A 70475-nucleotide genomic window follows, 5' to 3' on the forward strand; every position below is an offset into this window, starting at 1 on the left:
AGCCGGGGTGTCGAGTGGGGAGAAGATCTAGGGACAGCCTATGATGGTTAGGGATTTCGTCTACTGTATCGGCATCGATTTCGGTTGAAGCTTTTACCCCCGGGGTTCGTTTTTCTCTTCTTTGGCGGGGAACGGGCGGGCGGGCGGGCGGGAGGGCGGGTGGGCGGGTGGGTGGTGGGGAGCTTTTGGAGATTGCGCGCGGTGAAAGATCGGTTTTTTTTTTTTTGGGCACGCGGTATGGATGTGTTCGCGTAGGGGGAAGGAGGGAGGGAGGGAGGGAGGGAGGGAGGAGGAGGAGGAGCGGTTCCTTCGAGGAGAGGAAAGGAGGTTTTTTTGGGGGGGGGGGGGTTTGTGAGTCGAAAGACGGAAAAGTGGAGCTTGTGCTGAAGAATGAGACTCTCGTCGTCGGGCTTTAACCATCAGTCGCCGGAAGGTAATCTGTTTTTTAAGCGCGGAAATGCGGTCGTTTTGCTGGTTTTCGTGTGTCGGTTCGGCTTCGTCCGGTCGTGCGAGGCCAATTGTCGATTCTTGCTGTGTGGGATGAAGTGAATTTTAAACCCTGAAAGCTGGAGGTGTCGGGCATGCGTATCTTGCTCATGTTTTCGACGAGGCCGTGAGCATCTGGAAATTGGATTTGGCTGCTCTTGCCTTTCGGAGCTACATATGTGGATGTTTGAGCTTCTTCTTGTCTTGCCGATGATCATAAGCTACTTGAGTGTGTTCTTTTTGCTTGCGCAAGCGGGAAACTTGTACTGCGGTGGTCCAAGAAAGATCGAAGACGGCTGCGAACTGTTCTTTAAGCTATTGCTATATTATGTGTCTTCAATTTACATAAACTCTGAACCATCATGAGATGACAAAACGACGGCATGAGGCTCGTTGTTTGCTTTTGTTGGGTTAGGTATTGGGCATAAGACATGAGGTGACGGGTGCTGTAGACACATCTATGGATCTCTTCCGTGTTGTACCATGTGTCACGGTTGATGTTTGCCAATGTTTCTGAGTACGTTTGTATAGAATAATTGTTGGGGCTTTACTAATGTCAAGTGAATTGTTCCTTGCTAGCCTCAAATGCAGGGGAGAAGAAATGTTTGAACTCTGAGCTATGGCATGCGTGTGCTGGTCCTCTTGTGTCATTGCCTCCTGTTGGAAGCAGAGTAGTCTACTTTCCTCAAGGACATAGTGAGCAGGTCTGTACCACCGTATATCTTCCATTCTCTTTGCTTTAACCAACATCATCAGTTCTTGTCTTGTGATCTCGAGCAGCAATACTATTATCTTGCTTTCGTGTTATCATCTGGAACTCTCAGATGTTAATTGCTCTAATTTTTACTGGGGATTGCTCATTACAGTCACTGGTGCTCAAACATGTCGTTGTTTATGTTCTGAGCGAATAGAAATTGCATGCGTAACATATGAAGATAGAACTTATAGAGGAACCATTTAATGATCATCTAGTTTGATCTCAGTTAAATTCTTCGCGGTTATCGCTTTTTCCTTGCTGAGTTCTGCTTTCTAGTTCATCCAAGTGGTGAAATTGTTGCCTACTGCTGTACTGTTGTTGTATTCTGAGTGTGCATTAATTAATATATTTGATTAGTTTCCCTGTGACCATGCCTCTGCAGGTGGCTGCTTCTACCAATAAGGAAGTAGATGCTCATATCCCTAATTATCCTAACTTATCCCCACAGCTCATCTGTCAGCTTCATAATGTTACCATGCACGTGAGTGTTCCATCTACCGATGGTTTCTGCTTATTGACCTTATCTTGAGTTGCAATTTTGAGTATAATTTCTTGTAAATAACAGGCAGATGTGGAGACGGATGAAGTGTATGCTCAAATGACCCTCCAGCCTCTAAGTCCGGTACCTACATTGTTAAATCTAGAGACTGACTTCTTTTATTCTATCGTTGCTTGATTTTATACAAGACTGACGTGGACTATTTTCAGCAAGAGCAAAAGGATCTATATCTACTGCCCGCAGAATTGGGAACTCCCAGTAAACAGCCAACGAACTACTTCTGCAAAACATTGACTGCAAGTGATACCAGTACTCATGGAGGATTCTCTGTACCTCGTCGAGCGGCAGAAAAAGTCTTCCCTCCTCTTGTACGTCAGACTTGAGTTCAAATGGTTCTAAATTTGTTCTTCAGAAAAACGGTCCCGGGAACCTGCCGAAACATATTTTTCATCTGCTGGTATCTTTGTTGTTTGATCAGGATTACTCACAGCAGCCTCCAGCTCAAGAGTTAATAGCCAGGGATCTTCATGATAATGAATGGAAATTTAGACATATTTTTCGGGGTATGTTTTCTTTATTTCAAATGGACGATTGAAACCTCTTTCAATAGACGTGCCATGGTATAGTGAAGAAACCTAATAATAACTCCAACTGGCATTATGATAAACTTCGCCAATTTCTGTTAGTTACAAAGGCATACTTGCACCCTCAAACCTGGAGAAGAAGTTGCACGCTTAACTTCAAAACTTCTAAGTTTTTGTGCTTTATTATTTGTTTATAGCTTCTCCTCAGATAACAAAGATAACAGACATGTGCTCTATATTTCTTTAGATGTTTCCAGGGTTGGAGGGTATCGATTGCCGTGGTTCATCATCAGATTTTTTTCCTATGAATTTTCACGATGTGATTCAGTTGCTTATCTGCCAGTTTGAAATAAATGTAGTTTGTTCATCTCCATGTCAAATGTTCCAATGTTCTCGATAATCTCTGGGTGGCTCGCAAGTCTTTGCGAAACTCACATCTCATGAAAAAAGTTGGCTGGATTCATCGTGAAAGAACTTTGCTTGCCAACTAAGTTCCAATAAACTACAGACCCCTGCAATTTCTCTTTTATAGACTAGTATGTTTATTAATAGCATAGTCAAAGAAAGAGGATTTCCCACCTGCTTTAAAACTCACACAGTTGAAAAACTATTTTTCCAAAGGGTGGTGCCATTTTTTTGGGCATAGCACATTTTGGCACCTTAAAGCTTTTTACCTGGCCAACTTGGAAGGACATCTGTTCATTTCTGGAAGTTATTACAGATTGGCATCAAGAGAGTAATTTCATTGCCCCAGTCTGCTGACTCAATTAACTATAAATTGTCATGCTTGGCTCTTCACCCTTGTATTCATTTCTACATGATTGTTTTTGCTGGGAGTTGGTCAATTGACTTCTGCAATTGGTGGTATTGAGAAGGGAATTGTGTCACAGTTTGTGTATCCTGGTCAATCCCTTGTATTCTGCCAGTCGTTGGGTGATGTACGTGTATGCATTTGCTCTTGAAGGTGCGTCTTCTTTTTATGCCGGTATTGAAGGTGCTTAGTAGGAAGGCACTTCTTACTTGAACCCGTGCTTAAGATTCAGTAGCAACCTTTGCAACATCTGGATTTTTGTTTTTCTTTTGCCTGACTGAGAGTCCGTGGCTTCCTCTTTAGGATTGAAAATCGGCTTTAACCCAAGGCTGTCTTCCAGTAGGCAAACTTTTTTTGCATTGTCTTCGCTACAAAGAAGCATGCTTATGAATATGGGTTTCTTAAGGAGATTGTTTGTGGGAAAAGAGTGCGAAGACATTCTGAATGTTTACTATTAGCGGCACCCCTCTGGGATGGAGACACAGTTTGCCCTCTTAGATTTGGAGTGTCTATTCATAAGTGGCAATCCTTTATCTGATTTTCTATAGTTTCATATAGGCTATTGCTTCTAGTGCATAAGTGTTATTTTTCTGACAAAATTGACAAATTAGTGTGCGAGGCATCTTAAGCTGGTCATTCATTTTGCTTCGTAAAATATAAGAGCTGAGGTTTTTGAAATTGATGTTGCGAAAATTTAAGCAACTTTTGATATGCACATGCAGGGCAGCCCAAGAGGCATCTTCTCACAACAGGCTGGAGTGTATTTGTTAGTGCGAAAAGACTTGTTGCTGGAGATTCTGTTCTTTTTATCTGGTAGGATGGTTCATTTATAGTCATATTTATTGCTTCTCAAATTATTGTGCTAGAGTTTGTGTTTGGAAGGTTCAACTTGAATTCTCTTACTTACATATCATGGAACTGTAACTCGGAATTAATTGGTGGATTTTTCCCACAGAAGATGATTGACATTCATGAAGATTTTTTAGTGTCCTGATTGATAGTGTGCGACATAAATACTTCTTGAAAAGTGCTCTCTGCTTTTAATTTACTGGTGCCCTTGTCGCTGCATAAGCCCAAGTCTTCCATGTTCCCCTTCTTTCTTTTATGGAGTCTCTGTAGACATGATTTTTTCTAAAAGCATTCGGTTCTATTTATTTTCTAAGGTTTTACACATTCCCGGTGTTTTTCAGGAATGAAAAGAATCAATTGCTTCTTGGTATTCGACGGGCAAATCGTCCACAGACTGTTATGCCTTCATCAGTTTTATCAAGTGACAGCATGCATATTGGCCTTCTTGCAGCAGCAGCTCATGCTGCTGCCACGAACAGCCGCTTTACAATCTTTTACAATCCAAGGTAGAATGACTGGAAGCAGGTCGAGTTAAAATAACTGTGAGATTCATCCACTTGTTGCTTGTATGCAGGGCTAGTCCATCAGAGTTTGTCATACCTCTGGCAAAGTATGTGAAAGCAGTCTATCACACGAGGGTATCTGTTGGCATGCGGTTCAGAATGCTATTTGAGACGGAAGAGTCAAGTGTTCGTAGGTGGGTCCCAAAATTTCCTGGGATTTAATGATTGAAAAATCGACTTGGTGTTTGATTCTCCTAAAACGAATTGGCTATGAACTTCTGATTTGTATCTTCTGATTTGAAATGCTCTACTCTTCGCTGTTCTACTTTTCTGTCTCTGCAGCATTGTGGTTAGAATGCTTTCCTCCAAAAGAATCACTAACTAGCATTCGAGCTTACCTGTTGGTTTGCTGCTTCATTTGCTCCGTGACTACTACTTCTGCAGTAGTACACCAACCTATCTTTATCTAACCACACAAAGCTTAGTTTGCAGCAAGTCATCATTCTTCTATTTCCTTGTCATTGCTAAACCAAAAATTTTGCAACTCATATTAATGCAGCTCGATTTGTCAATACCCTTGCCTTGGATGACATTACCTACTTTATAAGAGACTATAAGAGACAAGGTGTATGCACGAGTCTTCTTGTTTAAAACCGCTTATGTATTTCAAATAAGCTGCTAATGATGATTAATGCCTCTTCACTGTTCTTATTTCCATTTTCTTGTGTGAACAAAACATTCCATAAATATGATGTGGAACTTATCTTACTGGATTTTCTTGTTCCAGATACATGGGGACGATAACAGGCATTAGTGATCTGGATCCTGTTCGCTGGCCAAACTCACATTGGCGTTCAGTAAAGGTTGATTTTAGTGGTTTTTGGTACCTTTTGTCTAGCCCTGAGGCATATCTTTTCCAGTTTCTAGGTGAAACCATGCTGATTTTCTAACCAACTGAAAATTGTATAAGTAAACTTAAGTAGTGTAAACAGGTTGGATGGGATGAGTCAACTGCAGGTGAGAGGCAGCCAAGAGTATCCTTGTGGGAAATTGAGCCACTAACAACATTCCCAATGTATCCTTCTCCATTCCCCCTCAGACTGAAGAGACCATGGCCATCTGGACTTCCTTCATTTCATGGTATACTTGAAGTTACTGTTACCAAATTAGAAATGCTTATTACCGGGAAACCAAAGAAGTACCTCTTACCTAAGTTAGAAGAATTCTAACATTTTTCTTCCTAATAAGTCTATTTATTTGACTGATTTCAGCTCTTAGGGATGGTGATATGAGTATCAGTTCTTCACTGATGTGGCTTCAAGGTGTTGGGGATCACGGAGTTCAATCTTTAAACTTCCAGGGATTTGGGATGACTCCATGGCTCCAGCCAAGATATGACACTTCAATGACTGCTTTACAAACTGATGTGTACCAGGCAATGGCAAGTGCAGCACTGCAGGATATGAGGACAGTGGACCCTTCAAAATGTGCCTCTCAGTCTCTTCTGCCTCTTCAGCAATCTCAAAATGTCCCTATGGTGCAAGCTTCTATCATCCAGAGGCAGATGTTGCAGCAGTCTCAATCTCAAAGTACCCTTCTTCAGGGCTTCCAGGAAAATCAGGCCCCAGCTCAAGGTCAGGTTTTGCAGCACCCCTCTTATAATGATCAGCGCCAACAACAGCAGCAGCATCAACAGCAACCTCAACAGTCCCAACAATTCAACCACACGTCTCTTCAGCAACAGATGCCGAACATCATCACTACTCTTCCACAGTACGGATCTATTGGTCAATCCCAGTCATCATCTCTGCCGGCCATTTCACAGTCCCAGCAGAATATCTTTTCTGATGGAGTGGAGAACCCTATAGTTGCATCTGATGTTTCACCTATGCAAAGCATTTTAGGTTCAATTTCCCGTGATGGGGCATCACAGTTACTCAGTGTGAATGGTTCTGACTCTGTGATATCATCGTCATTGTTGAAGAAGCAAAATTCAGCAGAACCACATCTTCTTTCTGAAGCTGCTCACTGCATTCTGCCTCAGGTGGAATTGGCTACAACACACACCAACGTCTCTGAATTTGCAAACTATTTACCTCCATTTGCTGGAAGAGAATATTCTGCATATCCGGGTGCCACTGACCCGCAAAGTAGTCTTTTATTTGGTGTTAACATTGATTCCACATCTCTTATGCTGCAAAATGGGATGCAGCATCTGAGGAATATTGGCGGTGAACATGATTCCTTGTCTGTGCCATTTGGTACTTCAAATTTTGCTAGTGTTGCTGGCACAGAATTTCCACATAATTCAGACATGGCGACGTCAAGTTGTGTGGATGAATCGGGTTTCTTGCAGTCTTCAGAAAATGTGGACCAAGTAAACCCACCGATCAGAACCTTTGTGAAGGTGAATTTGAGTCTTATTTCCTTTGACGCCTATTGGTTTTGTTTAATCGCTAAGGAACTATTCAGAGTTCTTGTGTCTGATCACTGGTTTTTCATGGTTAAATTGCTTTTTCAAGATCTCAGAATCAAGACTGCCCGAGTGTTTTCCTCTTGAGTATTGTGCTTCACTATCTGAAAGGACATGCTACACACACTTCAATTTGTATTATGTTGAATGATCATCAGACTACTTATAACCAGTTCTAAGTGTAATGTGTTTCCTTACGTAGTCGTGCAAGTTTCCTTGTATCATCAACTTGTTTCTGCAAAAGGAGGAATTTATCTTTTTGTTAGAGTAAGGGACAGATGAATCCGATTGAAGCATGGTTTAGTTGAATTTTGACTAGCATGCATGCAAATCAGAGGCTTCCATGTGATTGCCATGTTATCGTCCTCAAAGGATGTAGATCTTGTGATTTACTCATACTTTGTTCACCCTAGTTCATAATGGCCTTGGGATGATAGCATTTAGCACACTGGGGAATCTCACAGAACGTAGATGGTTTATGAGTTGTGATCCCTTTCCCTGGTGATGGGCTGAGGATGACATATAGTATAGAGTCAATATGCAATCAAGTGTTTCTGGATATACCTTTCTGAAAAGACAGTTTGCTAACCCTCCTATGTGTGAAGGCCACATAACCTACGTACCGGTGGTAATATGGTTATGAGTCCATTTCTGATGTATATATAATGGGTGATTCTATATTATGGTTTTGCGAGAAGTCAGTCTCCTTCTTGGCTTGTTTTGAGTATCTCCCGAATAACCCCAAATCTTCTTTCGGAGGCAAAGTTCACACCGAAATTGCTCTTTTCTCCTTACGTTCCACATTGTTAATTATGTATGAAAAGCATGACTATGCTTCTTGGTCGATTGTCTCTTAGTTATTTAATTATTCATCTGCTCCTACTTGATAATTTCATTGTCCCTATTACTACGTTTTCAGAAAAATAGGCGTTAAACTTTTGCGCTGATGACATAATTTGACAGGTTCACAAATTGGGGACCTTTGGGCGGTCACTGGATATTTCAAAATTCAGCAGCTATGATGAGCTGCGCAGTGAGCTCGCTCGTATGTTTGGCCTTGAAGGCCAATTGGAGGACCCTCAGAGATCAGGCTGGCAGCTTGTATTTGTAGACCGGGAGAATGATATCCTTCTCCTGGGTGACGACCCTTGGCAGTAAGTGTGCTTCTCCTTTTTCCATAATAGGTATAGGGTGATGGTAATGTGTGCTTTAAGATTCTTCATTGCTGGCAATTGATTATGGCTTTTTGTTGAATTATGTGGCAAAATATGTGCTTTGAAAGGCTTGTCTGAATCTTTTGTTTTTTGCTTTTGATGGATGTTATGTTCTCTTGGTACTTTTGATGGATGTCCAAGCGAGTAAATCTTAATATAACATACGGATTATTGGCTCGGTGAAAGATGCTAGGAATGAGTTCCTTCCCTACGGGTTTTCTTATTTCTTTTTATTGAGTGAGCATCTCTTTGGGAAGTTTAGTAGTTCAGCTTTTGATGTGACTATTCAGCCTGTGCGATTGGGTTTGCAATTTGCATCGACAGTTCGTGTGGGATTGTGCTGTGAGCGTTCTATGAATTCACCAGAAATTGTAAACTGGTGCTTGTCTTGTAATTTAGTCGCTGAGCCTTTGATTTGCTAATGGGGAAACTAATGCCTTTCTCTAGGGAGTTCGTCAACAATGTGTGGTATATCAAGATTCTTTCTCCTCATGAAGTAAAACGACTGGGCAAAGAAGGCATCAACCCTGCAAATTCTGTCCCGAGACAGGCTCTGTGAGCGCATCACCGTATTTGATGGGCATGTTTGGTTGACAAGAGTTGACCAATCTGAGCTTTGGGATAGGCAGATGATGGGGGTGGCTGGACTACTTGAAGCCAAGCCCTTTCGCGTAAGAAACAGACATGGCTTCCAAGAGGCGTTTGACCGTGTTGTAGTGGTTACTTATGCGATAAAGAGTTGTAGTAATATATTGCTTCGAGAGATGTAGTGACATGGTAAGTCTACTCTCAAGGTTTGCTTTATAACTGTAAATCTTAACACCACGGATCATTGAAGAGAATGACATCGACATTCCTGTAATTTATTTGCTGCTATATGCTATTTGTGCCTGTACCGGACATTTTCATGAAATGCGAACTAAATTACTCCCTTCGTAGGAGATCCACTGCCCAGCTTTTGAGTGCCACAGGTACTTGAACAGTGGAATTTGCATCCTTATTCAAGCCAAAGTTGCATCAGTTGGCTGATGATGATTACTTCAACATCGTATTACTGGTGACTGGGACTCTGTCCCAATTGTTAAATCTTTCTTATCTTGGCTGCTCTCTATAGTGTGGCGCATGTGTTATGATGTTCAAAATCGAGCAAACAGAACATCAAATTACGTGACTTGTCGACAACTGAAGCACTGTATCTAATGTCACTAGTGATGTCGGAGCATGTGAGCTCGGAAAGTAGTTAGGGCTCGGTAGTTCTATTGAAGACAAACAACTCACAAGTCCCATTTATTTCTCGTTATTCGACCAAACTTATTTAATATTCATTCAAGTATACGGAGATTTCGTTGGCAAGATGATCTAAGGGTCCAATGAGGAGAAGGTATCCTTGATGATATTTTAGAAGATTGAAGAATAAAGGCTCATTCAGCTGAGTCACTGGAGGGTTGTTTCCTATTTTTATTGAGTTTCCTAATTTGAATAGGTTTTCAATTTCAAGTTGGTTTCCTACTTTTCCATAGGTTTCCTTGTTAAGGTTTCCTAATTCCAATGTTTCTTAGTTTGAGATTTCCTAATTTTATATTTCCTAGGGTTTTTTTGGCTCACGCTATTTCCACCTCTTATAGAAATCCCTGTCACATTGAATTGACTAGGTTATCATTTGCGGGTCTCACTTTTGATTTAAGAAAATTTCTTACTTTTTTTCTTCTTTTTCTTGTGTTTCAATTTTATTAAAAGGCAAAACTGTCCACATCCTTATCAAACAACTTTTTTTAACCCGATCTGCTTCTTTCACACCCATTATATTTCAACTTTTCCTTGTTTGTCTTCTTGTAAACTTATTTTGCCAATTATTAGCTTTACGTCCCTAGATAATCCTCATGATCATGAATTATTTGACTTCGATTTTTGGTACAAATTTACTAGAATTTACTCAAAGATTGAATATTCTGGTTGATGATTGTATTATACAGAATTTGCTCATATTTCATTTTATTGTTTTTGTAGTGCAATCGCTATGGAAAATAGTATTAAAGAGGACTCAAATTGTCTAATGTATCTATTGATGATGAAACTGCGGATTGAGAACATCAATCAATCATGTCAACCTTTGAAATTATTCTTTGATATATATTTGTTTTAAGTGAATAATGACTCTCTTATTGACGTAATTGAAAAATTTTATTGTCCAATTCTAGTAAAATATTTTTTTGAGAGAGCAACCTTTTTTAAGGAGAGCCAAGCGGTTGAACAAACCATATCTTTAGTTTTTTTTTTGGTCATAATCCATATCTTTAGTTAAGTTGCATATGAACTTGCTATTATTGCAATACATTTGTACTTTGAGGATAATTTTCTTTTCACTATGATTCCATGAAAATTCTGATGTGTTTAGAATTGACAAAAATATATGTATTTGCAAATGATTTGAATGTGTTGCCTTATAATGCCATTACAATTGCCATAATTTTTTGTCAATAGTTAATTATACCATGCAATCAAGGCAAAGATAGTATTCTATGTAATAATAATGTATATTTATAATTTTTTATGTACTTAAGTTTGTCATATTTTTATTTTTTGAAAGTATCTTTTAAAACATCATGCAATGATGGCTTGAAAAAAATAAATAAAAAATTTGGATGATTAGATTCACTGAATAAAATGAAAGTCGAGTAGTTAAAATACAAAGACTATAATATAATGACACATATTAAAATTATAATTAAATGAAATGCATATTATAACTGGTCGATGGCCCTTGTCACTCTTACTTTTGCTATATTTTTCTAGAACAAAAAAAAGAGAAATATGTAACTCATTAACACAATATCTAGTTAGCTATCTACCAAATTTTTGGAAAAGAGGGACACTAATTTTGTTCCAAATGGAAAAAGAAAAGGAAAAAAGAAGAAAAGAATGCAAGAAATAATATCAAATCAAGAGCACAACATGCAAGGGATGATGTTTACTCAATTTAATGTGATAAGGGGTGTGTCAGGACCTTGAAAATAGCACAAGTCTTTTTTTTTGTCAAATTATATTTTCTAGTTGGGAAAATATCACCAAAAACCCCAAATTATGTCACTTGTGATAAATTTACACTAAATTTTTTTTGTGACATGAAAAATTCCAAACTATGCCATTTGTGACAAATTTACCTTGAACTGTTTTTTGTGACACTAAAAATCCAAAATTATACCCATTGTGACACATTTATCCCAAATTTTCTTATGTGACACAAAAAACCCTAAACTTGTACTCGTGTGACATATTTACCCCCACAATACTTTGGCCCAAGGGCATTTTGGTTTTTTTTCCTTTTTCTATTTTTTTTCCTTTCTTCTCCGGCGGAGGGAAGTCGACGAGGGCGTCCCTCGCCGGCATTGGAGTTGGGCGAGGGCTGCCCACGCCGGTGTCGGGCGAGAGTCGGCCTCGCCTGGGCAGGCGAGGGTAGCCTTTGCTTGAGTCCCTCGCCGGCGTCGGGCGAGGGCCACCCTTGCCCGATCTAGCGAGGGCGACCCTCGCCTGAGTCGGGCGAGGGCAGCCCTCACCCACCCAGGCAAGGGCCCCCCTCGCCCGACGCCAGCAAGGGCTGCCTTCGCTTGAGACGGGTGAGGGACTCAGGCGAGGGCGACTCTCGCCGGACGCTGGCGAGGGTCGCCTGACGCCAGAACCGGCGATGGCAGCCCTCGCCCCACTCCAATGCCAGCGAGGGCTGCTTAAAAATAAAGTTCAGGGTAAATTTATTACAAGTGGTATAGTTTGAGGTTTTTGGTAATATTTTCCCTTTTTTAGTTTAAGGTTTCCTATTTTTGTGTATCTTAGTTTAAGGTTTTTGGTTTAAGTCCCTCTATAAATAAGAGAACTCTCATTTGTATAAGAAAAGATTTGTGGGTTAATAATACATGAAATTTTCTCTCAAGTGAGTGATTCTTTCGGGTCTTTATCCAATTCGTTAGTGCTGAAACTATAAGTTCTTAAAAAAAAAAAAAAAAAAAAAAAGGAAACCTGTAAGTTCTTTATCTTGGTTATCAGTTTTTCTATCCCAAAGTTCTTTTTCCACGGACACATCAAACGCTCATCCAATCTAGCCACTCCTTGGGCACCCACCTTCTGGCACTTAATCCTCGGGGCTGCCGTCCTTGGTGGTGGTGGTGGTGACCCGAGGCCCCGTTCTGTGAGGTCGCAGAATTCTTGAAGAGGGGATTATACTGGCAAATGAGATATTTTGGGGCTTATAACGGGTTGGGCTTCCTTCCATGGCAAACTAATTTTTTGGGACGAGTTCTTCCACCAATTGTAACGCATCAACCAGCTGGTTGGGTCTTTCCCTTGCTATTAATGACTTGTTTAAGGCAGAACTGTATCAGAAGGCCTGCATACTTAATTGGAATTGGTTTGGACTCTGTTTGAATGATGACTTCCTGAAATAAGACAACAGGGGACTTCCCCTTCACAAGCTGATAAAAATTTCCTGGTGAATTAAATTATTTCAAAGTCTGTGAGGTTAAGTCCAAAGCAGGTCAACTCTACGTCACATGGAAAGGTATCAAATAATTGTGCAGATCAACGCGATCGATGTGATCGAGATTAAGTATGCAATGACTGATTAGAAAGAGCAAGAAGAGAGAGAGAGAGAGAGAGAGAGAGAGAGAGAGAGAGAGAGAATGATGATGATGGTGAAGGCTATATGGGAGACTGCAAAGGAAATTACGTTGCAGAGGATCATCATGTCATACCAGCTCCGTTCTGCAGCTCTTCTCATTCCAAATCAGTTGGATGGTCTGTGTGTGATCGTCACGGGCTCCACCAATGGCATTGGTTATCACACAGCCAGGTCTCTCTCTCTCTCTTTCTCTCTAACTCAGAGTTCTCCCGATTGTCGTGTGATTTCAAAATGAAGGGCCGCTATGATTCTGAAGCAAACCAATGATATTTGAATCAGAGGACGAAAAGGGGATCAACTGTAGTAAGAAACAGTAGCTTTTATGTTTCTTTAGAATGGAATCTCAACTTGAATGAACGAGGTAATGGAAAGGACTGTTGAGGAGGATATCTAATTGCCCGAAAAGGTTTGACTGATGTTTTCTGCAGAGAACTTGCTTTCGCCGGTGCATGTGTGATAATGGCTTGCCGGAGAGTTGATGCGGCAAAGAAGATTGCTGAAAGGTGGAAAGCAGACGCAAATAATAGCAAGACCCTGCATGTCGAGGTAAAATAGCAAAACTGTGAATCTTGACAGCTATGCAAGCAAGCATCCATGATCTGCATTTAACCACCTCATCACCAATGCCAATTTTCATCGCCCAAGTTTAGCACAGGCTTCATCATGGGTCCTGATAAATGAGTTAGATCAAACTGAGCAAAGCTTTCAGTTAATGAAGTTCTCTATACTGGCAAAAGACCTTAAAGTCAAATTTTAAAAGGGAGCATTTTGTCATGGACCTTCACTGAGGGTAGTTGTCTTCTTGACTGACCCTGGATGGTTTAAAGGACATTTGGACTGGACTTAGGATACTCTTCCAGACGTTTGAATCGTTGATTGTCTCTGACTCTAGCCATAATATGAGAAATGATCCAAATGCAGGTGATGGAACTGGACTTATTGTCCCTTAGCTCAGTCAGGCAATTCGCAGCTCAGTGGGATCAAAGTGGAAAGCCCCTTCATATTCTCATCAACAATGCCGGGATTCTTCTCCTGGGAGGTATAATTTCCTGCTGCTGTGTCGCATCATGTTCTCTTATACTTTTGCTCATCTACGTATGCGCTCAGTCAGTTCCTTCTATCATTGCATAGACTTAGAGCCAGATAAAAGACTCACGGAATGCATATTCTTCTTCCACTTTTTACTTTCGATGGCAGAGCCGACGCAATTTTCGGAGGATGGACTTGAGAAGCATATTCAAGTTAACCACATTGCGGCCTCGCTGCTCGCCCTTCTTCTGCTCCCTTCAATGCTCAAAGCCAACTCTGCTCGCATTGTTAACGTCAATTCCGTGGTAACTGTTGTCTCTGAGATAAGAAGATCGTTTTGGAACTTCAAAAGAATTACCTATGAAAAAAATCCAGATGGTTTGCTGAACTTATACTAAGCTTAGAGAAAACCTAGGGACATCACTGGGGAGTTGTGGAACCCGAGTCCTGGAAAGTGGGCGCCAAGGAAGAACGTAAGTTCAGCAGCATGACGTCCTATGGATCAAGCAAACTAGCCCAGGTATGTACGTAAACTTGAGTTTGGTCAAAAACAGAACAAAACAGTCCACTGTGAGGCAAAATTTTCCCCGCAACGTATTTTTCGACGTGCAGCTCATGTTTCTAAAGGCTCTAAGCACGAAGCTCGTAAGTATGGCAAAGACGTCGGTACTATGCGTAGCCGTGCACCCTGGAATCGTCGAATCAAACTTGGTAATCTGTCGACCCGGTTTATTAATCTTAGCTTTTTGTTCCACATGAAATTGTGGAATGACCAGGGTTGGCTTTTCGATGCTTTTTTGCAGCTGTCAGATGGCAGGATGAGAGCATTTTGGATGCTGGATCCTTCTGAAGGTAAATAAAACTTGTTTCCTATACTTACGATTATGGCATTATGCGCTTTAGGTCTCCTTTTTCTTCTTTTGCACGTGATTGAGTTCTCTTGCATAAAAATTACCTTTTCCGAGAATAGAAAATGTAGATCTAGCAGATTAGGGCTACTGAGATAAATCTAAGAGTCGGTTACTGATAGCTGAAAAATCAAAGAGGACATGAACCAGAGATTCAGTAGAAATAGCCGACCAAACACATGAAAATAGAGGAACAATTGTCAACACGAACGGATTGTCCGCCATCTGATCCTCTGCCTTCCTTTTAATGTTTGTTGGACGATAGATAATTCGGTTTTCTGGTAGAACAGAACAAAGTTACTCCGTTCATTTCTGTTCATTATGGAATCGAGTCGTAGACTGGTTAACCAGAAAAAGGATAGGGGGAACAAAAAGTTATCGACAGACACGGGCAGTTTTCTGCAGTATACTACAAGAAGAATAAAACATCTAATAGAACAGTGTAATCCTCGAGAAAGATGCGCATTTTTTTAGGTAATTTTCATTTGGCCACTGCTCAATAGCAACATAATATCTTGCTACATATTCTTGTTGGGTAGGGGCCAGAAACGTCCTATTTTGCTCTGTCGGAGCTGATGTACCGCGCAACACCACCGAGAACTTTGCATACTATAGCCAGTGTAAGCCAGGAAGGATGTCGGGCCTTGCAGATGATCCGAAGGAATGCTTGAGAGTTTGGGATGAAACACTGCGCATTTTGGGTTTCAGTCCCAACGACTATCTGTCTGAAATTATTGCAAGCAGAAGCTTCTCTTGACCACTCTCTGTATAATGATCTTTCTTCCCTTCCCTTATGTTGTGCGGAGACATGTTGGTTCAAGCTTTAGGTGTGAAAATAAGACGTTCAATATGGTGGGGGAATGAAAACTTGTACAGAGAATTGCAGCACAAGTATGATGTGTTGGGCCACTATTGACCTTAGAGACGTGGTGCTTAAAACTTCTCTTAATCACTCTCCGGTGATTTTTTCCTCTTCTTGCATTGTCTGCTGCCCCATGTAACTTCGGTCACATAATTTACCCATCGCCACTAAACAGAGAGTATTGTAGGCTATTCTACAAAGCTTAGAAATGGACCATTTTTCAACACTCATCCGTGATTAATTTTCGCGATACTCCGGGCATGCTTCGTAGCATCTCAAACTCGACTTGCAGTAGCGCTTTGGTAAATATGCCCGCGACCTAGTCGTCGATCTTGCGAGTGAGTTAATATGCGAGTGTGTGTGGGCTTTTTATGGCAAAGGAACAACAAAGACACAAAGGAATTCTTATTAGATTGCTAGTGCGTTACAAAGGCTTAGGGTGTGTTTTGGCGAAAGTATTTTTTCGGAAAGTGTTTTCCGGACTTTCATCCGTTTGATTCTCCGAAAATGATTTGGTCAACGGAAAATACTTTCCGATCAACACAAATATCATGTTTAATTTTAGAAAAGTGAATTCCCTAATCTAAGAAGGTGAAAACACTTTCCGGAATTGCATTTGTTAATATTTTTTCTTTTCCTTTCTTTTCTTTCTTTTTCTTTTCTTTCTAAGAAAGAAAACATTCATATATTTTCTTTTCTTAATAAAAATAATTTAAAAATGACAAATAATTTGAAATAATTTAAAAAATACAAAATTTTTGGATAATTTTCATTATCAGATTTTCCTTACCAAATAACTGAAAATACTTTCCAAGTCTTTTTTAGGTTTTAGTCAAATACCAAAAAATGAACTCATTTTCTTGGAAAATGATTTCCTGGAAAGTATTTTCCAGAAATGGTCCATTTTCTGCAAAACAAGCACACCCTAAGAGTGGATGAGCTTTCTTGGGGTTGGTATGTACTTCGAAGAATTGAACATTTGAACATATTTATAGCCCAATTAACTTCACCGACTTAAGCCACCAAATATCTCTGCCATTTGCAAAGATAATGGCTGGTGATTTTTCATCATGTTTTTACCATGAAGTGGGGGAGACATGTAGACTTCTATGGTACCGTAGGGACACCATGCCCTCGTCGTATTCCAACGTGAAGTGTTGTCAGCAACTAGATGATAAATCCTTTGTGATTTACGGCATTCTACGTTTTTGGGGGAAGAAACTTAACATCTCCTTAATGAAACGAGTCTAAAATAACAGTGATCGCAATTTATGACACTTTGTATTGGAAAAATATGAACTTATTCACTACAGCCTGTGACACAGTGCACAGTGGCCAGAGGCATAACAGAAAAACCGACATCTACGAACTGGGTAGATGGCCGAGACTTGTCAAGAGGAAAAAACAGTCAGCTTATCAGGGTGTCTAGTATTCATCTTGGGTATTCATCTTGAGTTTCATGCCTGTTCTACGATGTCGGATCAAATCTTCTTAGGAAATCGCATGTCCTGGTCTGGAAAAGGACATGGTGCTGAGATAGGAGAGGGAATTCAACGGAACACACGTTAAGAATCGGAGTTGTTGGAGATCCTGTCGTCACGGTAAGAAGGAAAGCAACTCCTGCGAATTCGTCAACATTGGCTTGGGCTCACGGAAAAGTCAGACTTTGGACATTCGTCAACTCCTGCGAATTAATAAACTTTCATCGAATATTTAATCATGTTTTTGTATTTTTTATTCTTTCACAAAATCAAGCCCTAACTATGGTCTTCATTTTTTTTTTATCGGTAGTGGTCCTTAAGATTTCAATACACATAAGAATATGCTGACTTACATTGCCGTGTATGCACAGGCTAGATCCAAAATAGCGAAACGAAACAGAAAATACAAAAAAAAAAATTAAAAAGAAACATAGGTAAGAGAGACTTGTGACACATTTACCCCAAATTTTCTTATGTGACACAAAAAACCCTAAATTTGTATTCGTGTGACACATTTACCCCCGCAATACTTTGGCCCAAGGGCATTTTGGTTTTTTTTCTTTTTCTATTTTTTTTTCCTTTCTTCTCTCTTCCCTGCGCCGGCCATGGCGGAGGGAAGCCAACGAGGGCAACCCTCGCCGGAATTGGAGCTGGTCGAGGGCTGCCCTCGCCGGTGTCGGGCGAGAGTCGCCCTCGCCTGGGCGGGCGAGGGTAACCTTCGCTTGAGTCCCTCGCCGGCGTCAGGCGATGTCACGCCCCGTACCCCACGAGGCGCGAGCATCCCATCTCCGGTCGTTTGTGATGCAACGCTCCCAGGATGCGTCGCCGACTCAACGCCCAATCAGAGATAAGTCACATGCGGAAACAACGTATATAAATATATATATATATACACCCGTACAAAACAACACACGTGAGACCAAGGTAGAACAGCCATCAAACAAGAATATACACTTGTACTGTTATAGTAAAATCTTTTTACACTATCCATTTGTACAACTCCAAAAACCTCAACATCAGTATTTAACTGCCACTATATCAAAAAGGGTAAGTGGCACAGGTGGTTAGGCTAACTAGGATATGAATGCTATTAAAAAAGAGACGGTCTTCGCTTCCCAAGGTACCGGCCTGCTCTAGGGCTCCCAGTCAGGGTCGAACGACTCGGTAGAATCATCTGGCAACTCCTTGGAGGCATCTTTACGGCTGGGGGTCTGAAAAGTTTCGGTTTACATAACCGTGAGATGAATCTCAGTGAGTTCAACCCCTAAACCTAGGCTAGGCTAGCATGCAATCTCCTGACCGGAAATAAATATTTGAAACCATAATGCAACAACAATCAAATAATTCTCTGACCCTGCAGGTTAGGCAGTTCAATATATAATAATCACGGCACGTATGTGGCACACATTATCACACGTACGCCAATCACATGCTCATGCACCGAGTCTCACACACTCGCATGCTAGTCCATGTATGTTCATGCATGCAAATGTCGTCGACATGTCATGTATATTTCCCGGCCCACTGGCTCACACTAGCACACTGGCAATCGCCCAATTTATTATTTATTACGACTCGAGTCAACAACATTCACGGCCCGGTGCGTCTAGCCTGCTTCAAAGTGCATGAGGCGCAGCAACCGATCTGGCCCAGTGTCTCTAGCCTGCTTCAAAGTGCATGAGGCGCAACACCGATCTCCTTACGAACCAGAACCTGCTTCAAAGTGCATGAGGATGGTCGTCTTCCGGACGTACCGGGCATCGTCCTGCTTCAAAGTACATGAGGACGGTATCGACCCGAAGGTCATGACCCGAAGGTCCTTAGGTGATCACACAATTCATTGTTATCTGAACCCAGCGTATGACGCTTCGGGGTATTTTAGGTGATCACACACTCATGGCAGGCACGCATTCTCGCACAATTCCACCACATGCCTCACTCTAGGCATACATAATGCGTGTCCATGTTATGCGATGCAATGCACCATGAGCACCAATGAAATTCAATCACTCAATATCACAACACGTGCTCAATTGGCCCAATTAATACCGTGTGGCCCAACGTGCGATTCACAATTCAATAATTAATTGCAAACCAATCATTGGCCAATCGCACCCCACATAATTCAGCCACACGACATGCGACATGGTAGTACGAAATCAATCACAATTAAGCACAAATTATGTACAACCAGTCAACCCGGACATACTCGGTAATTTTCCAATGGGCTCCTAAATTGGTCATTTAATCCAATTAATCTCCCCAAATAATTCTCATTAATCCATTAAATTTTCTCAATAATAATTTCTATCAAGTAGTCTTCATCCCAGTCTGAAATATACACTGATACTACCTAAGCCAGTCCAAAAATGCACCGATAATACCTAAACCAGTCCAGAAAAACGCACTATCAGTCCTAATCCGGGTTTAGGAATTTTACTCACTTAATCCAAGGTCACGAAGACGGGGAACGGCGGCCGATCACTGGTGACCAGTGAAACTGGCGGCGGAATTCCCGGCGATGGCGTACGGACGGCGGTGAACAGTACCGACCGTACGGACACTGTACGGGGGGGACAGGTACGGTCTACGTCGTACAGCGTGGCTGGATGGCTGGGTGGCGACGGAACGGCGATCCGAGCGCCGGCGAAGGTCCGGCGGCCCTATTTGCCGGACGGGAAAGAGAGAAAAAGAGGAAGAAAGAGAGAGAAATAGAGAGAGAAAGGGGCCGGACAAGGGTGAGGCTGAGGCTGGGGGCTGAGGTGGTCGGCGGTGAGGCACGGTGGCCGGCGGCGGTGCTCCGGTGGCCGGCGGTGAGCTCCGGCCAAGCTTGGCCGAGAGAGAAAATGAGAGAAAGAGAGAGAGAAAGCTGCTGGTGGGTGGTTCTGCCGAATGGGGGGGATAGAGGAGAGAGAAAGCAGTCCAAGCTGGTCAAATACAGCAGCCTAGGGGCGCCACGTGTCGCCGATCCGCGCGATTTGACCAAAACGCCCCTAATCTAACGGTTCTAAATAATCCTAATCTAATAATGGATGGGCAAAAAGGTCAATATCCCCAATAATGCAGCTGATAATCATCAATAATTATCCCAAATAATTTTCCAAAAATTCGGACCCGAAAATAGCCCAGGGGCAAAACCGTCATTTTTCCGGTCCCGGGGCGAAGTTCCATTTTTCGCCCGTACCAACCCTCCATGTGCGTGGCCAACATAATATGGCGTCGGAATCGCGAAAACAGCCCTTTAAGCCCTCGAAAATCGACTGCAAAGTTTCGGGAATAAAATAATATTATTTTTCCAATTTTTGTCGAAATTCCAATTTTTGGCCATAACGACTCCTGGTATGCGTGGCCACCCAAAAATGGCATCGGCCTCGAAAAATGACCTCATTTGGCCTCGAAAAGCAACGCTGGCGTCCCGAGGGACAAAATCGTAATTTTTCACCCCCGGACCGAAATTCCAATTTTCAACTGTACTAACTCAAAATATGCGTGGCCAGCATAATATGACGTCAGATTCCCAAAAATAATCTCTTAAGCCATCGAAAATCGACATCGAAATCCGGGCCCAATTTCGTGATCAAAACTCGCTCGATTTCCAATTTCAGGGTCTCTAACTAACGGGCGGCTGTCTAGAGGTTACGCGTATCGACCTAGGGTTATCCGAGTCATGACGGTCCTGATCAATGAGAGAATGAGAAATTATCACTAGTCCTAGAGGTCACTATCGTCCGGTTTAAGTTCAGGACTGGTTGGCCACGTGCACTCTCGGTCATGCGGAATCTCCTGCGAATCCGATTGTACATCGTTGGCCTTGGCCAAACCAAATCCGTTACCTTTCCTAAGATCGACCCACATTGGTTCATAATATTCTCTCATCATTTCTCGTGATCGGTGTCCGCTTCGTGATCGGATCCTTGGTCCACGTACCGCTTTCTAATTAGCCATACTCTATTGGTTAGTATCCCGAGAGTGATCAGCTCTGGGCGAGACTTACTAAAATGAAATGCGAAATATCGTCAATTTTATTGATCTCGGAATTACATTGAAATTCGGGCTGTTACAGGCGAGGGCCACCCTTACCCGATCTAGCGAGGGCAACCCTCGCCTGAGTCGGGCGAGGGCAGCCCTCACCCACCCAGGCGAGGCTGCCCTCGCCTGACGCCAGCGAGGGCAGCCCTTGCCTGACGCCAGCGAGGGCAGCCCTCGCCTGACGCCAGCAAGGGCTGCCTTCGCTTGAGACGGGTGAGGGACTCAAGCGAGGGCGACTCTCGCCCGACGCTGGCGAGGGTTGCCGTCGCCAAATCCGGCGAGGGCAGCCCTCGCCCCACTCCAACGCCGGCGAGGGCTGCCTAAAACAAAAGGTCGGGGTAAATTTATCACAAATGGCATAGTTTGAGGTTTTTGGTAGTATTTTCCCTTTTTTAGTTTAAGGTTTCCTATTTTTGTGTATCTTAGTTTAAGGTTTTTGGTTTAAGTCCCTCTATAAATAAGAGAACTCTCATTTGTATAAGAAAAGATTTGTGGGTTAATAATACATGAAATTTTCTCTCAGGTGAGTGATTCTTTCGGGTCTTTATCCAATTCGTTAGTGGTGAACCTATAAGTTCTAAAAAAAAAAAAAAGGAAACCTGTAAGTTCTTTATCTTGGTTATCAGTTTTTCTATCCCAAAGTTCTTTTTCCACGGACACATCAAACGCTCTTCCAATCTAGCCACTCCTTGGGCACCCACCTTCTGGCACTTAATGCTCGGGGCTGCCGTCCTTGGTGGTGGTGGTGGTGACCCGAGGCCCCGTTCTGTGAGGTCGCAGAATTCTTGAAGAGGGGATCATACTGGCAAATGAGAAATTTTGGGGCTTATAACGCGTTGGGCTTCCTTCCTTGGCAAACTAATTTTTTGGGATGAGTTCTTCCACCAATTTTAACGCATCAACCAGCTGGTCGCGTCTTTCCTTTGCTATTAATGACTTGTTTAAGGCAGAACTGTATCAGAAGGCCTGCATATTTAATTGGAATTGGTTTGGACTCTGTTTGAATGATGACTTCGTGACATAAGACAACAGGGGACTTCCCATTCACAAGCTGATAAAAATTTCCCAGTGAATTAAATTATTTCAAAGTCTGTGAGGTTAAGTCCAAAGCACGTCAACTCTACGTCACATGGAAATGTATCAAATAATTGTGCAGATCAACGCGATCGATGTGATCGAGATTAAGTATGCAATGACTGATTAGAAAGAGCAAGAAGCGAGAGAGAGAGAGAGAGAGAGAGAGAGAGAGAGAGATGATGATGATGGTGAAGGCTATATGGGAGACTGCAAAGGAAATTACGTTGCAGAGGATCATCATGTCATACCAGCTCCGTTCTGCAGCTCTTCTCATTCCAAATCGGTTGGATGGTCTGTGTGTGATCGTCACGGGCTCCACCAATGGCATTGGTTATCACACAGCCAGGTCTCTCTCTCTCTCTCTCTCTCTCTAACTCAGAGTTCACCCTATTGTGGTGTGATTTCAAAATGAAGGGCCACTATGATTCTGAAGCAAACCAATGATATTTGAATCAGAGGACGAAAAGGGGATCAACTGCAGTAAGAAACAGTAGCTTGTATGTTTCTTTAGAATGGAATCTCAACTTGAATGGACGAGGTAATGGAAAGGACTGTTGAGGAGGATATCTAATTGCCCGAAAAGGTTTGACTGATGTTTTCTGCAGAGAACTTGCTTTCGCCGGTGCATGTGTGATAATGGCTTGCCGGAGAGTTGATGCGGCAAAGAAGATTGCTGAAAGGTGGAAAGAAGACGCAAATAATAGCAAGACCCTGCATGTCGAGGTAAAATAGCAAAACTGTGAATCTTGACAGCTATGCAAGCAAGCATCCATGATCTGCATTTAACCACCTCATCACCAATGCCAATTTTCATCGCCCAAGTTTAGCACGGGCTTCATCATGGGTCCTGATAAATGAGTTAGATCAAACTGAGCAAAGCTTTCAGTTAATGAAGTTCTCTATACTGGCAAAAGACCTCAAAGTCAAATTTTAAAAGGGAGCATTTTGTCATGGACCTTCACTGAGGGTAGTTGTCTTCTTGACTGACCCTGGATGGTTTAAAGGACATTTGGACTGGACTTAGGATACTCTTCCAGACGTTTGAATCGTTGATTGTCTCTGACTCTAGCCATAATATGAGAAATGATCCAAATGCAGGTGATGGAACTGGACTTATTGTCCCTTAGCTCAGTCAGGCAATTCGCAGCTCAGTGGGATCAAAGTGGAAAGCCCCTTCATATTCTCATCAACAATGCCGGGATTCTTCTCCTGGGAGGTATAATTTCCTGCTGCTGTGTCGCATCATGTTCTCTTATACTTTTGCTCATCTACGTATGCGCTCAGTCAGTTCCTTCTATCATTGCATAGACTTAGAGCCAGATAAAAGACTCACGGAATGCATATTCTTCTTCCACTTTTTACTTTCGATGGCAGAGCCGACGCAATTTTCGGAGGATGGACTTGAGAAGCATATTCAAGTTAACCACATTGCGGCCTCGCTGCTCACCCTTCTTCTGCTCCCTTCAATGCTCAAAGCCAACTCTGCTCGCATTGTTAACGTCAATTCCGTGGTAACAGTTGTCTCTGAGATAAGAAGATCGTTTTGGAACTTCAAAAGAATTACCTATGAAAAAAATCCAGATGGTTTGCTGAACTTATACTAAGCTTAGAGAAAACCTAGGGACATCACTGGGGAGTTGTGGAACCCGAGTCCTGGAAAGTGGGCGCCAAGGAAGAACGTAAGTTCAGCAGCATAACGTCCTATGGATCAAGCAAACTAGCCCAGGTATGTACGTAAACTTGAATTTGGTCAAAAACAGAACAACACAGTCCACTGCGAGGCAAAATTTTCCCCGCAACATATTTTTCGACGTGCAGCTCATGTTTCTAAAGGCTCTAAGCACGAAGCTCGTAAGTATGGCAAAGACGTCGGTACTATGCGTAGCAGTGCACCCTGGAATCGTCGAATCAAACTTGGTAATCTGTCGACCCGGTTTATTAATCTTAGCTTTTTGTTCCACATGAAATTGTGTAATGACCAGGGTTGGCTTTTCGATGCTTTTTTGCAGCTGTCAGATGGCAGGATGAGAGGATTTTGGATGTTGGATCCTTCTGAAGGTAAATAAAACTTGTTTCCTATACTTACGATTATGGCATTGTGCGCTTTAGGTCTCCTTTTTCTTCTTTTGCACGTGATTGAGTTCTCTTTCATAAAAATTAGCTTTTCCGAGAATAGAAAATGTTGATCTAGCAGATTAGGGCTACTGAGATAAATCTAAGAGTCGGTTACTGATAGCTGAAAAATCAAAGAGGACATGAACCAGAGATTCAGTAGAAATAGCCGACCAAACACATGAAAATAGAGGAACAATTGTCAACACGAACGGATTGTCCGCCATCTGATCCTCTGCCTTCCTTTCAATGTTTGTTGGACGAAAGATAATTCGGTTTTCTGGTAGAACAGAACAAAGTTACTCCGTTCATTTCTATTCATTATGGAATCGAGTCGTAGACTGGTTAACCAGAAAAAGGATAGGGGGAACAAAAAGTTATCGACAGACACGGGCAGTTTTCTGCGGTATACTACAAGAAGAATAAAACATCTAATAGAACAGTGTAATCCTCGAGAAAGATGCGCATTTTTTTAGGTAATTTTCATTTGGCCACTGCTCAATAGCAACATAATATCTTGCTACATATTCTTGTTGGGTAGGGGCCAGAAACGTCCTATTTTGCTCTGTCGGAGCTGATGTACCGCGCAACACCACCGAGAACTTTGCATACTGTAGCCAGTGTAAGCCAGGAAGGATGTCGGGCCTTGCAGATGATCCGAAGGAATGCTTGAGAGTTTGGGATGAAACACTGCGCATTTTGGGTCTCAGTCCCAACGACTATCTGTCTGAAATTATTGCAAGCAGAAGCTTCTCTTGACCACTCTCTGTATAATGATCTTTCTTCCCTTCCCTTATGTTGTGCGGAGACATGTTGGTTCAAGCTTTAGGTGTGAAAGTAAGACGTTCAATATGGTGGGGGAATGAAAACTTGTACAGAGAATTGCAGCACAAGTATGATGTGTTGGGCGACTATTGACCTTGGAGACGTGGTGCTTAAAACTTCTCTTAATCACTCTCCGATGATTTTTTCCTCTTCTTGCATTGTCTGCTGCCCCATGTAACTTCGGTCACATAATTTACCCATCACCACTAAACAGAGAGTATTGTAGGCTATTCTAGAAAGCTTAGAAATGGACCATTTTTCAACACTCATCCGTGATTAATTTTCGCGATACTCCGGGCATGCTTCGTAGCATCTCAAACTCGACTTGCAGTAGCGCTTTGGTAAATATGCCCGCGACTTAGTCCTCGATCTTGCAAGTGAGTTAATATGCGAGTGTGTGTGGGCTTTTTATGGCAAAGGAACAACAAAGACACAAAGGAATTCTTATTAGATTGCTAGTGCGTTACAAACGCTTAGGGTGTGTTTTGGCAAAAGTATTTTTTCGGAAAGTGTTTTCCGGACTTTCATCCGTTTGATTCTCCGAAAATGATTTGGTCAACGGAAAATACTTTCCGATCAACACAAATATCATGTTTAATTTTAGAAAAGTGAATTCCCTAATCTAAGAAGGTGAAAACACTTTCCGGAATTGCATTTGTTAATATTTTTTCTTTTCCTTTCTTTTCTTTCTTTTTCTTTTCTTTCTAAGAAAGAAAACATTCATATATTTTCTTTTCTTAATAAAAATAATTTAAAAATGACAAATAATTTGAAATAATTTAAAAAAATACAAATTTTTTTGATAATTTTCATTATCAGATTTTCCTTACTAAATAACTGAAAATACTTTCCAAGTCTTTTTTAGGTTTTAGTCAAATACCAAAAAATGAACTCATTTTCTTGGAAAATGATTTCCTGGAAAGTATTTTCCAAAAATGGTCCATTTTCTGCAAAACAAGCACACCCTAAGAGTGGATGAGCTTTCTTGGGGTTGGTATGTACTTCGAAGAATTGAACATTTGAGCATATTTATAGCCCAATTAACTTCACCGACTTAAGCCACCAAATATCTCTGCCATTTGCAAAGATAATGGCTGGTGATTTTTCATCATGTTTTTACCATGAAGTGGGGGAGACATGTAGACTTCTATGGTACCGTAGGGACACCATGCCCTCGTCGTATGCCAACGTGAAGTGTTGTCAGCAACTAGATGATAAATCCTTTGTGATTTACGGCATTCTACGTTTTTGGGGGAAGAAACTTAACATCTCCTTAATGAAACGAGTCTAAAATAACAGTGATTGCAATTTATGAGACTTTGTATTGGAAAAATATGAACTTATTCACTACAGCCTGTGACAGAGGGCACAGTGGCCAGAGGCATAACAGAAAAACCGACATCTACGAACTGGGTAGATGGCCGAGACTTGTCAAGAGGAAAAAACAGTCAGCTTATCAGGGTGTCTAGTATTCATCTTGGGTATTCATCTTGAGTTTCATGCCTGTTCTACGATGTCGGATCAAATCTTCTTAGGAAATCGCATGTCCTGGTCTGGAAAAGGACATGGTGCTGAGATAGGAGAGGGAATTCAACGGAACACACGTTAAGAATCGGAGTTGTTGGAGATCCTGTCGTCACGGTAAGAAGGAAAGCAACTCCTGCGAATTCGTCAACATTGGCTTGGGCTCACGGAAAAGTCAGACTTTGGACGGCCAAGAAACTCTGACGCAGAAAATCCCAACCACAGTGGTTGAGGAAATTAGTGAATTACTGGACAAACCCATGAATTTTATTTTATTTTTAATTTTTGGTCGAAGATTACCCCGTGACTTAGCGATTCCCCCTTATCACCAATGATGGAGGGAATGGAACTACTGAGCCCCAACGTTACGTTGGACTTTGGACAATAATGACGTCATCGGTCACTTTTACAGTTTACTACACTAAACCGAAAAATAAAATAAAATTTGTCTCTTTTCTTTTGGCTGGGAATCTGAAAAGGCAGTCCAAGCTTTTAAAAAGCCAGAAAACTTTTGCAGTGGCTGGCGCGTCATCTGAAAGGTACAGTGACCACACCATCTCCAGGTGGGATCAATTGTTATATATTATTGAAAAAAAAAATACATTTCAAGGGGGTGCGTGGATTGTTTTAAGTATATATAAGGGATAAGTGCATTTAAAATCTTAAAATTTATCATAATAGTGTGATTTAGTCCTAAAACTTATCATAAAAATGTAACTTAGTCCTAAAACTTTCAAAAACTAAAACTTTCAAAAATGTTTAAAAAGGCTCTAAAACTTGTCAAATTTGTATAATCAAGTCATTTTCTTGATTGCACTTTTTAAGAAAAAATTTTGGACTAGATTACATTTTTGTTATAAGTTTCAGGATTTAATTGCACTTTTTGAAACTTTTAAGACTCAATTATACTTTGATGATAAGTTTTAGGATTTATAATGCACTTATCCTTATAAATAAAGACCTATGTAATTAATAAACTTTCATCGAATATTTAATCCTGTTTTTGTATTTTTTTATTCTCTCACAAAATCAAGCCCTAACTATGGTCTTCTTTTTTTTTTTTATCGGTAGTGGTCCTTAAGATTTCAATACACATAAGAATATGTTGACTTACATTGTCGTGTATGTACAGGCTAGATCCAAAATAGCGAAACGAAACAGAAAATACAAAAAAAAAATTTCAAAAGAAACATAGGTAAGAGAGACTTGTGACACATTTACCCCAAATTTTCTTATGTGATACAAAAAACCCTAAACTTGTACTCGTGTGATACATTTACCCCCATAATACTTTGGCCCAAGGGCATTTTGATTTTTTTCCCTTCTTCTCTCTTCCCTGCGCCGGCCATGGCGGAGGGAAGCCGACGAGGGCAACCCTCGCCGGCATTGGAGTTGGGTGAGGGCTGCCCTCACCGGTGTCGGGCGAGAGTCGCCCTCGCCTGGGCGGGCGAGGGTAACCTTCGCTTGAGTCCCTCGCCGGCGTCGGGCGAGAGCCACCCTTGCCCGATCTAGCGAGGGCGACCCTCGCCTGAGTCGGGCGAGGGCAGCCCTCCCCCACCCAGGCGAGGGCAGCCCTCGGCTGATGCCAGCGAGGGTTGCCTTCGCTTGAGACGGGTGAGGGACTCAAGCGAGGGCGACTCTTGCCCGACGCTGGCGAGGGTCGCCCTTGCCAGATCCGGCGAGGGCAGCCCTCGCCCCACTCCAACGCCGGCGAGGTCTGCCTAAAAAAAATGTTCAGGGTAAATTTATCACAAATCGCATAGTTTGAGGTTTTTGGTAGTATTTTCCCTTTTTTAGTTTAAGGTTTCCTATTTTTGTGTATCTTAGTTTAAGGTTTTTGGTTTAAGTCCCTCTATAAATAAGAGAACTCTCATTTGTATAAGAAAAGATTTGTGGGTTAATAATACATGAAATTTTCTCTCAAATGAGTGATTCTTTCGGGTCTTTATCCAATTCGTTAGTGGTGAACCTATAAGTTCTAAAAAATAGAGAGGAGGAAACCTGTAAGTTCTTTATCTTGGTTATCAGTTTTTCTATCCCAAAGTTCTTTTTCCACGGACACATCAAACGCTCTTCCAATCTAACCACTCCTTGGGCACCCACCTTCTGGCACTTAATGCTCGGGGCTGCCCTCCTTGGTGGTGGTGGTGGTGGTGACCCGAGGCCCCGTTCTGTGAGGTCGCAGAATTCTTGAAGAGGGGATCATACTGGCAAATGAGAAATTTTGGGGCTTATAACGGGTTGGGCTTCCTCCCTTGGCAAACTAATTTTTTGGAATGAGTTCTTCCACCAATTTTAACGCATCAACCAGCTGGTAGCGTCTTTCCTTTGCTATTAATGACTTTTTTAAGGCAGAACTGTATCAGAAGGCCTGCATATTTAATTGGAATTGGTTTGGACTCTGTTTGAATGATGACTTCGTGAAATAAGACAACAGGGGACTTCCCCTTCACAAGCTGATAAAAATTTCCTGGTGAATTAAATTATTTCAAAGTCTGTGAGGTTACGTCCAAAGCAGGTCAACTCTACGTCACATGGAAAGGTATCAACTAATTGTGCAGATCCACGCGATCGATGTGATCGAGATTAAGTATGCAATGACTGATTAGAAAGAGCAAGAAGCGAGAGAGAGAGAGAGAGAGAGAGAGAGAGAGAGAGAGAGAGAGAGAGAGAGAGAGAGAGAGAGAGAGAGAGAGAGAGAGAGAACGATGATGATGGTGAAGGCTATATGGGAGACTGCAAAGGAAATTACGTTGCAGAGGATCATCATGTCATACCAGCTCCGTTCTGCAGCTCTTCTCCTTCCAAATCAGTTGGATGGTCTGTGTGTGATCGTCACGGGCTCCACCAATGGCATTGGTTATCACACAGCCAGGTCTCTCTCTCTCTCTCTCTTTCTCTCTAACTCAGAGTTCTCCCTATTGTCGTGTGATTTCAAAATGAAGGGGCGCTATGATTCTGAAGCAAACCAATGATATTTGAATCAGAGGACGAAAAGGGGAACAACTGCAGTAAGAAACAGTAGCTTGTATGTTTCTTTAGAATGGAATCTCAACTTGAATGAACGAGGTAATGGAATATCTAATTGCCCGAAAAGGTTTGACTGATGTTTTCTGCAGAGAACTTGCTTTCGCCGGTGCATGTGTGATAATGGCTTGCCGGAGAGTTGATGCGGCAAAGAAGATTGCTGAAAGGTGGAAAGAAGACGCAAATAATAGCAAGACCCTGCATGTCGAGGTAAAATAGCAAAACTGTGAATCTTGACAACTGTGCAAGCAAGCGTCCATGATCTGCATTTAACCACCTCATCACCAATGCCGATTTTCATCGCCCAAGTTTAGCACAGGCTTCATCATGGGTCCTGATAAATGAGTTAGATCAAACTGAGCAAAGCTTTCAGTTAATGAAGTTCTCTATACTGGCAAAAGACCTTAAAAGTAAAATTTTGAAAGGGAGCATTTTGTCATGGACCTTCACTGAGGGTAGTTGTCTTCTTGATGACCCTGGATGGTTTAAAGGACATTTGGATTGGACTTAGGATACTCTTCCAGACGTTTGAATCGTTGATTGTCTCTGACTCTAGCCATAATATGAGAAATGATCCAAATGCAGGTGATGGAACTGGACTTATTGTCCCTTAGCTCAGTTAGGCAATTCGCAGCTCAGTGGGATCAAAGTGGAAAGCCCCTTCATATTCTCATCAACAATGCCGGGATTCTTCTCCTGGGAGGTATAATTTCCTGCTGCTGTGTCGCATCATGTTCTCTTATACTTTTGCTCATCTACGTATGCGCTCAGTCAGTTCCTTCTATCAGTGCATAGACTTAGAGCCAGAAAAAAGACCCACGGAATGAATATTCTTCTTCCACTTTTTACTTTCTGTGGCAGAGCCGACGCAATTTTCGGAGGATGGACTTGAGAAGCATATTCAAGTTAACCACATTGCGGCCTCGCTGCTCGCCCTTCTTCTGCTCCCTTCAATGCTCAAAGCCAACTCTGCTCGCATTGTTAACGTCAATTCCGTGGTAACTGTTGTCTCTGAGATAAGAAGATCGTTTTGGAACTTCAAAAGAATTACCTATGAAAAAAATCCAGATGGTTTGCTGAACTTATACTAAGCTTAGAGAAAACCTAGGGACATCACTGGGGAGTTGTGGAACCCGAGTCCTGGAAAGTGGGCGCCAAGGAAGAACGTAAGTTCAGCAGCATGACGTCCTATGGATCAAGCAAACTAGCCCAGGTATGCACGTAAACTTGAATTTGGTCAAAAACAGAACAAAACAGTCCACTGTGAGGCAAAATTTTCCCCGCAACGTATTTTTCGACGTGCAGCTCATGTTTCTAAAGGCTCTAAGCACGAAGCTCGTAAGTATGGCAAAGACTTCGGTACTATGCGTAGCCGTGCACCCTGGAATCGTCGAATCAAACTTGGTAATCTGTCGACCCGGTTTATTAATCTTAGCTTTTTGTTCCACATGAAATTGTGGAATGACCAGGGTTGGCTTTTCGATGCTTTTTTGCAGCTGTCAGATGGCAGGATGAGAGGATTTTGGATGTTGGATCCTTCTGAAGGTAAATAAAACTTGTTTCCTATACTTACGATTATGGCATTATGCGCTTTAGGTCTCCTTTTTCTTCTTTTGCACGTGATTGAGTTCTCTTGCATAAAAATTACCTTTTCCGAGAATATAAAATGTAGATCTAGCAGATTAGGGCTACTGAGATAAATCTAAGAGTCGGTTACTGATAGCTGAAAAATCAAAGAGGACATGAACCAGAGATTCAGTAGAAATAGCCGACCAAACACATGAAAATAGAGGAACAATTGTCAACACGAACGGATTGTCCGCCATCTGATCCTCTGCCTTCCTTTCAATGTTTGTTGGACGAAAGATAATTCGGTTTTCTGGTAGAACAGAACAAAGTTACTCCGTTCATTTCTATTCATTATGGAATCGAGTCATAGACTGGTTAACCAGAAAAAGGATAGGGGGAACAAAAAGTTATCGACAGACACGGGCAGTTTTCTGCAGTATACTACAAGAAGAATAAAACATCTAATAGAACAGTGTAATCCTCGAGAAAGATGCGCATTTTTTTAGGTAATTTTCATTTGGCCACTGCTCAATAGCAACATAATATCTTGCTACATATTCTTGTTGGGTAGGGGCCAGAAACGTCCTATTTTGCTCTGTCGGAGCTGATGTACCGCGCAACACCACCGAGAACTTTGCATACTATAGCCAGTGTAAGCCAGGAAGGATGTCGGGCCTTGCAGATGATCCGAAGGAATGCTTGATAGTTTGGGATGAAACACTGCGCATTTTGGGTTTCAGTCCCAACGACTATCTGTCTGAAATTATTGCAAGCAGAAGCTTCTCTTGACCACTCTCTGTATAATGATCTTTCTTCCCTTCCCTTATGTTGTGCGGAGACATGTTGGCTCAAGCTTTAGGTGTGAAAATAAGACGTTCAATATGGTGGGGGAATGAAAACTTGTACAGAGAATTGCAGCACAAGTATGATGTGTTGGGCCACTATTGACCTTAGAGACGTGGTGCTTAAAACTTCTCTTAATCACTCTCCGGTGATTTTTTCCTCTTCTTGCATTGTCTGCTGCCCCATGTAACTTCGGTCACATAATTTACCCATCACCACTAAACAGAGAGTATTGTAGGCTATTCTAGAAAGCTTAGAAATGGACCATTTTTCAACACTCATCCGTGATTAATTTTCGCGATACTCCGGGCATGCTTCGTAGCATCTCAAACTCGACTTGCAGTAGCGCTTTGGTAAATATGCCCGCGACTTAGTCCTCGATCTTGCAAGTGAGTTAATATGCGAGTGTGTGTGGGCTTTTTATGGCAAAGGAACAACAAAGACACAAAGGAATTCTTATTAGATTGCTAGTGCGTTACAAACGCTTAGGGTGTGTTTTGGCAAAAGTATTTTTTCGGAAAGTGTTTTCCGGACTTTCATCCGTTTGATTCTCCGAAAATGATTTGGTCAACGGAAAATACTTTCCGATCAACACAAATATCATGTTTAATTTTAGAAAAGTGAATTCCCTAATCTAAGAAGGTGAAAACACTTTCCGGAATTGCATTTGTTAATATTTTTTCTTTTCCTTTCTTTTCTTTCTAAGAAAGAAAACATTCATATATTTTCTTTTCTTAATAAAAATAATTTAAAAATAACAAATAATTTGAAATAATTTCAAAAATACGAAATTTTTTGATAATTTTTATCATCAGATTTTTCTCACCAAACAACTAAAAATACTTTTCAAGTCTTTTTTAGGTTTTAGCCAAATACCAAAAAATGAACTCATTTTCCTGGAAAGTATTTTTCAGAAATGGTCCATTTTCCGCAAAACAAACGCACCCTAAGAGTGGATGAGCTTTCTTGGGGTTGGTATGTACTTCGAAGAATTGAACATTTGAGCATATTTATAGCCCAACTTCACCGACTTAAGCCACCAAATATCTCTGCCATTTGCAAAGATAATGGCTGGTGATTTTTCATCATGTTTTTACCATGAAGTGGGGGAGACATGTAGACTTCTATGGTACCGTAGGGACACCATGCCCTCGTCGTATTCCAACGTGAAGTGTTGTCAGCAACTAGATGATAAATCCTTTGTGATTTACGGCATTCTACGTTTTTGGGGGAAGAAACTTAACATCTCCTTAATGAAACGAGTCTAAAATAACAGTGATTGCAATTTATGATACTTTGTATTGGAAAAATATGAACTTATTCACTACAGCCTGTGACAGAGGGCACAGTGGCCAGAGGCATAACAGAAAAACCGACATCTACGAACTGGGTAGATGGCCGAGACTTGTCGAGGAAAAAACAGTCAGCTTATCAGGGTGTCTAGTATTCATCTTGGGTATTCATCTTGAGTTTCATGCCTGTTCTACGATGTCGGATCAAATCTTCTTAGGAAATCGCATGTCCTGGTCTGGAAAAGGACATGGTGCTGAGATAGGAGAGGGAATTCAACGGAACACACGTTAAGAATCGGAGTTGTTGGAGATCCTGTCGTCACGGTAAGAAGGAAAGCAACTCCTGCGAATTCGTCAACATTGGCTTGGGCTCACGGAAAAGTCAGACTTTGGACGGCCAAGAAACTCTGACGCAGAAAATCCCAACCACAGTGGTTGAGGAAATTAGTGAATTACTGGACAAACCCATGAATTTTATTTTTTTTTAATTTTTGGTCGAAGATTACCCCGTGACTTAGCAATTCCCCCTTATCTCCAATGATGGAGGGAATGGAACTACTGAGGCCCAACGTTACGTTGGACTTTGGACAATAATGACGTCATCGGTCACTTTTACAGTTTACTACACTAAACCGAAAAATAAAATAAAATTTGTCTCTTTTCTTTTGGCTGGGAATCTGAAAAGGCAGTCCAAGCTTTTATTGTGCTTTGATTTCTTTACCTCTATCTTGATTAGCTCATCCTCCCCAGCCTCTTTGGGATTTATTGTGCTTTGATGCCCCTGCTTTGGGCTTCTTGTCTAAAAACTCTTGACTATCAATGTTAGCAACTTTTTCGACCAAAAAAAAAATAAAAAGATAAGGGCACCAACATAGAAAGTAGAAGATGAGGAAATGAGAGCAATCGGAGCTGGAGAAAGTTAAAGGAGGGGTGAGATGTTGAGGAAGTTTAGGAATTAGAAACTGAAACTTGGTAGTAAGAACGGGTTCTCCCTCTCCTTTAATTACGGAAAAAAAAGATGTATACCTCGAAACAATTGTCAGCATCGAGTAGAAAAAATGTTCCTTGTAGTGTAGATAATGCGTAAGTTTTGAATTAGAAAGATGGAACTCCATATAATACTTGCGCAGTTATGAGCTCGAAGACGGGATTCAGGCGGCGGACGACAGAGTTACATTACAAGATTGGGCTAATCATATGGTTGTTAACCAAAACACCATGAATAGCCCAGTGACAATGGCAATTGACCCTAAATTTTACCTTAAGAAGCTAGGGATAGAGTGCCATATCAGAGGGGAAAAAACAGAAGACATACGAGAAAACAGATGTCCTGGAAAATGGCAAATACTAGGAATCAATTCTTAAAAATCTTCCTTGACAAGAGAAAGAACTAAATAATTCTTCTGATCAAGGACAAGCTGGCACTAACTATTCAGCACCTAAATTCCACCTCATTAGCCACGCATCGGACATTCGCCAAAAAAAAAATCCAAATCAATGGAATACATGTGAATTTCTAATTTCAACCAATAATAGAACTTTATTTCTTCCTAAAACCAACGACAATGACCTTAACGCTGGCAAAAGGACAATCTAGGCATACAGTCCACGAGCGCTTAGGTACGATGATTCCTCACCAAGATTCAATATCCAGAAGTGGATGAACATCCGGAAATGATATTAGATCCACATCTAGATCTGACGTCATGGATGTCCAAACATCATCCCAGCTGGTGTTGTTACTCGAAATGTCAATGTCGCTGTGGTTTTGCACATTACGGGAAGGATTTCGCAACATTCCCATCCTCTCCAGCTCCATAACTACTTCCTTCATTGAAGGTCGTCTCTTCCCCTGGAGGTCTAAGCATCTCTTTGCAAGGTAAGCAACTGCCAAGATCTCTTCTTCCTTACCTTGCTTCAAGACTTCAGAATCAAGAATATCAACTAAATGGTTCTCCTCCATGGAAAGTACAAAGTATGTTGCCAAACCTCTGTACTCTTCAGGCCTAACTATGGAGATTGGCATTTGACCGGTCAAGAGCTCCGCAAGGACGACACCAAAACTGTAAACATCACTTTTGTCGGTAAACTGACATGACTGGAAGTATTCTGGATCAAGGTACCCGAAGGTTCCTCGCACTTGCGTCGTCACATGGGTTTGGTCGATCGAAACAAATTTGGAAATCCCAAAGTCCACTATCTTTGCCCTGTACTTGTCGTCCAACATTATATTGGTTGACTTGATATCTCGATGGTAAATCGGTATTGATGCAGAAGAATGCAAGTAAGAAAGAGCCCCGGCAACTTCAGCAGCAATTCTCAAGCGCATCTCCCATGAAAGCACAAGCTCGTTTTTTGGGTCATGGAGATAGTGACTAAGCGTCTTGTTGGGGATAAATTCATAGACAAGAAGAGGTAGTTGCGTCTCCAGACAATAACCCAATAACTTGACCACATTTCGATGATTAACCTGCGACAGGATGACCAGTTCATTAATGAACTGCTCCACTTTCCCCACATCGGCGACCATTCCACAAGATCTCTTGATGGCAACAATTCTTCCATCCTCCAGCATTCCTTTGTAAACAGTTCCTTGACCACCTTGTCCAAGTATCCTCTCATTACTAAAATTGTTGGTAGCCTTCTCTAATTCCTTAGAGTTGAACAGTTTTCCATTTTTTACATGATTGCCGCCTTCACTGGAAGAAAGTTGCTGTTCCAGTAAGATACCACCATTTCGCTTGAAGAATCTTTCCTTTTGCTTTCGCCTCTTCCTCCTCTTCGTTACTCTGCATAACCTCCATAGAAGAAGAAGCAAAGCTATCGCAACGAGGCCCACGCCTATGCCTTATTTTGGAGCAAAAGAATCTTAGTCAGTCAAAATCTTCACTCGCCCCAAATGGTCAAAAGCTACAAGATTCATGATAACTGTTCCTTTTGATCCGTTTTTTTTAGTGCTCAACTATTTTATCATTTTGAGTAATGCACGAAATTACAAAACATTCCATCTCCATCTCAATTTAGTTAAAACTTGGAAAATTTTTTCCTATTATTTTACATTTCTAGGATAGCAGTTCTTTATATCCTAAGAAGTAAAGAATGAAAGAGCCTATGTTTTCCTAGATCTCCTGTTGTCCATTGCAGAGTGCCAGAATTTTGTTCTATTTACATGACAAAATGCAATGCACCTATCAAAGGACTATGCGAAAGGATTTTAAAAGTTTGTAGTATACGAAGGAATACCGATAGCGACAAATCTAACCATCCAGTCACGATCCACACATTCATAGGACCCTGGCCGATTCTCACACATCCAAGGGCAATTGTTCAGTGTTGGATCTTCGCATTCGTCGACATCTGCACAATGAAAATTCTGGTTGCTCATCAACATGCCCTAAAAGGACAACATCAGTTTTGCTTCAAAAGATTTACTCCGACAGAAGGCCACGCCTTTTTAAAGGTTAGTTAGCTTTTGTTTTTAATGTCTATGCTCTTGCTGATTAATAATAAACAGTGCAAATAAGCCATGCTTCTTGTTGTTTCAAGAATCAACTCTTGAAAATGTGTATTGGTTGGGGCAAAAGCCGACACGAAACACCAGTCAACAGGATTCACAGATTGTTGTTTGCACAACTTTTACACGGCAACCTTCATCGATTGTTTCCACCAGACCATTGAAAAAGACTAAGCAAATCGTTTAGAAATCATGAAATATCATCACATGAACATTGGAATTTGCATATCTTCTATTTTCACTCGGTTGAAAGACTAAATTCTTCCAATTCCAAGCAAACTCACCGGTCAGATTGCACGCGATCAGAGACATGTGGATTCAATGATGTATGATGTATCAATAATCAAAGTTGCTTTACCTTGACAATCTGCAAGGTACGCATTCCCGTCGTAACCAGACCTGCAATAACACCTGTATAATTTCGGGAACCGTTCACTCTCCGGTTCACCATAATACTCGCAGCCAGACGAATCTCTTCCACTCAATCCGATCACACTCACCATCTCTTTCGTAATCCCCCACTCCAACACTCCAGGCACGTACTCCATCTCTCTCAGCATCCTCAGGTCCTTCGATTCATTAAACTCTAACCATTGCTTATCCGCCAGGAACGCGAGCTTACATTCCTCTCCGACGGCAACAGTGTCGTGGTCGCTGATCCACTTGAACTTGACATCGAACTCCTGGAGCCCCGACGGGATTGAGGTCCTGCAGCAGCCGACGCCGGAGCAGTTGCTGAAGTTCCCGAGGCCACCTCCGTCGCAGTGGGAGGCGCATCCGACAACGGCAGAGGCGGTCTCCGCCATCACAGCAAGGTTGTTGCATCCAACAGCGGCGAAGAAGTTGCCGGGCTGGGAGAAGGAGTACGGGCTGGAGCGCAGACTCACGTTTGGAGGAGACGGCCTGGCGCCACCGCATTGGTGTCGGACGATTGGGAGGTAGACTTTGACCGTGCCGTCATGGAGGCCGTAGGAGGTCTCCGACGCGGCAGTGGAGTTGGCAGTGTAGTAGGCCGGGAGGGAAATGTTGAGGACCTGCAAGTCAAGCTTCCGGAGGACCGGTACAGTGGCGTTCCGGCCACAGTCGATCTCGAACCACTCGTCGAGGAAGCATCCGACTGGGCCGAGCCCGAAGGGGAAGGGTATGGTCACGTTCCCGCACTTGGGCTCGCATCCGGGCTTCGCGGATCGAAATGTCGGTGCGGCGAAGGTTGATATCGGCAAGAGAAACGAACAAACGATGATGGTTTGAATCAATTGATGATGCATGCTTTTTATGTTCCTATGGAGACGATGATCAGCGCCAGTGATTATTCGTCAGCCTGATCGAAGCGTGAAAACGGCAAGGCCTCTCATGCTAGCAAGTGCGGCGAGGTTTTATGTTGGATTCCTACTCGATGTATTCATTCGTGGTGATATCACGAGCAATTCCTCGAAAATCTCTTGAATCTCGATGCGTATACCCTATATTCGACCCGGTTTAGATTGATCGGTTTGATGTTGATGTGCAAAAGCCAACGTTAAATAACCCATCTTGTGGAAAATAAACTATACTTCTAGATGCCATGTCTACGTCTAGAAGGTCAAGCCAAAGAAAGTTCCACTTTGATTAAAGGGTATTTGTCAATGGTGATTTTGCTTTTTTTCTGTTTTATAAGTTAAGGGAAAGATTGACGTTTAGACATAGATTGACCGAGACCCGATTGGAGTACGAATGGTCAGCATCTTTCCACGACCGGTACTCAATAGATTAATGCTGAAGACTTGAAATTATTACTGTTAGCCATAGTCAAGCATGCACTTCCAAAAACCTATTTGAGAAAAGGTGCTGAGAAAGAAAGTACCTGGCACTTGCGTTCGTATGCGACAGGATAGACAAACAGAAAAATGGAGAAATAGATATATGCAAAGTAGAGGTTTCAACGAAGCTTTTGCCGTGCCGACACGTGGCGAATCCTTGAGCTGCCTGAGGGGCTTAGGTATGGTCCGTTCTTTCGACAAGTTTTGATATTTTATTTTCAACATCATGTGCCAATCTAAACGTGCCTTCTAGAGAAGCTGTGTTTTCTTTCGATCTACCTTTCTATTTTTGTGGCATTTTGCACTTAAAAAAATTCATATGAATTCATAGCTTTTTTTTTTAAAAAAAAACTTGTATTGAACACAATCTGCCTATGATGAGCTAACGAGATGACGATAGATTTGTTGTAATGCAAGGTGCGGACATTTTTCACCTTAACTATTGTTGAGATCTAATATGAAACAGTCCAAAAATTTTGAAAAGATTATGTCGAGTACAATCTGTCCATGATGAATCTAATACGGATCAAGATCGATATATCATAATGCAAGGTACAAATACAATACGTCTCTTGGACTTGTATATAGTTCATGACCCAATATAAAGTAAGATAAATCATGAATGAGCCCACATATTTATATTGCCTTTTTCTATGAACCCATTAAATATAACGGATATATAAATTGGCGAAAGAAAGAAATCAGTTGAAGTACTATGAAGTACTGTTGTTTAATCGGCGACGCGGCGGAAGCGGATCATAACTTTGTAATTAAGTCGGAAACTGTAGAAATGATAGAGAAATAAAACAAGGAACGATAAAAAAAGAAACGCGAAATTTACGTGATTCGGTCCGAATGTCGGAACCTACGTCCACGGGGAGAATCAGCAAATAATCTATTAATAAATTGGAGAATTACAAGGTTACAATTACCCACACAGTCGAGTGTTTCCCAGTCCTAGTATATGCCCAACAACCATAATGTTTAATAACTCAACTCGATGATCTCACTCTCCACACAAATCTCTCCGTCTCTAGAGAGCTCTCTCCTTCATTTCGTCTTTGGAGCTCTCTGGAGTAGTCCTACCGGTTCCGGTTCATAATTTAAAATTTTAAAAAAATTATTAAATAAAAAAATAATGAAATTATGAAATAATGAATTATTCAATATAAATTGTAATCAAAATGTAAATTGTAATCAAATTTGGGGACAAAAAGAGAGAATGAGGGGGCTTGAATTTAATAAATTATCATTAAGCGCCTTACAATTCGTTACAATGATCTATAAAAAAAAGGAGTACAATATATATGCCCTAAAATGACCCAAAAACCTAAGCCTATTCGAACCCCCGCATTCCGTGTGCAGGGGTCACATGTCGTCGGATTATACTTCGGTTTCCCTAAGCTCACGTGGGCGTGCCCGGTATGAGAAACAAGGGTTCCCAAAATATTTGCCAACTCCAACAGTTCTTTTATCCTCAGTCGTCGCTACCCGTTCCGGTAGTGGTACCGGTACCGGTGGTATCTCCGTCGTTAAAGAATTCGGATTCATTATTCCGATCTATCTCTTGTTGTCGGTATTGAGCCTTCGTCCAATCATCGACACAAGCTTGCATCTCCACTGATTCCGGAGCTAATCTTGAACGATATTCGTCCAAAATATTACCTCCCGCACTAAATGCTTGTTCGACGGCAACTGTGGAACAAGGGGTTGCAAAAATTTGTTTTGCAATAAGATAAAGGATTGGGTATTGGCTTGCGTGCTTCTTCCATCAATCCAAAATTAAAAAACCTGTACTACCTTCGGATTCGGAATCAGTAAACTCAAAGGAAACGGTTAGATAAATCTCTAATTCAGAAATATTTCCTATTGCTCCATTTTGTTTTTTGTGTCTATTTAATAAAAGTTGGTACCCTCTACTAATTTTACCTGTACTCTCATTTTGTGTCTCGGTAGATTGAGAAGATCCAATATCACCTAAATTATATTTAGTATAAAATTCATTATATAATTCTATTACTACGTTTTTAACCTCACGTACTATGGTTGTAACATTTATCGCATCATAATGTAAACATTGATAATACGTATGCAAACAATCACTTAAACCATCTAATTTGCAACGCGGATCAAAAACACAAGCAACTAAATAAATAATGGAAATTTCGCCATAATAATGTAGCCACTTCATTTTCATTGTTACTATAGTATGTTGTAATTCAATATCATTTTCATATTCGTCAAAAATTCCGACATTATTAATAAACTCTAATAAAAATAAACGCGTAGTAGGATAATAAACACCGGACAAATTATAAGTTGCATCATTAAAAACCTTTAAAAAATCTAAATTTTTTTTGCAAATACCCCACTCTTGTGGGTATAAATTAATCTGAGGTATATTATTAGAAATGATTGCACATAATAAATCTTTATATTCATAAGATTCATCAAGCAAGTGAAAAGTAGAATTCCAACGAGTTGGAACATCTCTTGGAAATCTTTTTGGCTTTCTGGCATTTTCTCTACAAAATTTACCCCATTCTCTCATTTTTTGGGGATGTTTCCATAAAAATTGAATCGCCGTTTTTATTGGTTCAAGAAAAATATCAAGAGTTTTCAAACCATCTTGTACACATAAATTTAAACATGACAAGCACATCTAACGTGAAAAAATTTCCTGCCAAAAGCGGGTTTACAAATATTTTCTAAATCGGCAATTGAAGCAGTATTTGCCACGGCATTATCAAAACCAATTGAAAAAATTTTGTTAAGCAAATAATATTCTTCTAAAATTTGCCTAATCATTCTATAAATATTATTTGCCGTATGCTTATCATCGAAAACTCTAAATGCAATAACTCTTTTTTGAATACTCCAATCGTCATCTATCCAATGACATGTTATGCCCATGTAAGAATGCATTTGCCAATGATCACTCCAAATATCACTACCTATATGCACGCGTCCATTAAATTGTATAAAAAAGTTTTGTAAATCCTTTTTTCCATTTCTGTAAAGATCTTTAATTATTCGTTTAAGTGAATTTCTAGGAACACGTTTTGCTTGTGGAGCACATACTTTTTGTACAAATTGATTAAAACCAAATCTTTCTCCAAAACTAAATGATAAATGCTCAACGGAAACAAATTTACCTAATTCTTCCTTATAAGTTTTTTCATTAAAATGAAATAAAGGGGAAGTGTTAGGATTAACGTACCCGAAAATTTATTGTTGCCTGATATCGATTCCCGTTTGGGTTGGATGTTTGCTCCTAAGATGTCGTTTGAATGATCCATATCCTTGTCTACCTGTATATTTATATATTTTCCCACAATGTTTACAAATTATATCATACCTTTTTTCACCAATATCAAACCTTTCTATTTTCGTGAAATGATCCCAAATGTCAGATGTAAGTTCCCGCTCCGCCTCCTTTGTTGTAGATATTTCGGCAGGAGGATGAAAACTTTCTTGCGTCGGGACGCGCTCCACATCGGGAAAAATGTTGATTTCATCATCTTGAAAATCTGCATAATCACAAGGATCAAAAGAATGATGGGATTACGTCATGATATTCTTACCTTTGCCAGTTGGCACTCGACTTCCACTTGCCATTTTTCGAGTGGAATGAAAGAATTGACCGGATTGATTGGGAGAATTAAGAGAGAATTGCGCGGATTGAGAAAATTGAGAGAATTTAAGAGAATTTGAGATAATTTAGAGTATCGAGAAAATTTGAGAGAAGAGAATTTGAGAGAATTGAGACTTGAGAGTATCGAGAGAACATGAGAGAATTTTAGAGAATTTATAAGAAAAAAAATGAGAAGAAAATTTAGGATAAAAAAAAAAGCTAGATAACCGTTGCAATACGGTTATCTTTATAATTTTTAATTTTTTTTTAATTTTTTTACTTTTGGGGCTTTTACAGGCTGCCCTGGCAACGAGCCGCAGCAGGGCCTGCAGACGTGCAGGCCCTGCTGCAGGTTTTTTTTTTTGAATTTTTTTTTTGGAACCGGGCAAGCAGTTCCGGGCCGGTTCCAAAATTTCTGGAACCGGAACCGGGCCCGTAGGCCACGGGCTTGTTCCAGTTTCGAACCGCGGGGCCCGATCAATGGGCCGGGGCCGGGTTTGACCGGGCCGGTTCCGGGCCGAAATCAGCCCGTGGCCATGACTACTATGGAGTCTGTCTTTCTCTCTTGTTCCGTCTCTTGCTTTTATAGAAGCGGGGAGCAATTTTAAGAGAGAAGAAAGTCAAGAATGCGCCCATAATCTTTGAAATAATCATAAGAAGGGGTGGGTTGCCGTCTTCATAGATCTTGTCCATTGACGTTCAGCTTCTTCAATTAATGCGCACATGGAAGCTTCATTGTTCTTTTCTTTTGTCGGTCTCGGCTGAATGAACTAACAGAGAAAAGTGACCAAAGGAAGTCGATGAACAAAGACAAAACAAGCCCACAACTTTTACTTTTTTTTTGCCTTCATCTTCAACGTCCATTATGGGGCATGCAGGCACATGTGCATGCATTTAAAGAAGTGGGAAATTGATGGACTTGAAAGACGTGCACATCTTTGACAAATATACGCATGTGCAGAGGACGTTCATGCTTTGCTTCTTGATTGTCAATTTTGCGCGAGACTTTGAGCAATAAATGATCTACGTGTGTATCAGATCTCGTATACGGACTCAAACTTGAGACATAATTTAACAATTCTCCACCTAGGCTCGACGTTTATAGTCAAGTTATAGTGCTCATTATTCATGCACATTCCGTGCATTAGCCGTGAATGGATCATGCACATCTTCTAGAAGGGTTATTGATTAAGGTTTAAAGAGGTTTTTCCATCTAAATGTCTAATTTGGACTTAAATTAGGATTATGATTTCCAAGACTTATCTTGAGGTTAAGATGAAGTTTCAATAAAAAAAATAAGTCCTTTGTAGCCTTTCTTATAAAAAAAAATATCATACCCCGTGTGTCTAGTCATGAAAAAAAAGTAAAAAAAAAAAATAAGTCCCTTGTAGCCTTTCTTATAAAAAAAAAAATATCATACCCCGTGTGTCTAGTCATGAAAAAAAAGTAAAAAGAGCGAGGCTCCTATAAACTATTGAAACTATAGACGTGATCGCCCTTTTAAGCTGCACTGTAATACCTCATTATCAAGAATATCAAACAAGCGGTTCTCCTCCATTGAAAGGATGAAATATGTGCAAGCCCCGTGCACATTCAATGCATTAGCCGTGCATGGACCTTGCACTTCTTCTAGAAGGGTTATTGATTAAGGTTAAGGTGAAGCTTCAATAAAAAAACAAGTCCTCTATAGCCTTTCTTGCACAAAAAAAAAATCCAACCCCGTACGTCTAGTCGTGAAAAAAAGTAAAAAGAGCGAGGCTCCTGTAAACTATTGAAACCATAGACGGTGATCACCCTTTCGAGCTACACTCTAATACCTCCTTATCAAGAACATCAAACAAGCGGTTCTCCTCCATTGAAAGATGAAATACGTGCAACTCCCGTGCACATTCCGTGCATGGACCGTGCACATCTTCTATAAGGGTTATTGATTAAGGTTTAAATAGGTTTTTCCATCTAAATGTCTAATTTGGACTTAGATTAGGATTATGATTTCCAAGACTTATCTTGAGGTTAAGGTGAAGCTTCAAGGAAAAAAAAATATCCTACCCTGTGCATCTAGTCATGAAAAAAGTAAAAAGAGCGAGGGTTTCATAGACAGTGATCACCCTTTTGAAGGACACTCTAATACCTCCTTATCAAGAACATCAAACAAGCGGCCCACAAGCAGCCCTTGGAAATTGTTTTCCTCCAATTAGTAGTTCGACAAGGACCTCCGAAGCTATACACAGGGTTCCTCCTACCATTGTGGTCAAGTGAGTTTGGTAATTGACTTGGAAGCTCCAAAATCTGCCACTTTGGCTCGATATTTTTTATCCAAAAGTTTTTTCGATAACTAATGAATATAAAGAGCATTTAGGACTCCATTGTTAAGCAATATGGGACAATACTTCAGCACCCTATCTCACATGCAACTCCCATGCAAGCCACGTGCAATTACGTGCAAGCTCCGCCACTTTGGCTCTATATTCTTTGTCCAAAAGTATATCCGACGACTTGATATCATGGTGATAAACAGGTATGGCTGCAGAAAAATGCAAATATGAAACAGCCCCAGCAACTTCATTGGCAATTCTTAACTGCGTCTCCCACGAGAAGGGTAATTTTCCTTATGGATCATGAAGATATTGGTAGATAGTTCCACTGGGGACAAATTCATATATCAGAAAAGGGACTTCACACTACAGAAAAAATCCTAATAGTTTCACCACATTTCTATGATTGATTTTCGAGAGAATAACAATCTCGTTGACGAACTATTCGACTTGTCCTGCATCAACAACTTTGGATTTCTTAACCGCAAAGATCGTTTCGTCTAACATCATTCCCTTGTAAACAGTTCTTTGACCTCCCCGACCTGGTATTCGGATCTCGTTAAATGATCCGTAGCCGTGTCTAACTCCGTTAAGGAAAATCACTTTCTTCTTTCCATGTGATTGTTTTCAATGGAAGATAGGCGTTGTTGCAAAAGAAGTCTGCCATTTCGTGGGAAGAATTTTTTTTCTTTACCTTTGCCTCATGCCTTCTTTTCAAGTATTTGTAGAACCCCCTAGAACCATAATCTTCTGCATTCCCTTATGGTTATGGCTACCATCGAGAGTCTTGCAATTCACACTATAACCAGCGATTTCATAGGGGATCGAAATCATACAGCAACCAGTACCATTAGAGCACTGATCGAATCTGAGATTGCATGTCTAATTCACAATTGCATTTCCCGTGCATGTCCCGTGCACATTCCGTGCATTAGCCGTGCATGGACTATGCACATCTTCTATAAGGGTTATTGATTAAGGTTTAAAGAGGTTTGTCCATCTAAATGTCTAATTTGGACTTAGATTATGATTATGATTTCCAAGACTTATCTTGAGGTTAAGGTGAAGCTTCAATAAAAAAAAACAAGTCCCCCGGCACCATTAGAACCTCCACTTCTGCTGCTAATCGCATCAACATGGGAATCGCACCCGAAGCACGGATTGATCCAGTTCTAATGAGATCGATCTCTTCTTCATTTTCCCAAACGACAGTGGGATTTCGTAGTGATCGTACTCGCTCCAATTCCGTTGACACTTCCTTCATTGTATGTCTGTACCTTCCATGAAGAAGGCTTAAGCATCTTTTTGCCAAGTTAGACACCTCAATAATTTATTCTTTCTCGTTATGTTCTAATACCTCCTTATCAAGAACATCAAACAAGCGGTTCTCCTCCATTGAAATGATGAAATATGTGGCTAGATTTCTTTCCTCTTCTACTCTTAGTTAAGAAGGTTCCTCCTACCATTCTCTCTCGACCAAGAAGGCGTAGTTGCATTTTGCATCCCCTTACGATTCCAAATACTCTAAGTCCAAGTATACTCGTGGGCTTTTTGTAGGTTTCAAGCTCGTAGATATTCTTGCCTAGCTTTGGATAAAGATCAATGCTAAAATACAAAATAAAAGTGGACATTTGAATCGCACTTTGGCATCCCTAGGGATGAAAAGGATTCCCTCTGTAGCCTTCCGTGCAAAAACAATATCCTACCTCGTGAGTCAAGTCGTGATGAAAGTAAAAAGAGCCAGGCTCCCATAAAATGTTGAAATTATAGTCGATGATCACTCGTTCGAGTTGCACTCGAATGTCCTAGGGTAAATTGTGCAAATTAGCTTGATACCACCACTAATTTCAATCAACCAAGAAGGTGTACCTGCATTTTGCATCCCTTGGTGATCTGGCTTCGCCATCGAGAGTCTTGAAATTCACGCTATATCTAGCAATTTCATAGGGGTCGAAATCATACAGAAACCGATACCATTAAAGCACTGGTCAAATTCGAGATTGCACGTAAATTGCACGATTGCACGTATATTGATTCTCCGTTTGATTGTAGATATATTGATTGAGATATTATCTTAGAATAGTTATTTAATAAAGCTTATAAATAGACTTATAGATTCTTTATTAATGTATATGTTGAAATATACAGAAGATTCTACAATTTTTATCTTCAACTGGGTATCAGAACCACCATTCCTGATATAACCTCTTAGAATAAATATCTAATGAAGCATATAAATATGTTGATGTATTCTTGAGTTCAAATCTTTTCGAGTTCCCTATTTGCCTCCTTAATGAAATATTTCCACACTTAGTACTAGGCAAAAAAAAAACTAGACTAAACGTGATGGGGAGTGTTAGAGTAATTAAATATTAAATCACTCTTTCATCTAATAGCTTAAACTTTTAGAACAGTTGACGCTATTCCACCAAAATCTCACATGAAGGTGTTGTTTAATACTTAAGTCCATCAGGACATCTTGGTTGATCGCACAATTATGATGGGAGTACGATATTGACTGGTTGACATTAATGAGGCCTGGAGAGTCTGCATTAGGTAACAAGAAATTAAATACCACCACGCTCAATTTCTTAAGTACTAGAGTAGTGATGCTGTTGGTTTGCCGTCATTCGATCTCGTACCAGGGAATTTTGAAGCATCAAGGTCCAATTCCAAAAGGATACAGAATATCTATCAGATCTCCACATGTGTCCCAATAGCCTAGCAGGCCAAACCCTGAGGAGGTGAATTTGTTGCAGCTGCGAAAATAAACACAAGAATAACGAAGGCCATCTGAGATGCGGGTTTCAACATCACCAATAGCATCTTCTCCCAATTCATCCTCCGCAACCTGCTCTACGGTTTGCTATCGCTAGAAAAGAAGAAGCCGATGATCCAGACTGGATGCACAGCGCTAGTATTTAACCGTCAAGCACCTCTCCATGAAACTAGTAAACTTACACTTGCGTGCAGGAAAACCCACTAACTATGACTAACGGTGGGACTGTCGGAAGCCAAATGTTCCAACATTGGCAACTCCCGCTTGAAGTTTTGAGTTCGAGATTCACGCTTCTTTATTATGCACGAGTTGCCGAATTTGGAATTAAAAAACTTTTAACAGTTGTAAAAAGGATTAACTCATGCAAATCAAGGATGTTAGGGAACAATTCTGTCTCTGGTGCCAATCTTTGACTAACCATTAGCATCAATGGAACTTCATTGAACTCCCCTTTAAAGAGAGGCAGCTGTTGACACTTAATTTTTGCCGGTCTGGTAATTTGGTACCTTGAAATGCAAATGGGCCAAATTAGTGTAAAAAAGAGACATTAATATAAAAAAGAAAAAAGAGGGGGAGCTGGGCCGATTCGACCCAACCCGACTGGATTGGGCCCTTTTTTCTTTTTCTTCCTCTCTTTTCTTTTCCAATTAGGCCCAAGTTCTCCTCTTCCTTTCTTTTCTGAGCCTAACACCTATTCTTAGCCCACCTCCCTTTTCTGTTCCTTTGTTCTCGGCCCAGCCCCCTTCATTTTTCTCCTCCTCACACCTGCACGCCCTCATGCCCTCACGCTCTTTCACGGCAAATGCAGAGACGACAGAACAAGGAAGCGACAAAGGGTACAAAGGACAGAATGGCCGAGGACAGCAGGTCGCCGCAACGTCGAGCGAAACATGGTAGGCCGATACAGTCCTTTGGAGCAGGACAAAGGGGGGCTCGGTTTTGAAGAGACGAGGGGGGGAGACGGTAAAAGAAAAGAAAAAAAAAAAGAAACGTTCGGAGAGGCGCAAGGAGTGACTACGAGAGGGAAGGAGATTGAGAAACTCTCTTCATTCGCCCGTAGTCCACCCAAAAATCGCCGTCGTTCCTACCAGTTGCCGTCGCCATTAGAAGACACCCGAACCAGGTGGGACTCTCGCACCTTCTCTGTTTTTCTCCTGCATCTTGGGTGCCGGGCACACCGAGCCTATTCGGTGATTGCCCGGCTGCGTCAATGGATGCTTACACTTGTTGAACACTCAAAGAGGTTTTTTGAAACGTTATATGTTGAGCTGGTGCCATGAACTGTGCCAAAATCAAGCCTACGACCGTTTCTCAGTCGCCCCCCACCTATGGTTGCGTCGATAAAATTCCTCAATGAAACATCTGGTTGCACCGCTTTTTTAGCGTTTCATCGCAAATCGAGATGAATTTGTCTTATAACATGGCCGTCTCTGCACTTCATGTTTGAGCCAAAAATCACACCAAATCTCAGTCTTAAGCCTCTGTTGACTATTAGATATTTTGTATATATTAGGTTATATTGAATATCTTAGGGTTATATGTATTTACGCTTATACCCTTCCTTGTATCTATATATTGGCCTTGTGCCTAATGAGAAATGCATCTATTCCAATTTTCTAAACCTAACATGGTATCGGAGCTAGGGTTTTTCTTCACTGTGGCTATCCGACGTTGTCTTCATCGCGCCGACTTCGCGATCCGTCCGACGTCTTCATCGCGATCCGATCTCCTTCGACTTTGTCTCGATCGATCTGGTTTGTTTTGTCTTTCGCCTCGTTCTCGCGATCGACCTCGGGTTTTGTCTTCTTCACTCATATATCTTCTTGCTTCCGCTTTGATTTATCAATCTCATAATCTTGGCCGATAGTAGTGATCACATTGATGTTAAGTTGGATGGTTCCAATTATATTATTTGGAAACCCTCTGTGATGGCTGCTCTTGTTTATCGTGATTTATATGAGCATGTTGATGATACTCGTCCTTGTCCTATATCTTTGTCCGATATTGCTAAACCCAGACCTAGTGCTAATCAAATTTCTCAACGTAAATATGAAATTAAGTCATGGCATGTTGCTGATCGGAAAGCATGGACAATTTTATTGGGTTCTATCAGCCCTGATCTTCGCCCCCAATTTTCTCAAATTGTTGGTGCGAAACAGTTGCGGGATCAGATTGCTGAGATATATACACAAACAGGTTTTGTCCGTATTTATCAGCTTATGCAGGAACTTCGTCGTGCCACCCTGGGTACACGATCTATTCGTGATTTTTATAATTATATGACGTCTCTTTGGTCTCAACTTGATATGTTGGCTCGCCCAGCATGTCCCACGTGTGTTGGTTGCACTGCTTGTGCTGCATCTAAGCTTAAAGATCAGAACAAGTATCGTCTCTACGAATTCTTGATGCAACTCTCACCCAATTTTGAGGGAGTTCGCAGTCAGATTGTATATCGTTATCCTGCTCCATCTCTTTCTGATGCAGTCAAGGAACTTCAGGTCGAGGAAACTAGACGAGGAATTCTTGGTGCTCCTCCATCTCTAGATCCCTCTGCAGTACTTGCCATCGCACATCCTATTTTCCAGTCCAGTTCTTCTCAGTCGCTCATCTCGGCGTACCTCTTCTCAGCAAGGTTCACCTTTTTTTTGTAACTACTGTAAACAAAATGGAAATTCTGATGATCGATGTTTTCAGAAGTTACGTGATCTTTCTGATGGATCCTTGCGCTCAGTTGCACCTATCCCTTCTCCATCCGTGGACCGTGACACTTCATCCTCATCTTCGGATGATTGTCTTGCTACTATTGAGGCTCAGCTTTCTAGTTTAGCTCAGCTTTATTTTGGTTCTTTTGGTTCATCTTCCTCTATTGCTACTGCAGTTGTTGCGCAATCCTCAGGTGATAATTCCTCCTAGATTCTTGACTCTGGTGCTACTCACCACATGACTGCCTCTGCTCAGCATCTCACTGTCACGCCCCGAACCCCTCGAAGCGCCATCATCCCACGTACTGGTCGAATTTGCTGCGACGTCCCAGGACGCGTTGCCGACCCAACTCCCAACACAGAGCATAAGGCACATGCGGAAGCAATAATTAAAACACCCGTACAAAACAATACATGACCAAGGGTAACAGAGTCATCACTCAACGGATAATCCAATAGCACTATTAACTGCCATTAAAACACTTACAATATTCATTTTTACACATCATATACAAACAACCTACCAAAAACAGATCAGCGGCCACTAAGGTCAAAAGGTTACTGGCCCTACCACTCCACGACTAAAACTAATCCTAGGAACATCAATCCGGATCAGATTCTGATGACTCGGACTCAGCCTCGATTATTTCATCCTCCGAATCCATCTGTTCGACCTTGCCATCTTGTTCGGAATCGTGCTCTATGGGCTCCGGATCCTCATACTGATCAGGTACACCAGGTATCCTCTAACAGGGGTTTGAAGAACGGGGTTTAAACAATTATGAGACGAATCTCAGTGAGTAGGTCCCCTAAACCGAAACTAGGCTAACATGCACCTCCCGACAAGCAAATCAACACAGCAACCGACAATAATGCCAATCAAATGACCTAGGCCCTTGAGCCCGGATCGCTTACCTTGCTGACCCTGCAGGTTAGGCAATAACAACATGATAATCACAACACATGCGTGTACACACTTGGCCACACGTACGCCACACGCATGCTCATGCTCAAAGTATTCATCTCGCATGCCATTCACCGAGTCTTGCATACTCGCACACTGGCCCATGCAAATGTCATCATCATGCTATGTTTCATTCTGGCTCACACTGCACACTGGCTCAATGCTCAATTATTATTACGACCCGCGTAAAACGCATCAAGTCCAGTGTCTCTAGCCTGCTACAAAGTGCATGAGGCTCAACACTGTTCTTTCTTAATCACAACACTCCGTGGCCAGCGTAAAAACGCTCCCAACCCAGTGTCTCTAGCCCGCATCAAAACGCATCAGACGCAACACCGATCTCCTTACGAACCAGAGCCCGCGTAAAACGCATCAGGATGGTCGTCTTCCGGACGTACCGGGCATCGTCCTGCTTCAAAGTGCATGAGGACGGCACACCCCGCGTAACACGCATCAGGACAAAATGTGATCACACATACACACAGCCAGTTATTATCTGAACCCCGCGTAAAATGCATCAGGGCATAATTAGGTGATCACATGCTCATGTCAGGCACGCATTCTCGCACAATCTCATCTCATACCCCATTTTCGGCATACAAAATGCGTGACCATGCAATGTCGTACAATGCAACATGAGCATTCAATTTCAACACGGCATTTCAACAAATATGCCAAATCAACGTGCTCAAACAGCCAATCAATTGCCCATACTTATTCGCATAACATGCGCACTTGGCTAACTAGTACCATGTGGCCCAAAACATAATTCACGCACTTAGGCAATAACATTCACATCAATGATTGGCCAATCACATATCGCATTGCTCGAACACGCAATCAGGCGGCATGGCATTAAACAATTGAGCACGACAATCAATAAGCCAGTCAACCCGGGCATACCCGGCAATTCAGCCAATAAATCTCCAATTTAATGACACCAATCCGAATATCCATTATTGGGGACAGCCACTATTCACCCTATTATCGACCTCCAATTCGCCACTAGATCGCCACAATAATCCATCAAATTAATCGCGATCTCACCTCAGCCTCGAACTATCAATATCAATTCTCCTCAAATCGTACCACTAATAAACTAAACCGGGTCCGTCTAAAAATGTACACTGTCCTAGACCGGATTTAGAAGATTATACTCACATTGTCGATTTTAAATCCGGTCACGCCTCAATGTGGACAGCCACCAATCAGTCCGAGAGAGATAAAAACCGAGAGTGAACAAAATTGGGTCCAAACTGGGCAGTTACACAGTGGCCGAAATCCATTTGAAATAAATAGTAAATCAATTTCAAAAATTCTGAAATTTGGATATGTTGTACAAAACATCTCGATGAACATTTTCCATGAGGAACTAGAAACCCATTTCTAACCGTAAACACCTCGTTTTGACACTCAAAGTCAGACGAAATCCGGTTCGCTCGGACAGCCCCTCAGGCCATCAAAACACAACTCATTCGGTACCCAAATCATTTTGGAAAACCTTGAAATTTTTATATGTTATAGCCACAAATGTTCCAAACAATTTTTGTGAAGGAAGTATTTTGAAAATAGGCCTGGAAAAATTTATAAAAATTCGAACAGACCCGAAGGTCGGGTGAACAGTAAATCGGGCAGTTTTATTTCGGTCCAAAGATGGACTTCCGAATGGCATCAAATGATTTCCAAAAATTCCCAAATTAAAATATGTTGTACTTAAAGATATTGGGAACAACTTTCATGAAGAACACTTCTTCAAATTCTGCCCACACAGGTCACACCAAAAATAACAAAATCCGGCGACGCAACAGTAACCGTACCGGAAATCAACAAATATGCATCACCAAGCAAACCAAGCTCAACAAACCGCTAATCCAATTATCCACAGCCTTTAAACCATCCATAAATTATCACCTTAGGCCATTAAAGTCACCACAACTTCAGCCCCAAATCAGCCCACACTAATTAACCCATAAAATACCCTAATAACCCCTAAACTTGTCCAAAATGCACACAAGCCTAATTAAGGGTTAGGGTTTCCACTCACTTTGATTCCTAAGTTCCTTACAAGGCTGAACAAGTGGGGAAAATAGGTGGGCTGAGCCGATTCCACAGCGGCGCAAGCGGCGGCGACGGACGGCCTCCACGGCGGCGCAAACGGCGGCGGCTTGCAGACGGCGATCCACGGTGGGGGCTGCTCACGCGGCTGAGGAAAGGGAAGAAAGAGAGATGAGACTGCTGGTGGTGGCGAGGTGGTGCGGCGGCGACGGCACGGCGTCGCGGCGAAGTTCCTCCTGCAAGGGCCTCTCACGGCCAAACAAAGAAGAAAATGAAGGAGAAGAAGGAAAGGAAAAAGAAGGAGAAGTGGCGTGGGAGGGGGAGTGCACGGCTGATGGGGAGGAAAATGGGAGGAGAGAGAGTGGTCAAAGGAGTCTTATGTGTCAAAAAGGTTTGCCACGTGTCGCGATCCTAGCCCTCGGACCATTTTGCCCTTGATCTAACGGTCCATAATCAGCCCAATCCAATAATTGAGGGGCAAAAGGGTAATTCAATAATTCCAATTCCTTATTCACTTATTTTAATCCTCAATTATTGCCCAAAATTATTCAAAATTCGGAATACCCAGTACAGGGTCCAGGGGCAAAACGGTAATTTTCCGGTCCCAGGTCGAAATTCCATTTTTCGACCGTACCAACCCCAAATATGTGTGGCCACTCAAAAATGACATCGACCTCACAAAATAGTCGCAAACACCCATAGAATTTCGACATCGAAGTTCGGGTCTAATTTGGCGATCAAAATTGCTCAATACATAATTTTAGAGCCTCTCACTGACGGGTGGCTATTTAGGGGTTACGCGTATCGACCTAGGGTCACTCGAGTCGTGACGGTCTCAATTACCGGGAGAATGCAAGGAATTATTGGTTATTCCAGGGGTCACGATCGTTCAATTCAGGTTCGGGATTTGTTCGCCACTCGTACTCTCGGTCGAGCGGAATCACCCGTGATCCGATCGTACGTCGTTGGCCAAACCAAATCCGTTACCTTCCTAGGATCGGCCCACACTGGCCCAAAATACTTCCCTGCCGTTTCTCGAAATCTGCACCTGATTCGCGATCGGGTCCCCGGTCCACGTACCGTTTTCCTAGTTAACCTTTCCCATTGGTCAGTATCCCGCGAGGGGCCAGCTCCGGGCGAGACGTACTAAAATCAGATGAGAAATAATATCCACTTCGTCGGATCCCGGAAATGGATCGAAATTCAGGATGTTATACTCACTCAATAGACTACACTTAAAAATCCAGAATGGTTCTTTACAGCTGATGGATTCTCTCTCACTGCCACTATGCATGGCCACCTTACTATTCCTGGCAGTTTTTATGTGCCTAATGTGTTGCATATACCGAACTTAGCTCTTAATCTTTTATCTGTTAGGCAACTTGCTGATATGGGTTATATTGTGTCATTTACCGCTGATTGTTGTGTTGTGCAGGATCGTACGAGTGGTCGGACGATTGGCAAGGGTAGTAGACATAGAGGATTGTATACGATATGGCATCTTCAGCTTCCCTTACCTCAACATGTTCTTGCCATCCTTGACCTTGACTGTTGGCACTAGCGTCTGGATCATATATCTGCATCTCGTTTGTCTTTTTTTTGTCAGTAGGGTGTACTTAGGCCTGTTCCATCATCTATTATGCGTCCTTGTACTACTTGCCCTTTAGCTAAATAATTTGTACCTCCTTTTCCTGTTAGCTCTTTTGTTTCTAATGCCTGTTTTGATTTAGTACATTCAGATGTTTGGGGTCCTACCCCCCACATTTCTAGAAGCGGTTTTAAGTATTATGTATGGTTTATCGATGATTATTCTCGTTATATTTGGGTTTATTTCATGCGTTCTTATGATGAATTTCTCTCTATCTATAAAAATTTTACAACCATGATTTCCACTCAATTCTCTAAAACTATTAAAGTCTTTCGTTCTAATTCGGGTGGGGAGTATCTCTCTACAGCTTTTCGTTCTTTCTTAACTTCTCAAGGAACCCTACCTCAGTTGTCCTATCCTGGTGTTCCTGCTCAAAATGGTCTTGCTGAGCGAAAACACCATCATATTCTGGATACTACTCGTGTTCTTCTATTGTCTAATTCCGTTCCCCCTGAATTTTGGGCTGAAGCACTCTCTACTGCAGTTTATATCATAAATCGACTTCCTTCTCTTGTCCTCTCTAAAGCCACCCCTCACCAACGTCTCTTCTCGAAACCACCCACTTATCACCACCTTCGTGTTTTTGGTTGTACGTGTTATGTGCTTCTTTCTTCCTATGAGCACACCAAACTCTCCGCCAAGTCAGTTCGGTGTGCTTTCTTAGGCCACAGCACAGAACATAAAGGTTACAGGTGTTATGATCCCTCTTCACAGCGTATTCGTATCTCTTGTAGTGTTTAGTTCTTTGAACACCTACCGTTCTTTTCCGTCTCTTCTAATTCTTCACAGTCATCTTCATCTGTTTTTATGGATTTTCTTCTTGATTCACCTCATGATCCTCCTCTTATGTCTTCTCTGTCTGGCCCAGTGTCACCACATTCTCCTGTTATGCCTCCTCCTTCGTCTACTTCACCAGCCACTCCGACGCCTCTTGTCGATTCTTGCCCATCGTCCCCTCGACGGAATCCTTCGCGAGATCGTCGTCCTCCGGCTAGGAATGTGGCGACTACTAGTTATTCTGATGAATTTGGTTCTTTTATGGCTGTTGTCCACAGTTTGCAAGAACCATCACATTGTTGTATGGAAGTATGTCATGCCGAGTGGTGTGACGCTATGTCTGAGGAGTTATCTGCTCTTGAGCGCACTGGTACGTGGGACCTTGTGTCTCTTCCACCAGGGAAGTCCTTGATATGTTGTCGCTGGATCTACAAAATAAAGACTCGCTCTGATGGTAGTATTGAGCAATATAAAGCGCGTCTCGTTGCACGTGATTTTAATTAGGAGTATGGAATTGATTATGAGGAGACCTTTGCTTCTGTTGTCAAAATGACTTCCGTTTGCACTCTTCTTGCAGTAGCCTCTGTTTGTAATTGGTCTCTATTTCAGCTTGATGTGAAGAATGCTTTTCTTCATGGGGCCATTCAGGAGGAACTTTATATGTAGCCACCTCCTGGTCTTGCTCATTCTCCTGGTCAAGTTTGTCGTCTTCGTCGGGCCCTTTGTGGTCTCAAACAGGCTCCTCAAGCTTGGTTTGAGCGTTTTGCAAATGTTGTTCGGTCAACTGGTTTTATTCAGAGTGAAAATGATCATGCTATGTTTACTCACACTTCTCCTACTAGTTGTACTATTCTGCTTATCTATGTTGATGATATGATTATTACTAGGGATGACTCTACTCATATTGCTTATACTAAGCAACATCTTCACCGTCAGTTTGCTATGAACGATCTGGGTTTCTTACGCTATTTTCTCGGTATTGAGGTTGCTCGTAGTCGACGTGGCATTCTTCTCTCCTAGCAGAAGTACATCACTGACATTCTCGCTCGTGCTGAGTTATCTGATAATCGTACCGCGGCTACTCCTATTGAACTTCATTTACAACTTCGTTCGGATGATGGTGAGCCTCTGTCTGATGTCACTCGCTATCGGACTCTAGTTGGCAATCTTGTCTATCTTACGACCACTCGTCCTGATATCGCCTATGCTGTTCATCTTGTCAGTCAGTTTGCAGTGACTCCTTGCACAGTTCATTATGTTGTTGCACTACGGATTCTCCGATATCTTCACGGTACTATGACACACTCTGTTTTTCTCCCATATACTTCCTCACTTACTCTTCGTGCTTACTCTGCTGCTGACTGGATGGCGAATGTTATTGATCGCAAGTCCATCATTGGATTTTGTGTTTTTTTGGGTGATTCTCTGACTTCTTGGTGTGCCAAGAAGCAGCCTATCGTGTCTTGCTCCTCTACTGAGTATGAGTATCATGCTATGGCTGACACTACAGTTGAGATTATTTGGCTTCATCGTCTCCTTGCTGATCTGGGTGTTGCCTCCTTTACTCCCAATCCTCTTCACTGCGACAACAAGAATGCTATTCACATTGCTACAAATCCGGTCTTTCATGAGCGTACCAAGCACATCGACATCGATTGTCACATCACGCGTCATTTTTCTCCTTTTTGTAGCCTCTGCAGCTCAGCTTGTCGATTGCTTCACCAAATCTCTTACATCACAACGTTTTGCTGCTCTTCTTTCCAAACTCTTTTTGGTTGACCCACCTTGAGTTTGAAGGGGGGTGTTAGATATATTGTATATATTAGGTTATATTGTATATTATGCTTATACCCTTCCTTGTATCTATATATTGGCCTTGTGCCAAATGAGAAATGCATCCATTCCAATTCTCTAAACCTAACATTGACAAGAAACATCGGGTCGTCTCACCTTTGCATCCATCAGTTATGTAGGGATTACCAGCGAAGCCAGACGTGCAACGGCATTGCATGTAAGGCCTGGGGTTATTAGAACCGTAGAAAAAGCATTCATAGCGGCTGCGCAAGTAGCTGGGCTCACCAGCCTCTAGTGGGTACAGAACGTCTGAAATTGGCATTTTGATGAACGTTTCATTGAAGATACCCCATCGAGAGCCACGGGCACATGCAATGGTAAGGCTCGTGCATCGGTCATGTGGCTAGGAAAATCATACCACGATTGATCCACTACGAAAGCGTACCTGCATTTGTGTGGACGGTTCATGGGATTAAGTTTGACTCAGAGATTCCAAATGACCTTCATATAAAGCACCCACAGGAGCTAGGTGACTTCAACCCCCATCAATAATAATATTTAATGATCGGGTAATCCTAATGTACTAATCTTACTTAGAATACAATTTTTGATTTCATGAGAGCTAATTATAGGAAACATTTTCTTTTCGATGTGAAATTCTACCTTAGCCGGGTAAATTCCGGATCAACTGAATATTTGACTAACCTCGCGCAGGAGACATCAAGACCCCGAATCGAAGTCCAAGCAGTGTGGCTCAACGGTGAGATTATATTCTCACTTGATGGTGTGAGAATCAAACTGGCATTGTATGCTTCAATCAGGGATTCAAAACTTTTAATTTGTCAGAGCATTCACGTTACCTGCGCAATCCGTCGACCGTCGATAAACCATTCTCCGTCTTGAAATCCACGCCGTACGCCTGGAGCCCATAAGGGATCGTATTCATGCAGCAGCCGATCCCGTTCACGAAGTCATTGTGGCTGCCAGTCCCATTGATGGCGCAAGTCGACCTGCAGCCGCCAACCGCCGACTGCATGCCGATGTTGACCATGAACGCCAGGTTGCTGCACCCTCCGGACACGATCACATTCTTTGTCTGCACGTACATGTAGGGACTCCTTGTCAAGTTCAACGATGTCGTGATGTCGCCGTTCACTGCTCCGCCCGTGCAGTATGGCAGGTCCGGCTCAGAGTAGACGACCGGCTGAGAGACGTCAATGAATCTGCCGGGAGCTCCGGAGTCGTCCAGCACGGGAAGGGAAATGTCGAGCACTGTTACATTCATGAGGTTCTACAACGTGGCAACAGGGTACCATTGCTGCCAAGGTGGCACTCGATCTCATAGAGTTCATCCAGGAAGCAGCTGGACCCGATCCCGAAAGGGAATGGAACCGTCAAGTTACCACACGTGGCGGCACAGTTGGGCAGGGCCACCGGGGGAAGTGGGCCTTGTACTTCATCGGCAGCAGAAAGAGAAGGACATAAACAGCGACTAGTTTGATCACCACTCGCAGTATCATTGTGATCATCATCCTGATTTCGTTTTGATTTGTTGGTGGGAGTGCTTTGCTCCCAATGTGTTTTCAGTTTGAAGCTGAGAGAAGAATGAGAGGATTGGTCTTTATATACATAAACACGCGATGCACGATTGAGAGCGCTTCCATTGTTGACAGTGATGATAACTTCTAGATTTTGGCTTCCTCTAGGCCGCTGGTAACGAGGTTTGTTTCGTATTGTTAATTATGTTTCCGAGTGCACTACCGAGTTGCTGGTCCATGCGGGACCGAGTCGGCTCGTCTTCGGGTCATTAATCAGAAGGAATTCTTCTTCATATTTCCGAGAAATCCTACGCACAATCTCATAATCCACAGCTATACACAATCTCATAATCTACAACTCTTTTTTTTTATTTTGTCTAGACAAGTCTTGGCCATCTAACCATTGCGTAGATGACGGTCTGCCTGTTTTGCCTCGGAGCACTGTGCCCCGTATCAGAGGCTGTTGTCGTATGTAAGTTCATATTTTCGATACGACGTCTCATAAAATTGCAAACACTATATCATTTTACGCTGATTTTCGTTGTGGACATATTTAAGTTTCATCGCAAAAGGACATAGAATATCGTAAATCACAAAGGATTTATCATAAACAATGTCACAAAGGACATTTCATGTTGGAATCCCACGAATGAATTAGTTTACGTCGGCATAAGGGGGCATAGAGGTCTCCGTGTCTCCCTCACTTCGTGGTAAAAAGATGATGCCTATATTTCTCCTAGTTAAACATTTCTCCTATCACATGAGATCCAAAGGAGCAAAAAGCTCTAAGCATCACATCTTTAAGATAAATAGTCGCCTAACAAATCATACTTGGGAAGCAATTCTGTGTTCAACTTTTCATTCCCCAACCATACTGAAAGTCTCGCCTGATTTCACACGTAATGCTCCAAACAACACGTCTCTCTGCACAACGTAAGGGAAGGGAAGAAAGATCATTAAACAGATAGTGGTCAAGAGAAGCTTCTGCTTGCAATGATTTCAGAAAGATAGTCATTGGGGTTTAAACCCAAAATGCCCAGTATTTCATCCCAGACTCTCAAGCATTACTTCGAATCATCTGCACTGGCGATAGAATGCGATGTTCTCGGTGGTGTTGAATGTTCTATCAGCTCCAACAGTGCAAAATTACGACGGCAATTTCTTTTATAAAACTATGCAGAAATCGAAATGGAAAAGAGGAAAAAATATCAAGATTCGAATTTATCTGGTAAGATTGTTTATACATATTGGAAAAAAAAATTCGAGTATTTGATACACATGAGTGATAAAGTAGAATTACTAATATACACATTTGTCCATTGATAGAACCCCGATGCATAACTGAGTACAAATGTATGCATCTGGTAGGAAAAATGTTACGTGTAGCGAAGATAATGCGTAAGTTTTGTAAGTAATTATAGAATTATCCCAATCGCACAACCACTGAAATTTGGAAATTTGATGGTTTCATGAGTTTATAAGGTTGGAAAGCAAAAAACTCATTAAACTCTCTATCTATCTTCCCAAAATACTCAAAGTCCAAAGCAAGGGACGGCAATCGTTTTGCTGGGTGGTCGTACAATTAACACGTGAGTACGATATCTGCTAGCCGACGATAATGAGACCTCGGGAATCTGTTTAATTTTTATCTTTCCCAATTTAAGATATTTGTATTTCATCAAATTTATAATAATGCTTTTTACTCAGTTCCCATCCTTTTTTTTCTTTTCTCTATTCAGTCTTTTTTGTCCATGCATTCCCTTTATGCAATTTTTTTTCAATTTCTTTCCTATCCTTTATTAGAATTCAACTTTCCTTTTTATTATTTTCTTTTCCAATTGATCGCCTTAGGAATTTTTCCTTTCGTGTTCCTAATGTCCAATTTACGTCAAATTATCTTTTATGATTGCTCATTTAAAGTTATATTTCATACAATATACAATCCAATCATGTGTTTTATTTTGGGATAATTATACAAATAATCCTTGAACTGTAGTCCAATGAGTAATGTGGTTCCTGAACTTTAGTCATATGTGCAATGCCGTCCCTAAATTTTTAATTTATTTAATATGGTCCGTGGGCTTTTGGTACATGCTCAATTTAGTCCCTAGACTATATGAAAATGTTCAGTGTTATCCTTCCATTAATTCAAACTCAAAGATAACATTGAACATTTTCCAGTTCAGGGACTAAATTGAACATGTATCAAAAGTCTATATACCACATTGAACAAATTTAAAGTTTATGAACGACATTACACATTGGGCTAAAGTTCAGAAATCATTTGTGCCATTTATCCCTTCTTCTTTTTTTCCATAAAAGGCACTCCAAGGGTCCCTTCAAATTAGGGTTGGCTCGAATGATCCACCTATCAAATAGTCCAAGATCATATCCAGGTGCTTCAGAACCTTGGCTACGGCACATAACATGCCCTATTTTCCATGAAGATCAAATTTCATTCGGATTAATGAGAATGAGACCGGCGAGATGCTATCGAATAATTCAAACCATGAAATAAGCAGAGTCGTTCTGTAATGCAACTAAACTGTTTCCATATCTTACATACATTGTACAAATCCGTGAAATCTTTCTATCTCCTGAAGACAAGACTGCCTACCAAGTCATCTGATGCTACGCTTAATGGATATGGATAATGATAAGAAGATATTTTTTGGTAGACGATAGTTTGGGTGCCCGACAAATATAGGCACGATAAGAAGTGATTAAGATCGCAAATCTTTATCGTTCTAAATCACGTAGGAGCAAGTCGAAGTCCGATGAAGATAGTTGAGCTACGGACCTCACTGGCTAAGAGCAATCATGCCAAGCTGGAATTGATCGAGTCCTTACATGATCAATCGGATAATGATTTTGCTCAAGAGTGGAAGGATCGACATGTTGTGCTCTTATTTGTTCCAACTCCATCGTCACTTCCTTCATCGCAGGTCGATTCCTTCCGTTCGAGTTCAAGCATCTCTTTGCCAAATTTGCAACTCCCGTAATCTCTTCCTCTTGACCTTGCATTACCACTCCAGCATCGACGATCTCAAGTAGGCAGCTTTTGTCCATTGATGTAATAAAATACGCAGCTAAGCTTCTACCATCTTCCGCCCTCATTGCTGAGATTGGCTTTTGCCCCGTCAATAGCTCAACTAGGACTACTACAAAGCTGTACAGGTCGCTCTTGTCCGTGAATTGGCTCGCTTGGAAGTACTCGGGGTCTACGTACCCAATTGTTCCTTTGACCACTGTGGTTAAGTGAGTCTGATCAACGGCAACAGATCTCGAAGTTCCGAAATCAGCTCCTTTGGCCCGGTATTTATCGTCCAAAAGGATATTCGAAGACTTCACATCTCAATGGTAAATGGGTATGGCCGCGGCAAAGTGCAAGTAGGAAAGAGCTCCGGCAACTTCAGTGGCAATCCTCATTCGCATTTCCCATGACACTGGAAATTCTTCAGTTGGATTATTCAAATGCTGATAAAGAGTTCCATTCGGAATAAATTCATACACCAAAAGCGGAACCTCTGTCTCCAAACAAAATCCCAACAATTTAACGATGTCACGATGATTAATTTGTGAGAGAATCAGAACCTCATTGCCAAACTGTTTCACTTGTCCTTCATGTACAATTCTTGATCTTTTAACAGCAACGATTCTTCCGTCTATTAGCATTCCCTTGTAGACAGTTCCTTATCCACCTTGACTGAGTATCCTGTTCTCATTAAAATGATCAGTACCTTTCTCTAACTCTTTCGAAGTGAACAATCTGCCTTTTTCCATGTGATTGTCTTCATCATGAGATAGTTGTTGTTGTAATAAAAAACCACCATTTCGTTTAAAGAACTTCTTTTTGAGCTTGATTTCATGCCTCCTCTTCATGAATTTGTAGAACCACCACAATAATCCCAGAAAGAGAACGGCTCCAAAACCACTGCCAACCCCATCATGAAAATAGTCTAGTAACAACTGCTTTAGGGAAATCTCTCATTTGTTCGAGGTAACTAAAATCAACTTACATGGTTTTCCTCTTAAATTTGAACAGTGGGAAATCGATTCAATTGCACATAGCCTCTCGAAAGAAAAGGAAACAAAACAATTGCTTGTGAATTAAGGAGAAATAGATGGGAACAGAAGCACAGTGACTTATCAAAATTTTTAAACCTATTTTGCCAAATGATCTAGCGAGAAACATTTACCTATCATGGCCACGTAATTGCTGTTGTTGCCCACACAGTCATAAAAACCAGGTCAGTTCACGCACTTCCCCGGGAAAACATTGGCATTTGGGATTAAGCACTCATTTATATCTGCCAACAATCAAAAGGTTACAAACAACAATCTTAGAACACTGTTAAATACAACAAACAGCCTTTCTCTAGTAGTATGCGCATAAGTAATCTATTCCTCAATGGACCAAGCACATCTGCAGAAGTTAGGCTACATGAATGTCGAGTGAGATGAACTAGGATAAAGCGGACAAAGCTTAGACATGAAAAGAAGGGCGTTCAAATATGATCCATTTTACTAGAGTTATCTAGAATAATCCGTAAAAATACTTTGTTTATACAAGTAGTTGGAAATAGAGGTAGAAAGGAGCCCACGTCAATGTGTAGAAGAATCCCAAGAAATAATCTCTGATCAAGTGACTTTGGCTAATAGTCAAAGGGTGTGGATTAAATGGAGGAAACGTAACATATGGAAGAACCAGACATAGTAATTCATTGAATCTTTATCCTGTTTCACTGTCTGTATTCTGATCCATTTCCTCCTCCAGTCACAATTTTTCAGTAATTATAATGTGGAGTGTAAAGATCCAAGGGATAATAACACAAACAGTCCCTGAATTTTGACTCAAAGTGCAATTTGGTCCCTGAACTTTTAATTTGTTCGATGTAGTCTCTGAACTTTAGGCTAATGTTTAATGTAGTCCCTGAACTTTTATTTTGTTTAATGTTATCCCTGAACTTTTGGTACATGTTCAATTCAGTCTCTGAACTATATGAAAATGTTCAATGTAGTCCTTGAACTTGAATTAATGGAAAAGACTGCATTGAACATTTTCATACAGTTCAAAGACTGAATTGAACATGTACCAAAAATTTATGGATGAAATTGAACAAATTAGAAGTTCATGGATCAAATTGCACATTAGGCCAAAGTTCAGAGACTGTGTGTATCATTTTCCCAAGATCTAATATATAACAACAATATATCTTAGTAGTTTCGGTATGCAACTCTGCTCAGCGATAAAGGAGGTAGGGATGCAGACAGCCGAGAAGTTTGCCTAAACCAAAAACATAAATAACGGGAATTATCATGCCGTCTCACCTTCGCATCCTCCACTTATATAGGGATTACCAGCGAAGCAGGACCTACAGCGGCATTGCATGTAAGGCCTGGGGTTATCAAAAGCGGAGAAAGAGCTGACGTAGTGGCTGCACCAGTGGCTGGACGCAAGAACGGCGTCTGGGTACTCACCAGCTGAAACTGGCATTTTGACGAATGTTTCATTGGAGATACCACCCCCAGCCCCGCCCCCCCCCCCCAATTCGAGGGCCACGAGCACATGTGATGGTGTGATGGTAAGCGTCCTGTATCGGTCATGCTGCTAGGAAAATCGTACAACGATTGATCCACTAAGAAAGCGAACCTGCATTTGTGTGGACGGTTCATAGGATTATTTTTGACTCGAGTGATTCCAAAAAGCCTTCATTTAAAGCACCAACAGGAGTTGGTGACTTTAACCCCCAATGGTGATAATATCTAATAATCAGGTAATCCAAACGTACTAATCTTACTTAGAATATAATTTTCTATATCATGACAGCTTATTATAACGAACGTTTTCTTTTTTACGAGAAATTCCACCTTAGCCGATTAAATTCGGGATCAACTGAATACTTGACTAACCTCACGCCGGAGACATCAAGACCCGAATCGAAACTCCAAGTAGGGTGGCTCAAGAGTGAGATTAATATCTCCTCTGAGGGTGTGAGAATCAAACTGGCATGATGCTCAGATCAGGGATTCAAAACTTTCAATTCGTTCGAGCGTTAATGTTACCTGCACGATGGAACGGTGTACCCTGTATCATCATCCTCCTTCTGGAAATCCACGTCATATGCCTGGAGTCCCAAGGGGGATCGTGTTCATGCAGCAGCCAACCCCATTCACGCAGTCGTAGTAGGTGCCAGTCTCGGGGCAAGTCGACCTGCAGCCGACGATCGCTGACTTCTTGCTGAGGTTGACCATGAACGCCAGGTTGTTGCACCCTCCGGACACGAACACGTTCTTTGTCTGCGAATACATGTAGGGACTTCCCGTCAAGTTCAACGACTTTGTGATGTCGCCGTTCACTGCTCCACCCATGCAGTTCCATTCAGAGATCGTGTCGGTGTAGAGGACTCGCTGAGAGACCTCGATGAATCCGCCAGGGCCTCCAGAGTTGTCCGGCACCGGTAGGGAAATGTTGAGCACTGTTACATTCATGAGGTTCTTCAGCGTGGCGACAGGGGCACTCAATCTCGTAGAGTTCATCCAGGAAGCAGCCGAACCCGATCCCAAACGGGTATCGAACCGTCAAGTTGCCGCATGCGGCAATGCAGCTGGGCAGGGCCACCGAGGGAGGCGGGTTCGGTATTTCATCGACAGCGGCAGAAAGAGAAGGCAATAAGCAGCGACTAGTTTGAAGGCCACTCGCAGTATCATCGTGATCATCGTCCTGCTTTCGTTTTGATTTGTTGGTGGGTGCGCTTTGCTCCAAATGTGTCTTCAGTTTGAGGCTGAGAGAAGAATTAGAGGATTGGTCTGTATATACATAAACACAGGATGCTGGTAAGACATGGCGCTTTTTTTTTTGGTCAGATTGTTTAACGACATGACGCATGACGTGGGCAATTTATAACACTTCTTCTATTTTTATTTCTTTTCTTTTCTTTCTCTTTTTTTTTTATTTTTTTTCCTTTTCCCTTTGGTCGGTCGCCGGACCTCATAAATTGGCCAGAGGCAAGGGTCAGCAAGGCCAACCTCGCCCACCCCTAGCCAGGCTCGACCTCATTGTCACTGGGTGAGGTTGTGCTCGCCCAACCATGGCAAGGCTCAATCTCACCCAATAATAGCGAGGTCCGTCCTCGTCGGCCAAAGGAAGAAGGAAAGAAAATAAAATAAAGAAAGAGAGAAGAAAATAAAAGAAAAATAAATAAATACATAATCGAAAAAAATATTAAAATATTACTAAAAATTATTCAAGTTGGCATCGATAGTGACACATAGGATGGCGGGTGTCCATGTCAGTACCGGTCGGCCAAAATTGAAGACACATTTGGAGAAGAATGAGAGCCCTTCCGGTGTTGACGGTGTCGATAACTTTTAGATTTTAGCTTACTTCATGTCACTCTATACGCTCTCAGAATCGGCCCAATTCCCTAAAAAACCCCCAACTTTACCCTTTATCTCAATTATATCCCAAACTTTTTTTTGTCTTATAAAAAACCTCAAACTTTTACTTTTGTCTCAAATCTACCCAATTCACTTTTCGTCCAATTTTTAATATTATTTTTTTTTTTTTCGAATTTTTTTTATTTTTCTTTTCTTTTCTTTTTCCTTTCCTTTTCTTGTTTTTTTGTTTCACCTTTGGGCCGGTCGCGGACAGCGACCGCCGCAGGCTGGGCCGGCGGGGCGAGGCTCGGCCTCGCCGGCGTTAGGCGAGGCCGAGCCTCGCCGTGGCAGCGAGGCTTGGTCCGCCGGCGATGGGCGAGCCGAGCCTCGCCAGGTGGTGCGAGGCTCGGCCCGCCGTTCTTTGGGCGAGGCCGACCTCACCGGTTGCCGGCGGGGCCGACCTCGCCGCCACGGCGAGGCTCGGCCCCGCCGGCTATGGAGAGGTCGGCCTCGCCGGCCCGGCGTGGCCGAGTTCTCACGGATCTGGCGAGGCTCGGCCGCCGGCACCTGGCGAGGTCGGCTCCCGGTCGCAGCGAGGTCGGCAGCCGTGAACCTCGATTTCTTTGGCGAGGTTGACCTCGCCCGATTCTTGGCCGAGGCGGAGCCTCGAGCCCGGAAGACACATTTGGAGAAGAATGAGAGCCCTTCCGGTGTTGACGGTGTCGATAACTTTTAGATTTTAGCTTACTTCATGTCATGACGACATCTGTAAGGATCGATTCCCTCGAAGACCGAGTCAGCTTGCCGTCTGGTCATTAATCAAAAGGAAGGAAAAGGTGAAACAAAAAAAAAAAGAAAGGAAAGGAAAAAGAAAGAAAAGAAAAATAAAAAAATCGAAAAAATAAAAAATAATATTAAAAATTGAATGAGAAAGTGAATGTAAGACAAAAATAAAAGTTTGAATTTTATAAGACAAAAAAGTTTGGATATAATTGGGATAAAGGTAAATTGAGGTTTTTAGGTTACGCTCTCAGAATCTACAACCGTCTTTTTGTCTTGACAAGTCTTGGCCACCATCTACCAGTTGCGTTGTCGTTGTGTAGATGTCTGGTCTGTCTGTCATGCCTCAAACAGCGCAAAAAACGATGATGACTTACAACTTACAAGTACGTGGAAAGAGAAAAACATTTTAAGATTTGAAATTTTTTCGATAAGGTTGTTTATACAAGTTGGAAGAAACCCGAGTAATTGAAATACAACAGCGATAAGCAAAGCTATTAATTTAAACGTTCATCCATTAATAATACCAAAAAGAAAAAAAACGAAAATCTTGGAGATATATGCACACTAACTAAATTTTGATTCCTATTTTACTATCTATTTTATTAGGAACCGCAAATTTTTCGGTACATCACATTCATGCATTTGGGATTCATGTAAGGATAGGCAATTAAATTCTAAACATTTTGATTATGTCAATTTAGTCATAAATATTTTGATAATTTACTAATTTAATCTTAAATTTTAATGATTTGCCAATGTAATCCTTCGGCTAATTTTGGTCGGAAATTACTTACGTGACGATTCAGTCAATGCCAGCCGTCCTATGTGGCACGGTCATCATTGATGTAGATGATTTTTAAAAAAATTTTAAAATTTCTCTTTTTCTTTTCCCCTATTTTCCCTTCAACGGCCGCCGACCTCAAGCGATGGTGGCCCTTGCCACATCTGGCGAGGGCATCTGCCACTGGCCATAAGCAATAGCATTGCAGCCCTTGCCGATGGCCAGTGACCGCAAAGGAAAATAAGGGGAAAAAGAAAAAAATCATAATTTTTTTAATAATTATAAAAATCGTCCATATCAGTGCTGGTCGTGCCACGTGGGATGGCGGTATTATGGAATGCTACGTGAGCAATTTTCGACTAAAATTAGCCGGATGGACTACATTGGTAAATCGTTAAAAAGTTTATGACTAGATTAACAAATCATCAAAAGGTTTAGAACTAAATTTGCATAATTGGAAGGTTTAGAATTGGCCACTGTAAAATAAGTTTATGACTTTTTAGATAATTATCCATATTGCAAATGCTTGGTCGTCAGGCTGTTTCTTAAAGCAGAAAAGAGAAATCAAGATATAGGATCATCAATGGACATTTAAACGTAAAATGAAGTCCATCGGCTAAAGGCACAAACCCGGAAGAAGAAGATGAGGAAATGAGAGCAGTGGGAGTTAGAGAAACTTAAAAGGGTAGGACGAGGAGGAAGTTTAGGAAGAAGGAAATTGAGCATGGTGGTGAGAACAGTTGCTCACTCTCCTTTGATTATTGGAAAAAGGGATGATGTATACCATTACCTTAGTACGATGTAAGCATTTAGTAGAAAAACCGTTACGTGTAGGGTAGATAATGCGTCAGTTAGTGGATGTAACGATAGAATTATCCAAATCGTAAGAGTACTAAATCTTGGAAATTTGACAGTTTAACGAGGGTAAAGTTATGAAAAAATAATCATTAAACCCTCTATCACTTTCGGTATCAAAGTCCAAACCAAAGAGTACTTGCCTTGGACTTTAGGCTTTGCCCATGCAGATTTTGACTCAAAGATACGGTAAAATTTTACCAAACCCTATAACTTTTACTCAAGGAACTTTAAAGGCCAAAAGTACTTTGTAAAGCATTAAAATGCACCCTGATAAGTATAACTAACATATTGTAAAATTAGAAAGATTGGAATTCCAAAAGTTACATTCCATCTCCGGTACGCGCAACAAAAAACAAGCATTCGTCTACAATTAATGAGACATTCACAGTAGTGCACCCCAGTGAAAAGCTAAACCAGACTAACAAGAAATCAAGAAGAGATGATATTGTCTTCAATGATACTCGATGTACGAAGAGTATATCAATAGGGTGCATGAAATTAGCATAGTATAATCAACATTATTCCATGACTCGCATATGGAGGCAAATAAAGAGATTGCCAGGTTTCATATCAATGGAAAATTGAACACAAACAACGAAATGCATCTTCATCTCGGCAAATCGTATAACCACGAAGTCAGCTCTACATGTGCTTCCGATCCCATCAATGTGGAGATTGCACCATAGATAGATCCAGTTCTAAAGCCATCGATCTCTTCCTCATTTTGGCAGACGACCATGGGATTCCGTAGTGATCGTACTCGCTCCAATTCCATGGCCACTTCCTTCATCGTAGGCCTGTACCTTCCATTAGGGTTTAAGCATCTTTTCGCCAAGTTAGAAACTGCAATGATTTCTTCTTTCTCGCCATGGTCTAATATCTCTTTATCAAGAACATCAAACAAGCGGTTCTCCTCCATCGAAATGACAAAGTATGTGGATAGATTTCTTCCCTCTTCCGCCCTTAGTTGAGAAATTGGTTTTTCTCCAGTTAGTAGCTCGACAAGGACAACCCCGAAGCTATAGACATCGCTCTTGTCCGTAAAATGACTTGTTTGGTAGTACTCTGGGTCCAAGTATCCAAAGGTTCCTCGCACTCTTGTGGTCAAGTGAGTTTGGTCGATGGTAACTGATCTGGAAGTTCCAAAATCTGCCACTTTGACTCGATATTTTTCGTCTAAAAGTATATTTGATGACTTGATATCGCGATGATAAACCGGTATGGCCATAGCAAAGTGCAAATATGAAAGAGCCGCAGCAACTTCACTAGCGATTCTTAATCGCATTTCCCACAATACAGGAAATTCCTTTTGTGGATCATGAAGAAATTGGTAGAGAGTTCCATTGGGGACAAATTCATATACTAGAAGAGGGATTTCACTCTCCAGACAGATTCCTAATAGCTTGACAACATTTCTATGATTGATTTTAGAGAGAATAAGGACCTCATTGACAAACTGTTCGGCCTGTCCAGCATCAATAACTTTGGATTTCTTGACGGCAACAATCGTTCCATCTAACAACATTCCCTTGTAAACAGTTCCTTGACCACCCCGACCCAATATGCGATTCTCGTTAAAATGGTCCGTAGCCATATCTAACTCCTTCAATGTGAATAACTTGCCTTTCTCCATATGATGGTTTTCAATGGAAGATAGGCATTGTTGCACTAGAAGTCCGCCATTACGTTTAAAGAATTTGTTCTTGGTCTTTTCCTCACACTTTCTTTTCA

The 70475-nt window shown here is 41.6% G+C and overlaps 6 protein-coding genes, 1 long non-coding RNA gene and 1 pseudogene across 8 annotated transcripts in view; 5 read left to right on the forward strand and 3 right to left on the reverse strand.

The window, feature by feature from the left end:
* The first annotated feature begins 273 nt into the window (after positions 1-273).
* LOC115664467 (auxin response factor 6-like) lies at positions 274-9038 on the forward strand. The gene is made up of 14 exons (XM_030586397.2): positions 274-433; positions 1066-1190; positions 1626-1724; positions 1809-1865; positions 1952-2110; positions 2221-2305; positions 3860-3950; positions 4328-4492; positions 4561-4683; positions 5277-5352; positions 5482-5629; positions 5761-6896; positions 7926-8116; positions 8624-9038. Exons 1-14 carry the CDS (start codon positions 391-393, stop codon positions 8733-8735), a joined length of 2610 nt encoding a protein of 869 aa, XP_030442257.1. The 5' UTR covers positions 274-390; the 3' UTR covers positions 8736-9038.
* A 3533-nt stretch (positions 9039-12571) lies between these two features.
* On the forward strand, positions 12572-14170 carry LOC130134760 (dehydrogenase/reductase SDR family member FEY-like; the record flags this gene model as incomplete). The annotated part of the gene is made up of 4 exons (XM_056302422.1): positions 12572-13016; positions 13274-13391; positions 13767-13884; positions 14043-14170. Coding segments are annotated over exons 1-4 (534 nt in total), but the record flags the coding sequence as incomplete, so codon positions are not given.
* An 8237-nt stretch (positions 14171-22407) lies between these two features.
* LOC130134788 (dehydrogenase/reductase SDR family member FEY-like) lies at positions 22408-25268 on the forward strand. Its single transcript, XM_056302472.1, has 8 exons — positions 22408-22577; positions 22837-22954; positions 23330-23447; positions 23606-23742; positions 23853-23957; positions 24050-24148; positions 24241-24289; positions 24885-25268. Exons 1-8 carry the CDS (start codon positions 22408-22410, stop codon positions 25100-25102), a joined length of 1014 nt encoding a protein of 337 aa, XP_056158447.1. The 3' UTR covers positions 25103-25268.
* A 4038-nt stretch (positions 25269-29306) lies between these two features.
* Positions 29307-32354, forward strand: LOC115668544 (dehydrogenase/reductase SDR family member FEY-like). Its single transcript, XM_056302440.1, has 8 exons — positions 29307-29567; positions 29812-29929; positions 30305-30422; positions 30581-30717; positions 30828-30932; positions 31025-31123; positions 31216-31264; positions 31860-32354. Exons 1-8 carry the CDS (start codon positions 29401-29403, stop codon positions 32075-32077), a joined length of 1011 nt encoding a protein of 336 aa, XP_056158415.1. The 5' UTR covers positions 29307-29400; the 3' UTR covers positions 32078-32354.
* A 2335-nt stretch (positions 32355-34689) lies between these two features.
* On the reverse strand, positions 34690-38415 carry LOC115682690 (wall-associated receptor kinase-like 1). Its single transcript, XM_030606987.2, has 3 exons — positions 37296-38415; positions 36667-36780; positions 34690-36270 (listed from the first exon to the last, which is right to left on the reverse strand). Exons 1-3 carry the CDS (start codon positions 38203-38205, stop codon positions 35057-35059), a joined length of 2238 nt encoding a protein of 745 aa, XP_030462847.1. The 5' UTR covers positions 38206-38415; the 3' UTR covers positions 34690-35056.
* A 19420-nt stretch (positions 38416-57835) lies between these two features.
* LOC130134770 (uncharacterized) lies at positions 57836-59144 on the forward strand. The gene is made up of 2 exons (XR_008814273.1): positions 57836-57973; positions 58119-59144. It is a non-coding gene; the product is annotated as an uncharacterized LOC130134770 (long non-coding RNA).
* A 2606-nt stretch (positions 59145-61750) lies between these two features.
* On the reverse strand, positions 61751-65831 carry LOC115682689 (wall-associated receptor kinase-like 10; annotated as a pseudogene).
* Positions 65832-69132: 3301 nt separating this feature from the next.
* The window catches only part of LOC115682688 (wall-associated receptor kinase-like 1), a 4529-nt gene continuing 3186 nt past the window's right edge, over positions 69133-70475 (reverse strand). For both annotated transcript variants that reach the window (XM_056321517.1, XM_030606986.2), the window contains one exon: positions 69133-70475. This exon is cut by the window's right edge and continues 63 nt beyond it. In XM_056321517.1, the coding sequence (XP_056177492.1) occupies positions 69352-70475 (1124 nt within the window). In that variant the 3' untranslated portion in view covers positions 69133-69351.

This window comes from Syzygium oleosum, unplaced genomic scaffold, assembly GCF_021117445.2.
Source record: "Syzygium oleosum isolate NSW1041296 unplaced genomic scaffold, Sole_v2.1 Sole_v2.23, whole genome shotgun sequence".
NCBI lineage: Eukaryota > Viridiplantae > Streptophyta > Magnoliopsida > Myrtales > Myrtaceae > Syzygium > Syzygium oleosum.

What these genes read in the sequence shown, in the direction of transcription:
- LOC115682690 (XM_030606987.2), bottom strand. Translation starts at nt 38,205, where the DNA reads ATGCATCATCAATTGATTCAAACCATCATCGTTTGTTCGTTTCTCTTG. An exon ending in GTACCTTGCAGATTGTCAAG is followed by an intron (nt 36,781 to 37,295) that starts GTAAAGCAACTT and finishes TTCATTGTGCAG; the next exon opens with ATGTCGACGAATGCGAAGAT. An exon ending in GGTTAGATTTGTCGCTATCG is followed by an intron (nt 36,271 to 36,666) that starts GTATTCCTTCGT and finishes CTCCAAAATAAG; the next exon opens with GCATAGGCGTGGGCCTCGTT.
- LOC115668544 (XM_056302440.1), top strand. Translation starts at nt 29,401, where the DNA reads ATGATGATGGTGAAGGCTATATGGGAGACTGCAAAGGAAATTACGTTG. An exon ending in GATCAAGCAAACTAGCCCAG is followed by an intron (nt 30,933 to 31,024) that starts GTATGCACGTAA and finishes TTCGACGTGCAG; the next exon opens with CTCATGTTTCTAAAGGCTCT. An exon ending in GAATCGTCGAATCAAACTTG is followed by an intron (nt 31,124 to 31,215) that starts GTAATCTGTCGA and finishes GCTTTTTTGCAG; the next exon opens with CTGTCAGATGGCAGGATGAG.
- LOC115664467 (XM_030586397.2), top strand. Translation starts at nt 391, where the DNA reads ATGAGACTCTCGTCGTCGGGCTTTAACCATCAGTCGCCGGAAG. An exon ending in CCCTCCAGCCTCTAAGTCCG is followed by an intron (nt 1,866 to 1,951) that starts GTACCTACATTG and finishes GACTATTTTCAG; the next exon opens with CAAGAGCAAAAGGATCTATA. An exon ending in CACATTGGCGTTCAGTAAAG is followed by an intron (nt 5,353 to 5,481) that starts GTTGATTTTAGT and finishes TAGTGTAAACAG; the next exon opens with GTTGGATGGGATGAGTCAAC.
- LOC130134788 (XM_056302472.1), top strand. Translation starts at nt 22,408, where the DNA reads ATGATGATGATGGTGAAGGCTATATGGGAGACTGCAAAGGAAATTACG. An exon ending in ATTGGTTATCACACAGCCAG is followed by an intron (nt 22,578 to 22,836) that starts GTCTCTCTCTCT and finishes TGTTTTCTGCAG; the next exon opens with AGAACTTGCTTTCGCCGGTG. An exon ending in GCAAGACCCTGCATGTCGAG is followed by an intron (nt 22,955 to 23,329) that starts GTAAAATAGCAA and finishes ATCCAAATGCAG; the next exon opens with GTGATGGAACTGGACTTATT.